This window comes from Nymphaea colorata, chromosome 14, assembly GCF_008831285.2.
Source record: "Nymphaea colorata isolate Beijing-Zhang1983 chromosome 14, ASM883128v2, whole genome shotgun sequence".
Lineage (NCBI taxonomy): Eukaryota > Viridiplantae > Streptophyta > Magnoliopsida > Nymphaeales > Nymphaeaceae > Nymphaea > Nymphaea colorata.
This window is the reverse complement of record NC_045151.1, coordinates 7176716-7237663: the sequence shown is the minus strand read 5'-3', so window position 1 is coordinate 7237663 and position 60948 is coordinate 7176716. Positions and strand designations below refer to the sequence as shown.

At 37.8% G+C, this 60948-nt stretch overlaps 2 protein-coding genes and 1 long non-coding RNA gene across 9 annotated transcripts; 1 reads left to right on the top strand and 2 right to left on the bottom strand.

The window, feature by feature from the left end:
- Positions 1-3508: 3508 nt before the first annotated feature.
- On the bottom strand, positions 3509-27117 carry LOC116267779 (reticulon-like protein B8). 7 transcript variants are annotated; one of them, XM_050075282.1, is made up of 6 exons: positions 19322-19503; positions 17235-17484; positions 16963-17143; positions 16696-16837; positions 16047-16116; positions 4008-5565 (listed from the first exon to the last, which is right to left on the bottom strand). In XM_050075282.1, exons 2-6 carry the CDS (start codon positions 17452-17454, stop codon positions 5531-5533), a joined length of 648 nt encoding a protein of 215 aa, XP_049931239.1. In that variant the 5' UTR covers positions 17455-17484; positions 19322-19503; the 3' UTR covers positions 4008-5530. The 7 variants fall into 7 exon arrangements, with proteins under 7 accessions (XP_031505533.1, XP_049931239.1, XP_049931236.1 ...); XM_050075279.1 differs by lacking the exons at positions 4008-5565; positions 19322-19503 and adding exons at positions 7291-8451; positions 26936-27117 and having other exon boundaries at positions 17235-17437; XM_050075277.1 differs by lacking the exon at positions 4008-5565 and adding an exon at positions 7291-8451 and having other exon boundaries at positions 19322-19521.
- Positions 23190-29741, top strand: LOC116267781 (uncharacterized). Its single transcript, XR_007572104.1, has 2 exons — positions 23190-26509; positions 29272-29741. It is a non-coding gene; the product is annotated as an uncharacterized LOC116267781 (long non-coding RNA).
- Positions 29742-50736: 20995 nt separating this feature from the next.
- Positions 50737-53916, bottom strand: LOC116267665 (oxygen-evolving enhancer protein 2, chloroplastic-like). Its single transcript, XM_031649531.2, is given in 5 exon segments — positions 50737-51100; positions 51367-51417; positions 52712-52734; positions 52737-52943; positions 53577-53916. Coding segments are annotated over 5 exon segments (774 nt in total). The 5' UTR covers positions 53809-53916; the 3' UTR covers positions 50737-50839.
- Between the last annotated feature and the right edge of the window lie 7032 nt (positions 53917-60948).

The following is a 60948-nucleotide window of genomic DNA, read 5'->3' as shown; positions in this document are numbered from 1 at the left end:
AGTCAACATTTAGCACAAGTGGACTTATTCTTGATTTATATAGAATTAGATTATGTACAAAGACCATGGAGGCTTTGATTTGTGCACAAGATTGGTTGTGAGATCAAGCTGAAGGTAATTTACTTATTATTAATGATTTTAAATATATTTTTGTATTGATTATTTTTTTTTTTGTTAGATGATTCTGATTTGTCTACACCTTTACCTATGAAACTGAATCACATATTAGAGGTATATATTCTTTTGTACTTATCTATTTTCTCTACATCAATTAGAACCTACAGTTATTTGTGTCTAAAATGTTTATTTAATTAAAATTTTTATTTACATAATGCAGGTTAATTCGATAGCATTACCCTCAGGACCTTAATATAATGTCAACATGGTTGAAGTATATATTCAAATAGAAAGATCATATATATTGTGACAAATGAAAGCATTGAAAAAAAAATTTTGCAAGTTTGTACTATATGATTTTTTTTTATTGAAGTTGTTAAGGATGACTCCTCTAATCTCTTGTTGCATCAACAAACAACAACCAGTATATATATATATGCACACCCTTGCTCTCTCTTTCTCTCTTAATAAGCTTGACAATTATCACTAGTCAAGTTTGAGCTAGTGTGATGTTAAGATTGAGTTTCATAGTTCATTTGGTGTTTACTATATATTTTTCGTACATAAATTGGATTTGGATCAGATTTACTTGTGACTTAAAAGTCATAAATCAGATTCGAATGGATTGAGATATAACTTAAAAGTCAGATTCAGATGTAACTTAAAAGTTGGATTCAGATCGGATTCATATATATATATATATATATATATATATATATATATATATATATATATATATATATATATATATATATATATATATATATATATATATATATATATATATATATATATATATATATATATATATATATATATATATGCATATGCACACCCTTGCTTTCTCTTTCTCCCTTAACAAGCTTGACAATTATCACTAGTCAAGTTTGAGCGATGTTAAGTCATAGTTCATTTGGTGTTTACTATATATTTTTCGTACATAAATTGGATTTGAATCAGATTTACTTGTGACTTAAAAGTCATAAATCAGATTCAGATGGATTGAGATATAACTTAAAAGTCAGATTCGGATGTAACTTAAAAGTTGGATTCAGATCGGATTCAAATATAACTTAAAAATCGGATTCAGATTTTATTCAGATGTAGATTTTAAAGTCGGATTTGGATATGGTATAAATTTTTTCATCTGAATTTGAATCCAAGTCCAAATCCGAATATATGAATATCTGATCCGTTGACATCCCTACTCCCCGGTGCCAGGCTTGGAGAAGCGTCGTTGGCACCATGGAGGGAGGTGACAGCTGCCTTCACATTGCAATGTACAATGAACCTAAAATGATCAGATGCATTCTGTGAAGCCTTAAACGTATGCCAATTCTCTCTCCCTCTCTCTCTCTCTCTCGCGCGCGCGTTCTATATATATATATATATATCTTTCCACGTTGTAATAGGCCGCTCACTTCTGTGTCTTTCTCTCCCCATCAATTTTTTTCTCATGCAGCTGTCTCTCATCCCTTCTCCCTAGTTCACTCTTTGGCTCCATGCTCTGAAGTCTGTTTCCTTTTTTCAGTCTCCAGCTCCCATGCTTCAACGCATCTCTAACATCACACTCCTGGCGAGCATCTCTCAGCTTAGGCGATCTTTGACATATTCAGCTCAGGTGAACTCCCTCCTTCCCTCTCTCTCTCTCTCGATTGCTGGCTTCTTAATAAGCTTTTGGCATACTAGTGTTCGTCTGATTTGGCGTTTTTATGCACATTGCACGTTTTTTTCCTCTGTTTCCCTACTTTTCTGCACATTACTGCAGAAATTCCTTCAAATTGCAGGGTGATCATGGATTATGGTTTTCGGTGTTCGTTTCTTTTTTCCCCAATAGCAGAATACATTCAGGCTCCTACTATATAGTATGTGTTCAGGAAATTTTTGTATTTCTATTCTGTTTTGCTCAAATTCTTTCTTGCAGAAGCTTGTAACTTTCTTTTTTCACTTTTCAACTGTTTTTTGTCTAATTCAAGCAACTAGATGTAAAATCTTCAAACATATGACACTCAGCCGTTTTGCAGGAGCTTTTTCCTTTGTGTTCCTAATTTGATTCACAGCAGCTAGTTTACCTTTTCATTCTTGATCTTTAGCTATGTTTGCCAACAAGTTATGACTCCATTTTATTGCATTTTTCTTAAAGCAAATGACGGATAGAACAGTCATCTTCTCTAGGATACGGTTCACACCACAGGCCACTGAGATAGGACAATAGTATGTAGAACAGGATGTCTTGTTCCTTCTGTCCTTGGAACAGGCAATCAAATGAGCTCTTAAGACTCTGTGCAAGAGTCGTTTAATTTAAGTGGCCTGACGTCAAGTATGGATTTCAAATCTACAAATAAAGGTAGAGAGGAGAGGCGAGAGAGAAGGCTGAGGGAGGGAATCTAACATATGGACTTTTAAAACCTCAGGTCTCACATCCAAAAGGCTACCCTACTTCTAAGATCCATAGTTATCAAACACAACCTAGTTGGGTAAAACAGATGCTAAAGATATAAGGTTTTACTTTACGAACGAATTAAGGATTAATCACTTGTACGTTTGACACATAAACCGTGAACTATTGTCTGCACTCAACTTCGGCTGACACCCTGTTGTGATTTATTTTTCATGTTACCAGTGATCGATGGTGGAACTAGCAGCTATTGGGAAATCTTGCTAACCAAGGGGGACGAATCCATCTAGTGGACGTGGACCTGACTTCCTAACTTTTTGGATTCAAGTCTATTTCTACACTCGCAAGCAAGGCTTTGCCATCAAAATGGCAGCTAACATAAATATTATTATTTACAGAACTTGTCCCACTTATTTTCTTATTTATGTAATTATGTTGTCTGTTAAGCTTGCTCCCCCCCCCCCCCCCCCCCCCACAACTGTGAAACAAAAACGAGGCTTAAATTAAACACTTCAAAATCTCCGTTGCGGCAGAAAAGGGCAAGAAATTTAGAAAGATTACTTGGTATCAGCTGGGAATTGAGGCTGGCAAGGAAACGAAAGCGGGAGTGAAGGCCGTAATCCATGCCATTGATTTTTCACATCCTTAAAAAAACTGCGTAGACTCTACTCAACAATAAACACATCAAATGGTTTACATCCAAAAAAAAAAAAAATCCAGACTTATTGTTTCCTGCTGGGTCCGAACGCGAGCCCTAACAAGCGTCTTTCAAATTAACACATTTGTCATAAAAAAAAAAATTATATCCGTTAGAACTTTTTCTTAATGACGAGATGACCACTTAGCTCTAAAAGGGTAACAACATATAAAAGCTCGGGCAACAAAATGAAACAGTTAAAACTTGATGCAGGATCGGACTGATACATGCTATCGGTTTAGTAGTTACCAACTTATATGAGTCAAACCAGGTCCAACGGATTTACTGGATCTGAATAAGCACTCTAAAAACTTGTGCACAACCCAAGCCACAACAGGCGTATCTTGTTTCCCAGATATCATTCAAAACTAGGATGATACATAAATTGATGCTCTATTTAGAGAATCTAGATTGCACCAAATTTTAATAGGTCCAGCCCTGACACATGGGCAGCAGGACAGGACAGGTAGTTGATTTGTGTGCAAGTTAAGATTTCTATCAGATACAAGATCTTCATTCCTGTTCAAGACAATGCATTTTTGACTAAGCATCCTCGCCGCCAGAAAGCATCAGGGCTCCTCCAGAGCAAGAACCAAGTATACCGGTAATCATGATCTTCAGTCAAATTTCTTTGGCTTAAGGTTTCCCTTGGGGATTTTACTGAGGAGACCCGAGTCCAACTTTTTGTAATGGCCCTGAAGCTTACCTAAGACACTGTAAGCAAATCCATCTACTTGATCCTCATATCTTTCATAGAGCACGGGCAATGTGTGGGCAGCAACAAACCCTGCTCAATTCAAGGTGAGAACTACAGTAGAGAGCAGAACTACCATAAATGGGCTGAGATTCATGATGCTTTAATAAGCTTTAATGTACTTTCAGATGAATGAAAATCATAGTTACCAAAAAATGCATAGGTAGGGAAACAGGCTTGTCAGGAAAACATGTTCCAGAAGCACAAAAGACAATGCTTTGAAGCATGGCAGGTAGGTGCTTAGTTCTTTCCTTTCCCCCATAATAGAAACTTATTTGTAGCTAGAAATCTGTTTTGGGTGGGAGTGGGGAAAGAAGGTAGGTGCTTAGTTCTTTCCTTTCCCCATAATAAAAACTTGTAGCTAGAAATCTGTTTTGGGTGGGAGGGGGGAAAGAAGCTAGGACGCCAGGTCTAGGTGGGTTCCTGTTACGTGGACCCAGCCCTTCAATGTATTTTCCAGTGGATCAGGGGGGTTTGGGCACGTCACCTGGCAATGTGGCTATGCCACTGGGTTCCATCCTCACTTCCCCCCATGCTTTCTGGTGGAGAGGAAGCTTACTTTTCTTGCTTTTATTGTTTTTTCCTTTTCTAATTTCATTTTCCACTCGTTTTATAGATTTCTTCCTGTTCAATTCTTGACTTGTTTTTTACTCCTAGTTGATTTCTGGTTTTCCCTCCGCACCACTTCCATTTCCCAATATCACAACTTTGGTGAAAACCAAAAAGGACTAGAAAAAAGCTGTCACATGGACACGGCAAAATGGGCCGCGTACCAGTGTCGACACTCCGACACCTGGATACCGACACTTGGACACAGCAAGATACGTTTTGGATCGGGTCTGGGTCAGACCCGATCCAAACCACTTTACTAACCTGACATTCTTTGTTTGAGACTTTCTTTCTTATGACTTATGAGATTGGTGATGAACAATGTTTTGTTTGAGAGTCTGAGACTTAATTTAATGTTTTTTTTATTTTATTATCCTTTTTAATTTTTTAGAATATAAAATTCATCATGTCTGCGTATCCTAAAATTTTGAGAATTGCCGTGTCCGCGTACCCGTACCCATACCCTTATCGTACCCGTGTGACATAGGAAAAAAGAAAAAGAAGTGAATCATCATGAAGTAAAAAAAAAAGTAATCTTAATCTTCACTGTAGCACTCTCAGGTTAGTATGAAAAAAAATGTAATTGACTCCATAACAATCGACAAATCCGTAATATTTACAGTACCCATTACCACAATTAAGGGCAGTAATAATAAGCACAAAGGAACTTTCAGAAAAAACACCTACCGTTTGTCAACAACCAATAAACATTCAAATTGTTGGAGAAAGTCATTCTCTACTACTTCCTTTAGAGTCTAAGTAGTCAAAATGAAAGTCATTGCTTAGTTAACCTGGCTCAAAATCCTAGTCAGCACTCAAAAGGAGCTTCAAAAATAAAAATTGAAAAGGAACTAGAAAAAGATAACATGAACAAAGAAAATCCTACTTATTGTGCACCTGTTAAAAAAGGAGCCTCCACACTTTGCATTTATGCAGCTACCATGAAACTTAAGCACTAGACTTGTCCTAAGTGCAGCTTTGATGTTTTCACTACATATAATTGTGGTTAATGATACATATAAGAATTTGCGCCAGGAAACTTTAAATTGATATTTTTAGGAAGAATATAACACATAAATTTTCCAACTTCTTAGACGATATCAAGTGCTTAATTTATTAACTAACAGGAGATAAAACGTCAATTGACTTTCTTTTAAAACATTTTGTGTATGTTTTAGTTACTTCCTATGTTACATGGACACTTCAAAAAATATGAAGTATCAGTGTCCGACCAGTTCTGTAACACGGGTACTTCTCCTTTGGTACTCCACCAAAGAAGGAGTACCCGACTGGTACCGGTACGAGTACGGCACCCGGTACGCCAATTAAAAGCGTTGACCGTACCGGGTACGGTCAACGCATTGGAGGCCATATGCGTCCATTTTTGGACACGATCAAAGTTGACCGAATCCAAATATGTCCGTTTTTTTATTTTAACGATTATTTGATTTTATCTTTTAAAACTATTTTAACGTTAAAAAACCTTAAGTTCGAAACCCTTTTTCGTTTTAAGTTTTAAGGTTTTCTCCTCTCCTCTCCGGCAACGGCAGCAGCAGCGAAGGCAGGGGCGCGGCGAACGCAGGGTCCTCTCCGGCAACGACAACAGCGAAACAAAGGCGACAGCAGCGGCAGACCGGCAGTGGCAACTGTGAGGGTATTTTTCTTTTTTTTTTCATTTTCCACCCCTGCCTTCGCCGCCAGCGACGACCGGCAACGACAGTCGTCGATCTTGAGATGACAGTCGAGTTATTGCCGGCAGCGGACCATACCGGCGACGACAGTTGTCGATCTTGATTCTTGAGACTGTTTTTTGTGTTTTGTTTGCGTCTGTTTTTTGTGTTCTATTTTCCAACTGTTTGTGTTTGTGTTTGCATATCTGTTTGTGTTTCTGTTCCCTTTATTTGACCTCTTAATCAGAAAACGACCAGCAATAACTCGACGGTCACTCAAACATGATCTTGAGCCGGCAACGGCAGGTTCTGAGATATATCGTTTCGTGATCATCTCTGCGTCTTCCCTAGTCATTGCTGTGATATATCGTTTCGTGAGAGGATTCGTCTATTTGGAATGATCCTCGTTTCTATTGATTTTGTGTTGCAACTCTTTTGCTAGGTGCTTTCAAACATAAGTTGTAATGGTTGTTGACAAAGGAAAAGAAATGATGCCTACAGGAAGCGGAAATGTAGAAAGCAGTAGTGGTAGTGTTAATACCACTACAGTAGAGAAGGATAATCCATCTCAGCCTCTTTGGCGCTATGTGAAGAAACTATCAAAAGGACCAGGTGGTGGTGGGAATGTAATGTTTTCTTGCAAATTTTGTGATATGATGTTCACGGGCTCTTATACACGTTGCAAGGCACATTTGTTGCATATTTCTGGCGTTGGAATTAGACCATGCCCAAAAGTTACCAATGAGGAGATTAAGATATTCAAAAAAGAACAAGATGCAGCTGAGACGAAGAAATCTTCATCCAAGTCAAGTGTGTCTGTTCCTCTTTATGCTACTGAAGGAGGTGAAGATCCTTCAAAGAAAAGAAAAACATTAGCACAAGCATTCAATGATGAATTTAAGAGAGCTAAACTTTGATTAACCTCGAAAGAATCCCTAACTCCTCTTTATATAGACTAGAGGAGAGGGATAAGTTACAAGAAAGTCATTAAAAAGAGACATTATTACACAAGTGCCCTCTCAAGCCTAATACTGAGTATAAACACGTCTTAACACTCCCCCTCAAGTTGGAGCGTATATGTCAAACAAGCTCAACTTGGAACAACAACTTTGGAATGGTCCTCTTGCAAGAGCTTTAGTAAAAATATCAGCAGTTTGCCCTGTAGTTGAAATATGGGAGGTACTTACAAACCCCGTTTGAATCATGTCTCTGGTATAGTGACAATCTACTTCAACATGCTTGGTTCTCTCATGGAAAGCAGGATTATTAGCAATAAACAGAGCAGCTTTATTATCACCTAACAATTGCATAGGAAGAGGCACTTCCACAGTAAGATCCAACATCAGAGATCTAACCCACATAACTTCAGCAGTAGCCTGAGCCATAGCTCTATACTCAGATTCTGCACTTGATGTGGCAACCACTGTCTGCTTCTTACTCTTCCATGTGACCAAGTTGGATCCAATAAACACACAAAACCCAGTAGTGGATTTTCTGTCAAGGTGACATCCCGCATAATCAGCATCAACATACACAGATATAGTGAGAGATGTACCATTTTGAAAGAAGAGTCCCATTCCTGGTGAATTTTTTAGATACCTGAGAATCATCATAGCAGCATCCCAATGGACTTTCTTGGGCTTATCCATAAATTGACTCACTCTGCTGACAGCATAGGCAATATCAGGTCGAGTAACAGTGATATATAGGAGCTTCCCAACAATCCCTCTATATTGTCTAGCATCAACATCTTCAGTATCATCATCATACAAGCGAGTATTGATGTCCATGGGTGTAGAGGCAGGTCGACATCCTAGCATACCTGTCTCTTGCAAAACATCAGTAACGTATTTCCTTTGGCACATGATAAGACCCTTCTGATTTCTGGCAAACTCAATACCTAGGAAATAGCGTAGCTCACCAAGATCCTTGGTGACAAAGTGTCGTCCAAGGACGCCCTTGATGTTGGAAATCCCCTGAATATCATCCCCTGTAACAATGATATCATCAACATAGATAAGAACTATCACTGTACCTATAGAAGTTTTCTTGACAAAAAGGGAATGATCAGCCGAAGAACGTCTGAAGCCCTCATTCTCAATATTCTCTGATAATTTTTGGAACCAAGCTCGAGGACTTTGTTTCAGACCATAAATTGCCTTTCTCAATCTGCACACTTTCTGACACTCCCTCTCAGCAACAAACCCTGGTGGTTGCTGCATATACACTTCTTCATGGAGGTCACCATACAGAAATGCATTTTTGACATCAAGCTGTGATAGAGACCAATTCTTGCTGACGGCAACAGCGAGAAGAACCCGTAAAGAAGCATGTCGTGCCACAGGAGAGAAGGTATCATAATAATCAACCCCATAAGTCTGAGTATAGCCTTTAGCAACCAGGCGAGCCTTATATCTCTCAATGCTGCCATCTGCTCTGTATTTAACAGTAAATACCCATCGACAACCAACAATAGCTGCATCAAATGAAGGAGTAACTAGTGTCCAGGTGCCTCTAGACTGAAGGGCATCCATCTCTTCTTGCATAGCTGCGGCCCATTTGGGATCAGAAAGAGCGTCCATGGGAGTCTGTGGAAGAGCTACAGCCGACAGTCCCTTGACAAACTGTCGGTAAGTAGGAGTGAGTCTAGCCATGGATAAATGACCAGAGAGAGGATGCAAAGTGCAACTGCGTTTGCCTTTCCTTTGAGCAATGGGCATATCAAGTTCATTAATATGAGGACCAGGAGCATGCTCTGGAGAGTCCCCTGTGTCATCATCACATAAAGAATTGTCAGCAGGATTTGTGTGTTCAGGAAGTACCTTGGGCATGCTGGGTGAAGGCACAGGAGCACAGGGGGCAGGTTGAACAGGTTTAGTGCGACGTTGGTAGATAGCCCCAAAACGCAAAGCAACGGGTTGTGGATAACTCATGAGAGGTAAAGGAAGGTGGACTTCATCACTAAATTCAGGCACCCTTAATTGAGTTCCATTTGGAGAGAAATAAGAGGTTGACTCAAAAAATGTAACATCAGCACTCACATAATATCGACGAGTAGAAGGATCATAACAACGATATCCCTTTTGAGTGCGGGAATAACCAACAAAGATCGTTTTGATAGCCCGAGGGGATAACTTATCTCTCCTAGGACCAAGCAACTGAACAAAGGCAACACATCCAAAAATACGAGGTGCAACAGAAAACAATTCTCTGTCAGGAAAAAGAACAGAGAAAGGAATAAGATCTCCCAACACAGATGACGGCATGCGATTAATAAGATAGCATGCTGTAAGAACAGCATCTCCCCAATAAGAATGGGGAACATGGCTGTGTATGATAATGGTTCTGGCGACATCAAGAATATGGCGGTGTTTTCTTTCAGCAACCCCGTTTTGTTGAGAGGTATAGGCACAAGAAGTTTGGTGAATGATACCCTTATTCCTGAAAAATTGTTCTAAAGAGGAAGCACAGAACTCAAGAGCATTGTCAGAGCGCACAATCTTGACACAAGTATCAAACTGAGTCAGAATTTCATTGATAAAATTTTTGATTACATGACCCGCTTCAGATTTGTGTTTCATAAGAAAAACCCAACTAACACGACTGTAATCATCAACAGCAACAAGATAATACCGATGACCCTGAAGGTCAGAAGTACGACTCGGGCCCCAAACATCAAAATGAAGTAACTCAAACACAGAGTGGCTACTTCTACTGGACCGCGGAGGAAAGGATGACCGATGGTGTTAGACTAACTGACAAGACTCACATTGAAAAGACGACTTATGAGACAGCTGAGGGAGAACATGCAGCAGTTTCTGAAACGGGAGATGTCCAAAACGTAAATGCCAAGTATAAGCCGAGGATGAGGACGACCCCGACGAGGTAGATCCAGCAAAGGGAAAGGAATGCACTAGCCTGTAGAGACCTCCCTGTTCACGGCCACTGCCAATCACCCTGCCCGTCAGTATATCCTGAAACTCAAGAGAGGAAGAGTCAAATATAGCACGACAATTTAATTCTCTGGTAATCTGACTGATAGAAAGTAGGCTATGGGGGAATTCTGGTGCATGAAGAACGTGCTGCAGCGGCAATGATGAAGTAAGTTGGACCTCTCCATGTCCAACAACTGGTGAATATTTTCCATCTGCTAGAATAACCGAACGACCCGGTGGAGTAGGGACGTAAGAGGTGAATTGCGTCTTATCCCCACAGAGATGTGTCGATGCACCAGAATCAATAAGCCAATCTGTAGTGTCAGGAGCAGAGCAGACTGTACAGGCAGAATACATACCAGATGAAGAAGCACTCGCAGCGGTAGGAACAGTAGAAGTGGTCGGACTAGGGGCTTGATGGGCGCTGTCGCCAATCAAGTGCCTCAACTGAGAGAGAATGTCATCTACATGCAGCTCACTGGAGGAGGCAGTGTGCTGAGGCTTAGGCTGCTCAGGAGAATCAGTAGATACAATCTGATTTGCAAAAGCTGGACGGCCATGTTTCTGCCAACACTTATCCACAGTATGACCAATGCGGTGACAAAACTGACATACAGGGCGCGAAGGGGTATTGCCACGGCCACGGCCCCCTCGTCCTCTGGCAAAAAAGGGTCCACCTCTGCCACGAGTAGCAAGCATAGCAGAAGTGGTATCAGGAACAGTCGATGCAGAGTTCGGAATTCTGCTGAGCCTACTGTAAGCCTCATCAATAGGAGGAATCGAGGGACTAGTAAGCATTTGGTTCTTTGCGGATTCATAAACAGAGTCTAAACCAGAAAGAAAGACCCCTACCATAAGCATATCTCTGTATGCCTTTTGTTGTTCACACTTGCATGCGGGAAAGTAGCTATTCAGTCTCTCAAACATGGATTTGAGACTAGAATAATAAGTGTGAAGAGGTCGGCCATCTTGTCGCATCTGATGAATATCATGATGAAGCTGCATAATGCGCGTTTCATTTCTCGCCTGTGAATACGTGGCAGCAAGGGAATCCCACATATCCTTTGCACTGTCCTTGTGCAAGACTTCATTTGCAATTTCTTGAGAGAGAGTACCAACAATCCATACCATAACCATCGAATTATCTTTAAACCAAGTAGTATATTTTCCTACCTTCTGTACGGGCTCGGGCTCCAATATGAGATGTTCCTTCTCATGAGCGATCAAGGTTCTTTTTACTTGCATGGCCCACATCTCGTAATTACCCCCATCCATTTTGGTGATAATGCTGGAAAATGGGGAACTCTTCATCTCTCCCGACGATACAAAGGAAGAGGGATTAGCGCCACTGCTAATTTCAGACATCTTTCAACACAAAGGAGGAAACCGAGCCACGGAATAGGAAGTGCAGGCAAAAAGAATACAATCACATATCGAAAGACAACATGCTGATCATGAAGCAATATGCAGTTAACGCATGTAGCAATCCAGAAGTCTGATCGGCGGGAAGAGGCAACAGCAGAGCTGAACGAAGAGAGATACCAGAGACGGCGCTGAGAAGAAAATCAGCGTGCAGAACCGCGAGCAGAGCAGCGGCAGAACAGCGGCGGAGCAGCGTGCAGCGGAGGAGCAGCGTGCAGAGCAGCGGCGGAGCAGTAGCAGCGGAAAGACGCTGAGAGGAAAAACAGCGTTGAGGCGGCGGCGAAGATGACAGGCGGAGCAGCAACGGGCGCAGGCGTTCAGTCTGCTGGGCGGAGCAACGGCAGAGTGCACACGCGGCGGCGGCGCAGGCGGACGGGCGCAGGCGGCGCAGGGCGACGAGAGGCAGCAGGGCTGGGTCGGGCGGCAATGGACAGGGCGGGGTCGGGCGGCAATGGACAGGGCTGGGTCGGGCGGCGGCAGCTGACGCCGATCAGGCGGCGGCCGGCGTCGCTCAGTCGGCGACAACTCGCTGAGGAGGAGACGGCTGGTGCTCTGATACCATGATGAATTTAAGAGAGCTAAACTTTGATTAACCTCGAAAGAATCCCTAACTCCTCTTTATATAGACTAGAGGAGAGGGATAAGTTACAAGAAAGTCATTAAAAAGAGACATTATTACACAAGTGCCCTCTCAAGCCTAATACTGAGTATAAACACGTCTTAACATTCAATAATATGGGAAGGATGGATAGAAGGATCGGAAGGTTCTTTTTTGCAAGTTCACTTCCTTTTAATGTAGCCAGAAGTCCTTATTGGAAAGATGTTGTTACAGGTTTGGCTAATTGCAGTTGGAGTGGTTATGTACCCCCGAGTTCAGAGAAGTTAAGAACAGTAATTCTTACAGAAAAAAAGGCAAACATTGAAAAATTATTAGAGAAGAAGAAATTTTCGTGGATACAATATGGAGTATCCATTGTTTCTGACGGGTGGACTGATATACAAAGGCGGCCACTGATAAATTTTATTGCTTATTCGCTTCATGGACCAATCTTCTTGAAATGTGTTGATACATCTGGGGAGTATAAAGATGCTGAGTATTTAAAAGGGTTATTTATAAAAGTCATCAAAAAAGTGGGTGAAGATAATGTTGTGCAACTTATTATTGATAATGCTCCAGTTTGCCAACGAGCAGGAATGAATTTAGCAAGTGATCCCAAGTATAGTCACATATTCTGGACTCCTTGTGTGGCACACAGTATAAATCTAGCACTTAAAAGTATTTGCAACCCATCAAAAGATGATCCAAATGCCGGTTTCTTGTGTTCATGGATTGAGGAGCTTGAGCATGATGTCAGAAACATTAGAAATTTTGTTGTAAGCCACAACAATGCTTTTGCTATATTTAATAGGCATTCTGATTTGAAATTGTCGAAGGTAGCAAAGACTCGTTTTGCATCCATTATTGTAATGATAAAAAGAATAAAGCAGGTGAAACATGCATTAACACTTATGGTGACTGACAATGATTGAGAGTTTTATCGGAATGATGACATTGTGAAGGCTCCAGAAATTAAAAAATGCATTTTAGTTGATGAATGGTGGGATAAAGTTACATATTTTTTGCAGTTTACAAAGCCGATTTGGCAGATGCCGAGAGAAGTAGATAAAGAAGGGCCTGTGCTTCATAAACTTTATGATATGTGGGATAACATTATTGAAAAAATTCAAAACATCATTTTTAGACATGAGAAGAAGAATGTTGCACTTGATGATTCTGAGTTTTTCGATCATGTGCATAGAATTTTAGTAAGAAGATGAAACAAAAGCAATAACCCTTTCCAAATATTATGGACAAACATGGTTGGCAGGAGGTAGTGGTCGTGTTCCTCCTAATCGAGATCTAGAAATATCAAAAAATAGGGAGATATGTTTGGGAAGACTATATTTTGATTCTCATCGGTTGAAGATAATAAATGAGTTTGCGACCTTCTCTGGTGGAAGAAATTATTCAATACAAGCTGCAATGGCAAGAGATGAAGAAGATCCTGTTAATTGGTGGTTATGTTTTGGAGCATCGACACCAAATCTCCAACAACTTGCATTGAAGTTAATATCTCAACCTGCAACCTCTTCATGTTGTGAAAGAAATTGGAGCACTTATTCTCAAATTCACAACATCAAGAGAAATAAGCTAACTAGTAAGCGAGCAGAAGATTTAGTTTATGTCCACTCCAACCTACGCTTACTTTCACGTACTTCAAATGATTACAGGTATTTCTTTCTTTTTGTATCTTTGATATGTATACATATTACATATGTATATTATGTTGGTTGTTTAAAGTTAATATTAACTTAAATCATATTTTGATTTTGATGCAACTTGCAGTTCAAGATCATCCAAGTATTGGGATGTTAATCCAGAAGACATTTGACGTAGAACTTGAAGGAGAACATGATTTGCATGCTCTTAATATGGATCTTCCAGAACCTGTTGTTCTTTTTAATCTTGATGATGCAATTGAGGAGTGCGGAGAATGAAATCAACAAAGTTGATGTATTTTGAATGTTAATTATGAGACTGAGGAGAATGAGAATCAAGAATGATAAATTTTGGATTATGATTTATGAATATGTTATTTTGTTTGTAATTTTTGATATATATATGTGCAAATATGTTTTTTTTTTTAATTTTTTTGACATATATATGTATATGTGCATGTGTGTGTACGGCCGTACCCCCGTACCCAAGTTTTTTAAAAATGGTCTGTACCCGTACCAGCACCGGCACCCGTACCCGTACCTATGTGACATAGCCGGCCAGGTACCGCACCGACACTCATCGACACTTCCAAGACACTCCATTTTTTAACTATGATAGTTTTGAGCAGCTGTGTTGCTTATTTCTCTCTTCTTTTTTATCTTTCCCCCCTTCACTCACTTCCCCCTTTCTTTCTCATTTTCCCCCCTCTTTTGTTAAGCACACCCTTGTCTCTCTCTCCCTCTCTTTACGGCTCCGGTCCTTTTAAAAAAGTAAAACAGAAGGTCCGTTCTTTGTCTACACCCCTTGTTGTCATTTAAAGAGGATGACAAGGGTCTATGATCATGTTAAAAAAAGATGACCAGAAGTCATCTTTTAGAAACATTTTTTTTAAAAACTTTATTTTATTTAATTAAAATTCTCATTGGACAGAAGTAGCGTTAATACTTAATATAAATGTAAACAAATAAATCTATTAAACAGTTAACTAATTAATTATACAAAAGATTTTAAATCAGCATTGACATGTTTTACACTTCAAAATTTGTTTTATACATTTTATATATATATATATATATATATATATAGGTGTGTCCAAATGTCTAATCTTTTAAGGCATACCACGTCCAACACTCGTACCTGTCTTTGACATTGACACCCGCATCCGTGTCCATGCAACGTAGGTTACTACATTAGTCTTTTTTCGCACTCCTTCCCCCACATTCAATTTTTACCCAACCCATCTCTTCCTCTCCTCATCATCACCACTCCAGTCAATAGTCATGAATTATTTTACAATATCATGATATAAATGTGGACAAGGAAGAAAGGATAGAGGAAAAAGAGGGAAGCAATAAATAAGCATCTTGGATTTATTCTTGGATCAATTCTACTCCATGCTACATTACATTTCTTTCTCGCTATTATGCATCAAACTTTTGTGGTCCTTATAGGAAACAAATCCTATCAAAACTCCCTCTTGCATTTTATGCAGAACAAGAGTTGCTAGACCAGCAACCAAAAACAGATTGCATGGAAATTGCAACAATAAGTAGCCATTCCAATTTGGATGATTGTATGTTGGATATGTAAAATGCTAGTGATGCCATATAAATAAGCAAATCCTTTGAAAATAAAAAATACTAAAAATCACATCCAAGGTTCGTTTAAATTATGATGACATGGACTCTTGCCTGAGACTCAGGATTCCATATAGATTCTCCTTCCTAATGTCTACTTAGTGTTTCTGGTTAGGGTAATGTAATTCAAATCCAGATTACAGAACCAGCACTGAAGATGATATTGGTTGTATCACTTGTACGTTAAGTGACAGACTTGAACATGACTTCAGTGCTTCTCAACCACTTTGCTTGAACACGGATAACCAATAGTTGTTACAGACTTATAACAACAGACTGATATTGGACAGAACTGAGATCCTTGAGTCACTTATAGCATCAAACCTAAGGCATAGGAACAGATGATAATTGTGGCTCTCTGAGGCCATTGTTAGAAACTATAATTTAAGAGAAAAGGTGGAGAAACATAACTTGACAAGCCAATGTGTCAGTACATGAAAGTAGTACTGAAGACAACTTACTCAAAATTGCATGGATATGAAAATAGGTTTATGAAAACCAATTAAATAAAATCTAACAATTTTTTATCAAGGAAAAAGGGTCATACCTAAGTATATTACAGTAAGAAAATTGCACCAGCTACCAATAATAGCAGCAGCCCATAAGCCTGCAGCAACCTAAAACAGAAGGTTAGCAATTTCAGATTGGCAAATAAGAGGTAGTGCATTCATGCTGAAGCTAAAAATATGTTAGCATAACCATCCAGAAATTATAAGAATGCAGACAAATATGTGAAGCAGTTAACAACTTTAAGCTACATCCACCAACAAACTTCTCTACAGTTCAGCAGAAGCAACTCATACCAAAAGGTGGTTGCAGCACTGAAGAAAGCATTGAGGACATTATATAAATGAAGCTTATTGATACACAGAGCCATAAAAGGAAATATTGCTCAAAGTTAAACACTAATAAAAAAGGAAATTAAGGAAAACAAGCAGAATAAGTCAAACGGATGAGAAAGGAAAAGAAATTTGAGCATATCCATTTAGATGTGAATTAAGGATCACATCTGCACAAGTTGGCCCTATCAATATACAGTTTGAAGTTTGAACTCAAAAAGGAAAGCCAACTTGACTCGTCCCTTACTTAGATGGCAGCAATAGAGTAACTGAAGAAAGGGCAAGCATATCCAAGATGCTACATATGCACATATCTGTTTGCCTAAAAGAGTATCTCCATAGAGAGCAAGTACATACTAAAAGAAATTGCTTCAAGTTTCTTCCAGATGCAACATCTTGAAGAAACCCCAGGAACAGGTTGAGTTGAGCTCCAAAAGAAATAGCTATGTTAACAAACAGCTCCTCAGGACAAACAACACGAGGGACTTGAGCTTGAGACCTGTGAAGTTGGAAAAGAGAAAATCTATTTTAAGATTATGGGTATACTGAGAGGAAAAATGCTCAAATAATGACAATCGCATTGATCCTGATAGCATTAGTACAAGAACACAAAATGTCAATTACCTGTTAACTAGCGCAGAAGCGTTGGACCACAGAAACACAATGCACATACCAATGAACAGTGCAAAGCAAATGAGAGATAACAAGTGATAGTTAAGCCATTCAAATAGGACCCAAATAGCTGTAGCACTAGCCAGAACTCCACCAGAGATTTTCTTGTTCCTCCACAGTAATACATCCGCAGCTATCCATTTAATAATAATAAAAAAAAGAACAATAAGAAAAACATTGGCAGGCTCTCTAGGATAAACAATCAAAATAAAGTAGCAACTTACACTTCCCACCGCCCAAGAGATGATGGATTGGCTTCTCACGTCCAAAGAGCCTATTAAACTGAGATTTTATAGAAGTATCTTCCTCAAAAAACCTTACAGATTTTTGCTTAGGAATATTCTCAGCAATAGTTTCTACCAAGCTATTCAAAATGTTCTCAGCAGCGGTGCTCGAGAGTTCTGGCATCTTTCTATCGTCAAATACACTGGGATAAATATCCATTTAAATGTCACATTTAAATAAACAGAGTTCCTAGTAAAAGAAAAATGTTTTAGACATGTTCTACTGAACTTATTAAGAGGAAGAATGCAATGAGAGAAAAATACAACAGCATACAAGGATAAGGCATAAATATTGCACATTTTCAATCTGCAATACAAACTGGACAGACACATGAACATGTGTAAAGATAGTTTCAAATGTTTCCTTTTTTCAGTTCCTTGAACAGACAGAGTGGGCGTGTGTCAGCACTTTCTAAGAAGAAAAGAAAGACAATGGGACCTGTAAGACCACGTTGGGAGGGGGGGTCGCTGGGGGTTGGTGGATGGGGACACTTGCTAGTTGCAAGGCACATGGAATGGTTTCCTCTTGCATTCTGTGTGATTCAACTAACTCCAAATCCAACATAATCGTTATTACATTTTGTATTTCCAACCCAAAGAAGAAGATATCAATAAACAAATGAAGCAAAACTCCACAAGATCAAATGGTGTTCCAATCTACACTTTTCATCTTCATATTTTCTACCCATAAGATCCACATGTAATCAAAACAATTTGCAAAATTTACCTAAGTCCTTTTTTTTTTCTTTTTTCCTCTTGCATTCTGTGTGATTCAACTAACTCCAAATCCAACATAATCGTTATTACATTTTGTATTTCCAACCCAAAGAAGAAGATATCAATAAACAAATGAAGCAAAACTCCACAAGATCAAATGGTGTTCCAATCTACACTTTTCATCTTCATATTTTCTACCCATAAGATCCACATGTAATCAAAACAATGGAGGTTACTCTTGACAAATTAGCTCAACCTCCTGACGTCATCCTCCATCTTTCCGTATGAACCAGAAGGCGAACACTTAAAAGGAACCATATTGTTTATAACATTTTCTAAGATTTAGCCCAAATTCTTTTCTGCGATCGTAGGAAACCTCATTATAGGTTCCAACCTCAAGAAAAAAAAAGTTCAAGAGCATAAAGTTTCTGGATGGGGAGAATCTGCTCCCCAACCTTTCTATTAGTTTCGTACGTTCACTCTTGAGATCAGAAATAAGATCTAAACGAAAATACAGGAGAAAATATCTATTAAGGATTATCGAGTATAAATTATGATATCCAGTTGGGAAAGCGAACAGCAAAACCAAAAGCAGGCAAGTTTTTCAAGTGTAAAGGTCACAAGACACGCTGATTTCTCTAGAGCGTCTTTCCCTTTTGTCCTAAAACCGCAAGTAAGAAGTTGACCGCCCCTTTAATCCTTAGTTGAACTTTATAGGAAGTAAAAGAAGTGGGCACAGTGAGAACAAAGAAAAAGGGGTAATGCATGTGACTTTTCATGAGTGCCGGGACATGACTACTTCATATAATAAGATTCTTCGGCTTTGAAAATTTAAACTGCAGCAGGAAAACATACTCTACCGCAACGAACGGCAGATGTCCATCGTGCGTCCGGACAAAATTCCACTTGACCATTCATCCTCGGATATTCCATCAAACAAGAACATATAAAAAAAACCCAAAGAAAAAGAGAAATCAACATGTCTCCTGAAGGTTTACAGATCAAAATGTTGATCTCTTGGCGGAGTAACTCATACTCACACCGTTCCACAAAAACGAAGCTGCAGAAGAAGAAGACGCTCCAAACTAACCCGATTAAGTTCTCAAAGTTCACTTCACCTCACAGGTTTCAGCTCCAATGCAGAAGATAGAAAATGGGACGAAGAAATGAATGGAAATCATGCGGTCACTGTAGAATTCAAACCCTAGCATTCTTTCCGCCCGAGGAAGAAAAGGACGAACAGAAAGAAGTATAATACGAAGAAAAAAGCAGAAAATGTCTGTAAGAGAGAGAGAGAGAGAGAGAAGCACCGTAACCAGCGACGTGAGAGAGAACGAAGTCACCGTGAACAGCGACGACGTCGTCGGACGGGAGTGGTGCGCGACTGAGGGAGGGAAAAGGGGGAGGGAGGAGCGTGGGGGGTTAGGAGTAGGACTGCAGTAGGAGCAACGGGAAGAGAGAGGCGCCATCGACTGTTCATCGCGTGAGGATAGATCATAGATGTGACCCAATCAGAATCAATCGGCCTGTCAATCAGACTGTGAGGATAAAACCGGAGCACTTTATGAGGACAGAACGGTAAAAGTGTCAGAAGAACTTTTCCAAATGACAAGTCTACCCTTAAATATGATCATAAATGACGAAAAGTAAGAAGGAACTGCCGGTAATCAAATATAACTAACTTGAGCTGATTCGAACTCGCTTGTGACTCGATCTATACCTGTTTAATAAATAAACTGAATTCAGGTTTTCGCTAAGGAATGAATTCGTACAGACAAACGGGCAAAGCAGGCTTGGCTCGGTTAAGCCCAAAAAAGATCGACAAAGAACATATTAACAGATATTTTCTTTTATTATCATGAAAACAAAGTTGCTTCAATAAGCCTTCTTCAAGCTAGCATGAGTTGGGTTTAAGGGCGTGTTTCTGCTTAAGAAAAAGTATTATATTTTAATAAATGACTCGTTTAGGTTCAAACCAAGCTGAGACAAGCATCTTTGCTTCACCTTAATCGGGCCAGTCATGCCTTGGTATGCTCGAGCTGAGCCAAGCTTTAAGTGGCCAACTCAAGTTCCACTCGAACGAGCCAAGAGTTCCACTCGAACTCGGCTAGGCTCGTGAACACCCTTAGGTGTGCTGTGTGAAGGGCTTGGGGTTTGATATAATATACTTTTACCGGCATGCGCTTCTCTCTCGTGATTTCACTTTTCAAAAGCTTGCGTGGTATACTTGCATGGTCTTTTTTTCACCGGATGAAGTGGCGTTGTCGATATCAATCCTCGTTGACTTCATTTGCTCAATAAAAAAAAAAAAAGATGTGATCAGCAACAAGAAATTCCTAGAAAATCAATGAACCCTGGATTCTTTCAAACTTCCACGTCCACATTGGTATTACATGATCTCAACCACAAACTTTTGTCACAACTTGGATCTACAAAGGTCCAGAAACAATCTGAACATGACTTGCAGAAAAGAAACATGTGTTAAGGCAATAAATAGTTTTCTCCGTAGTAGATAGTTCACATATGAAGCCACTAAATTAAATAGAAAGATTGGGAGATGAAAAGATAAAGTTCGAAAAAAAGAACTATATAAATAAGACACATCTCACAAACATGGAGTAATTAAGGGATCAGAATATCTATTAAGATGAGAATGCTGAAATTAAGGGATCGATTGGAGTAATCGTGTCTATGTAACGAAGCTCGTTCACGGTTGTTAGTTAAGGCAGCTATAAATATATAAGATCTATTAATGAAGGTAGCCTTCCATAAATAACTGATTACCACTGTCCAATTCACTATTTTTTCTTGATAAATCTTATCTTGGGCACCAATCTTAGGTCATTATTTTCAGACATACAGATTTTAGGTTTCTCACATGGTAACAGGATTTCCGGATAAATGCCATATAAGATCTAGTTTTACTATTATAGATAGACACAGTTTCAAATCATATATAGTTAAATAAAGCTAGATGCCAACGAGGCTTTTTATTCAGCTTAGTTAAATTACATGTTGGCCGACTCAATGCTTCATTAAGTTAGGTTTTCGGCCGGCTTGAAGTCCTTGCCAGGAGACCAGACCTGAATGGCTTAGTTTTCAGACCAAGCCCGACTTCCAATTTAATGTCTCTTGACCCGATACCCATTCTCGAAAGCACTTACTTTTATAAAAAAAGAAAAAAAAGGAAAAAAAAAAAAGATGGTAGGTTGAACCCTCGTAGGGAGGAGGAAGCATGTGGCAGGCCAATGGTGGTCCAATGTGGAAAATTTGACAAAGATTCAAATTCCAAATGGACACATATATTTCAAAATTAGTTAATTAATAAAATTAGATTTTGGGTCGGTCAGATTTGAATCGGATTTGCATATGGCTAAAAGTCATATTGCAATTGAATTCAGATATAACTTAAAAGTTGGATTCAGATCAAATTAAGATATGACTTAAAAGTCGGATTTATATAGGATATATAAATAACTTAAGGGTTGGTGGAACTTTAGGTTCCGCCTAGGATCTCCAACCAAGTTTGGCCTGCAACTCTGCGAGCAAGAGAGGAAGAAAGAAAGAAAACTAGAGAGAGAGAGATTTTTGGGGTTTACTTCCAAGGGTCCTCTCACAGGTTGATGTGTTAGAGAGAGATTCATCAAACTCTGGATATGCTAGGAATATATAGTCCAGCCCCTTAGGTTTTCCCCAACCCTAGCAGCAGTTAAGTGAGTGAGAGATTTTAGGTGAGCATTAAAGCTCGTAACTGCAAGTGGGCCCCCCTTGCAAGTACGATATGAATGGGTAGGGCTCATGGCCACTACCACTACCCAACATCTCCCACTTGGCCATGAGACCGCCAGTTTGCTTCCACTCTATGTAGGTTTTCTTTATTCAATTTGTTACATAGTTTTCCATAATTGGCTTTTCCAACGCAACCTAACCTTTTTCAAGGTTTACAGCGAGGTTTTTCATTCAATGGTTTTTCCTTCGCAACCTTTCAAATATTCAATATATATCACATTATAACATATTAAAACTTAATCTCATGTAGACTACAAGTTTTACATAAAACATTAAGAATTGTCTTGATTATAATACTAACAATCATATAAGCATTTGGAACGTGCATGCATATTCTCTTCTTATTCAACAAAGAGGCAAACCAGGAATTTCTTAGCCTCATACGGGCTACATGCTTGACAAATCATTTAGAATTCCTTTTGTTAAAAAATGTTAACAATCACTTGAATATATCATTTGTTTCATTCATGTATCTCAAACATTTAACTGTCATAAAACAAGGGTCAGCCTGGACTTTCCTAATGTATACTTACAAGTCAAATTAGAAGCTTATACCAAGTCCAGCACACAAGCTAATATGCATTAAAACACATGGAATATTTTCCTTTACTGTATTCCATAATTACTTAACTCCTTTAACAACAGGAGTTCCATAGCATTCATGCAATGCATTATATCATATGGCAAAGCAATATTAGCTTTTCAACTTAGTAAATGGCATATTCAAGTGTGCTCCCACTTATCAAATATTTACATAGTCATCAACTTGATTAGCGACACCTAATCTTTATTATGACTATTTAAGGGAATGAGCAATCAACCCATAGTCTATCATACAAGCACTTTTCATCTTGTATAATTTTCATCAATGTACTCTCTCATACAATGAGTTTCATTTAACTCATTAAGGTCAATACATAATTTTGACAACCCATGCATGCAATATACAATTCACATATCTCTACATATGTATACCACAAGATGATCAATAAGATCACTAATAAGCTTCAGTTGGACGTTTAATACCAAACTGATCTTAGTCGGTTCCTTACCTGACCGCTTATTAGCATATTCAATCAATCAAACTTGATCACCAAATAAATAGTCAGTTTTTGTACATGCAACAATTATTCACATATAATCATGAAGCTCATTACCCAGTCGGTTCATTACCAGACTAAACATCATAAGAATCGTGCACAGTTGATTCATTATTAAATTGTTTCCCAGTCGGTTCATTGTCAAACTGTTATTCAGTTGGTTCATTGCCAAACTGTTCCTCAGTCGGTTCATTTACAGACTGATTATCTGAATAAATCAGATCCTCCAGTAGATCATTATGATCTCCCACTGGATTATTGTATTCGGTATTCTTATTCGAACACTTAAAACTCATGCATAAAAAGAAAATGTCATATACCCTATTTTCATTTGGGTATCCAATACATATGTATTTGCAAACACATCGTTTCATTTTTAGATATGCATTTAACATGCACTATAGATCTCCAAGGATCTCAATATGGATCTAATTAGTGTGGATCTCATTATTTTCATGAGTATTATTTTATATCTCATGAAAAATTTAAAATCAAATTCATCCTCAAACAGAAACTTGCTTAATAGCAAACTAGCTTTGTTTGATCCTCAAATGAACAAATAACATAATATGCTTGGATCTAATATAAATAAGATATGAATGTTTAACCATATATCCAAATATATATTCAAATCCGAATCAATGATGTATATAAGGTGGATCTCAAACAATGAATAGATCCAATTCCAAAAGCCACATGAATATAAAGATTCAGATTATATTAGTATAGATCCAAACCAGAAACATCCACAATACAATTAATATGAGTTTAAAACACATGATCCTCATTGAAATATTATACAATATGATTCAACAACCATATTTGGATCATTGCTAACCCATCTCTCTTTTGAGAAAAACAAGTTATAATGTATTAGCACTTTGTGCTACAAAGCTTCAAACAAATGCATTTTTGCCAATATTAATTTTGGTCCAAGAGTATTATATTACATCTCTTGAGTATGCATTAAAACAAATTCATTTTCCTAAGAAAGAAAGGCAAATGAAGCTTTATTCAATGATTTTTAAGAATAACCTTTGGATCTAGAATGACAACACGTATTGCATTGCAGTATGATCATATCCAAAGGCAACCATGATAACATATATTGGAACTAAAACAACAGGATATGAATTATTCTCACATATCCAAACAAGTCAGTTTAGATCTGAAGCTAAACTTTACGTAATGGGGATTTCATTAGTTCAAATATGGAAATTTAGATCCAACCAGCAATATCCACAATACAATAATCTGAATTTAAAAAACACAAATGATCCATATGAAGTATTGTGCACTATGATTTCAATAACCATGCTTGGATCTAAACAATAGTCCAACTTTTGAACAAGGTGAAACAAGAAAAATTTCTCTACCTTGAGATGATGCATGTTTGTACCCAAACTAATCCATCACCCTTAAGAGTAAATAAAGCAAGTCTTTAAATCAAGACATTCAAATTTATACGGGTTTCAGTCCAAGAGTGTTACATTACACCTCTTGAATATATATTTTTAAACAAGTTCACCTCATTAATGGAATAAATAAAGCATTGTTCAATAGCACTCTAGAATGATTTGAATCTAAAAGGACAACAAATATCACAATATCATTGGATCCAAAAAGCAAACATGATATATTGTGTTTAGTAACAGTACGAGAATTTGGATCCAATGATTCAACCAAGTTAATTTGGATCTTAATGTATCACGACCCAACATAATGTTATAAGGATCTCACCATGTCTAAGAGTGTTGATTTACACCTCTTAGCATATCAACATGCGATAACATAATCATTCCTTCTAACTGGAATTCATCTTTAGCACTCTAGTGTTACACATTGCAAAAGTACAACTTGTAAAACCATTAGATCTAAAAATCAAAGCTCATAATATGTTTAGATCTAATATAGATCTTGAACAAGTCAAATCAGATCATGCTCCAAAAGAGTGCAACGTTTAGTGTGAGATCCAAATTCAACAACTGAATATGGATTTTGAAAACAAAAGTTTTGGTCATATCTAATATTTGCATAGACCCAAAATTAAGATGAATATTCATAAATCAAGTATAATAACATATACTTGAACCAACATAAACATGATATGGGTTTTTAACCAATATCCAAACAAATTTAGATCTGAATATCTCATGATTCAAACTGAATACAAATATGGATCTTAGGCAACAATCAGATCCAAAGCAAAAATCCAAATAATTATTTAAATTCAGATCTTACTCATGTGGATCCACATACAATAATATCAACACTATAATTGATATGTATTTAAACAAATAAAGAGGATCCAAATTTAAATTTAATATGAATGTTTTTCAACATAATATCCATATCCAAATACGACACAAGGTTTATAACGTCATTGGGTCATGCACACACAAAATACCAAAATTGCATAATCATACATACCTGTTGCTAACTATTTTTCAGTTTTTACCTTAACTCCCACTCTTGAAGACATTACTAAATTAATTTCATAACAAGTATAAAACAATAACAAGGAGAATAATATATCAAGGATTTCCAAAGCCTTTCTAAGATATCACTTAAAACAAGGAAAACCCATATTAATTTTTTTTTTTTTCGTGAGTTTCCCTTCTTATTTCCAAACTGTCTTGGGAACCCTTTTCTATAATATTAATAAGCTTGAGTGGTACTTGTATGCAATTTTACAAAACAGCTCGGTCTTCTACCGAAATTATAAAACAATTTTCTGGAACCCTCTTTCAGAAATTTATAATAAGTTTGAGGGTATTACCATGCAATTTCATTTAAAATCACGGTCTTCTGCTGAAATTGCAAAATAATTTATCGAAACCCTCTTTTAGATAATTATAATAAGTCAGAGGGTACCATTGCGCAATTTCGTATAAATTTCTAGGTTTTCACCGAAATTAACTTTCGCAAACCTCTTTTTGAAAACGTTTTTCGCAAAAACGTTGCGGCATTAATTTATCAAAATTGTAACAGTGTTTTTGCAAATTATGCAAAACTGGTGGCCTGTTGTAATTTTCACACTTTTGGTATAAATACCCCTCCGAACCGTTTTTTCACTCATTTTTCGCTCGATCTTCTCTCTCCTCGAGCGAGAGCTGCCTCCTCTTCCTCTCATCTCGTCCGGCGGTGGAGCTCCCATCGCCGCCACCGCCTTCTCCCTCTTCGTCCTCGCGCCTCACCCGACGGTGCTGCTTCCACCGGCGCGACCTCCCTCCTCTCGCTCGTCCGGCGAAGGCTTCTTCCTCAACTCTCCATCCCCAAAATCAGAGAGGAGAAGCTCCCCGGCTCACGCGAGAGTTCCCTCCTCGCCTGATTCGCCCGACGGTGGAGCTTCCGTCGTCCTCCACCATTCCTTCAGCCACCCAAAGCCAGCCCGAGCGGGAGAGGAAGCTCCGATAGTGGGTTTCCACACCACCGCCTCCTCTGCTCACGGTTTCCAGCATCGTCAACAGGGGGAATCCGGCAGGAGAAAGGGATGACAGGAGGAGTTCTGCTCGACGGGCGTTCCTTATTTTCCCCAAATCATCTCTGCCACTCGTATGAGGCAAAAGACTAGTTTCCAGTCGGGTGGACGATTCCCTCCACTTGTTGGTAACCCTAATTTGTTTCTTTGCTTTCCTCGTTTTTGTGTGTTTGTTTTACCCTTGCTGGATGTCGAGCAGAGCAGGCCTTGTCCTCTGTCGGCTTCGTTCAAAGCCGTTTTCTTTTTCAGACATGCGTGCTCTGCCCTTGGGATTGAATGTAGTTTGGTTTCTCAAGGATGAACACACATAACATAATACAGGAAACCGAGGGTTTCAAAGTTCAATCGATACCAATATGCCTCACTCCTAGCATGCTTTGTTTTCTTGAAAATCATAAGAAAGTAGAACCTAGAGCATTATATTTCCATTCCAGCATATAACCTTTCACGCAGGGATTCAGATTTAGGTGTGCACACACATAGATCCATCATTATATCATGCAACATATATATATCTCTATATCACAGGCACTGCTACGGTCGAGTTCACTTACTTGGAATTCGACAAAAAATGGCTCTGATACCACTGTTGGAACTTTAGGTTCCGCCCAGGATCTCCAACCAAGTTTGGCCTGCAACTCTGCGAGCAAGAGAGGAAGAAAGAAAGAAAAGTAGAGAGAGAGATTTTTGGGGTTTACTTCCAAGGGGCCTCTCACAGGTTGATGTGTTAGAGAGAGATTCATCAAACTCTGGATATGCTAGGAATATATAGTCCAGCCCCTTAGGTTTTCCCCAACCCTAGCAGCGGTTAAGTGAGTGAGAGATTTTAGGTGAGCATTAAAGCTCGTAACTGCAAGTGGGCCCCCCTTGCAGTTACGATATGAATGGGTAGGGCTCATGGCCACTACCACTACCCAACAAGGGTCATATTCAATACAGATTTGAATGTAACCTAAAAGTTTGATTAAAATACAATTTGGATGTAGATTTAAAACTCGGATTCAAATATAGTACAACCTTTTTTCATCCGTGTTTGAATCCAAGTCTGAATATGAATATATAAATATTTGAAAAAATGAATATAGTAAAAGGTATATCCAACTCAAATTCGATCTATTGACATCCCACCTGGCCTGACCCGACTAATTTTTTAACCTGGCAAGTCCACAGGTCAATTAGCCAATTCAGGCTTGGTCCACCATGGGCGTGGTATGCGGATCACGAAATCTTGGTGATCTTCTCTATCTAATGAATGGAAGAGACTTCTCTGTCTAATGAATGGAAGAGATCGTTTTGAAATAGTCCACAATGAAAAGAGCAATCACTCATTCTTCAAACCACCACTTTTGGTTTTGACAAGAGATGTTACCAAAACAAGGAAAAAACATTAACCTTTCCTTCTCTATCGTTAGCGAACCTGTACGTGCCGTGTAAGAAACTAAGGAACCATATAAGTACTTGACAGCTTGCTATTGGCGATAATATATGACATGCATTTCCGTTTTGCTGCTTCCTATATAGTTGTAGCCGCCCATCTTGACAGTTCACGAAATTGACCCTAAGTTCGTCTCGAACAGTGTTCTGCTGCATAATAAACGATGTCATAAAGTTTTTGCTCTAATTACCTTATTTATCAATTTAAAAACTTCGGAAAGGAAAAATGAAATAAAGTTTAGTCATAAGTAGAGCATGAACCTCCTAAAATGCACGCTACAAGTGTGGCAATGCTAAGCTGCAAACTTTCTCTCTCTCTCTCTCTCTCATGCCCATCAATCTCTCAACAAACTAACAAAATTTTCTTTGTGGTCTGGACTAATTCCCTTCTTCCCCTACAATTCCAACCACCCACCTCCTCCCTATAAAGTTCATAAAGGCCCCTCACCATAATCTTAGGAGAACTCATTAGCAATCGATCATCTCAATCTCTGAAACCGGTGAAGTCGTGAGCAAAAATGGCTCACAAACTCTGCCTGGTCATGCTAACCCTTCTCCTCCTCTGCCATTATTCCAGAGCTGCCCGAACCCTTGCAGAGTCACCGGCGCCCCAGCCCAGCGCGGCCGCATCCGCCAACTCCACGGACCTCACCACCGTGCCCGCAGACAGCTCCGCCACCGCCACCGATCCTGGCATCCCTGACATCTCCGCCATTCCTGATTTGAATATCGATATACCTGACATAAATTTGCCCACCGTTGCCTCCACTCAGCTGCTTCCTTCCCTCCCTCGCATCCCTTTTGTCACCTATATACCGGACATGAAATTCCCTACTATCCCTTTCTTCCGGTCTCCCTAGTTTTAAGGGTTCCGTTCCTGCTTCTGTTGGCGCCTAATGTCAAAGTAATTGATCAGTAGTTTGATTTTCAGTGTTCTGTCTCTATATTTTTCTCTTATATAATACCTTGTATATACTGAACTCTCAATATATATATATATATATATAGAGGGAGAGAGAGAGAATGAAAGATGTTCTATTTCTAACCAATGTCGAAAAGATTGAGAAAGTCAATCATTCACAACAAGGATTCTTCTAAAAGTTAAGGATTAGTAATTCTTTTTAGAAATCGAATGGATTATGTCTTATACATATGCAAGGAAGGTAACCAAAAAAGAAAGAAAATGAATTCTTTCTTTTATCACTTACCAGTCATGCGAGATGAAAGTCTCATGCAAGGTTTTGAATGAAAGAAAGAAGTGATGAATCCTCTTTTTGACTTTGGGTCTTCCACTCTAGTGGTTGTTTTTCTTTTTGTTACTTCCAAAGTAGTTGTTTCAGGTTCAACCACTCAAATTTTTGATTTATATTTCTCATCGAAAAATGACATCTTCTAAGTGATTGATGATGACTCTGCTATCACTCACCTATTTAACAATGTCATTTGTCTAAAACAGATGGATGCAATGACAGAGCCAAAAATTTGATGCTGAGGGGCCCCGATCAGCTGGGGCGGAGCAAGGATTTTGTTTCGGGGCAGGCCAAATTGTTCAACCTCGGATCTGGGTACAGAACCCAAATAAAAAAAATACATTGCACAACTAACAATTTTTTATTTTTCAAATGTATTTTTTTTTAAGTTAGTTAGGGTGGGGCCATGGCCTAAGCAGGCCCCCACCTCCCTCTGCCCCTGTCGATCAATCTCATTGGTTAAATGGGTTAGGCACTAACCCAGGCCTCGTGTGGACATTGCATTTGCTGAACTTGGGTCCAACTCCATTGTATTAGAAGTTTTAAAGGACTGGTGTAGGCAGTGGCCCACACCAGTCTATATATAGTAGCTCCACTAATGGATGAATAGATGGTAGAAAGAAAAACAAGAAGAAAAATGTATAAATTACTATTAAATGATGGAAAATATCTATCACATTTTTCTTGTTTGTTTTCCTAATCATCCATCACGTTATATTAGACAACTCTGGTTAGATGATTGGATGACTTTGAAAAGTTAAAAACCACCGGCTACCTCTATGATGAGATGATTATTTTTTATTTTATTTTATATCGCTAAAAACTGTTGCAAAAAATGCATTTTTGATAGCTTTCCTTAGCCACGCTTTAAGCGATGTGATACAACCTTTTGGGATGGTCTTCAGTGACACAAAATGAAAAAAAAAAAAAAATCATCCAACAAGGTTGATTTCAATCTCTCTCTCATATATATATATATATATATATCGTGCACAATATTTTGCTGCAAAACCATCTAGTGACCATCAAATGGTTACACTTAATGTTGCCGATTTGACATTCTCAACTGTATTTTTCATTTAGACCTGCGCGTCGGGCCGCCGGCCCGATAATTTTTAAATAATAATTTTTATTATTAGTAATATATGTTTTATTGTTAAAAATTATTTTATATTAAAAAAATTGTTTTCCATTTTATTATAACCTGGCTGGGCTCAAGTTTCGGACATCGAGCTGGCCAGGACCCAATTCTTACCGGACTGGCTCGATGCCCAAATCTATTTTCATTTGAAAGGTAACTATTCTGTCTAGAGCTGCCCGGCTACAAGAAGCCACTCTTTGATTCTCAGGAATAGAGCTGTAAAAGCGAATATTGAAAATTCCCATTGCACCTGCCGGGTGAGAATGCATGGACTAGCTATCATCGCAGCCAAGGAGAATCAGAAGCAAATTGATTTAGTTTTTTGTTGAGGGGGGATGGGTCTAATGGCCTTGTGTTAGAAATGCAGAAGCAGCAGTGATTCACATTTGTATATTGCTAGAACTCAGTATGGAATGATTTTGGCGTTAAATATATGTTCTTTTTCTTTCTTAATAAAAACACAGAGTGAAGATCATGAGGATATATAGCCGAGTCAGTTCTGGCATTAACTAGTTAGTATGCGGTTCAATGGTTTGAATAATATCTCCGTAATGAGCCCGCTCAAAACTAATTCGAACATTTAGTACAAGAGACTTTTGAGCCTGTCGCTAACTTCAATTCACGATAGCTCATACTATGGAACAAATACATATATAAATCCCTCAAAAAAATTTTAAATCATTAATATAATTTCTCCCACACAACGCATTACGATTGGCTAACCATAACGATCACTGGTACCAACTATAAAATTTCAGTTCACAACTAACATGGACACCTCATATGATGGATCCTCAAGCAGCATAGAAGGGCCCTTCACTACAATAACATCCCTTTATTGGCTACGGTTGCTACTTGGGCAGAAGCTGTCATAGATTGATAAGTTCGCACGCTATTGGGGCGAGTGGGAGGTTATCCCACTACTCAAATGAGAGCCGAGGCTCCATCCTTTCCCGTATCTCTAAGGTTGAGAGTAGTGCCAGTACTAGCAATGGACAGCATGCCTCACCTTGCGTGTAGAAGCCACCTTTTTTTTTTACATAGAAACATAATTCCCCATAAGTCAGAACGGGGAATGCACCCCATAACTAGTCCAACTCACATGTTTGAGTTATGCTCCTTGAAGCAGTTCCCACACCATTTAAGAGTCAACTATCTTCAAGGACGTGTTTGTTGAGCAAGGAATCTACTGTGGAAGAAGGTTCCTGGTCCTTATTTTAAAAAATTTTGATGCTCCGCACAAACATGAGATCAAAATCTTGGATTTTTTTTGAAAATCCGAGATTTTGATATAAATCCTCGTTGCTGTCATTCTCATAATTCTAATGTCAGTCCTGCTAAATGCTTCTCTAGTGGTGCTCTCGTGGGTAGCGCAACCGGTTTGGTTGGTCAAGTCCCCAGTTTAAATCTTAAAGGGTGATATCTTGATAGTATTGATAAATGTTAAGTTTGAGATTAGAGATGCCATTATGGAGGCCAAGTGGACCCGTTCTTTCTCTCTCATTGTCTACAATAAAAAGGAACAAATAAGCAAAGAAAGAAGAGAAAAAAAAAGTTAAAGAGTTGGGAAAAAATGCACGCCGTTTTCCTTCCCTTATGTGAATAGGTTATGCACAATCAGACTTCTCACCTTTGGTTTCACCCATCAGCTTTATCGATTTTTGGAGGGTCGTGATGTTACCAAATCCTCTGGGAGATGGAAAATTTGAAAGGCAATTTTTGTGGCATCATCCGTGTCATCGGTGAAGGTGGATGAATGGCTCAGCAAGTTGTAGACAAGAAGAAGCCATCCATTCTCACCTCCAACCTTTACCTTTCATAGAGGGATAGATGAGCCAGCTAGGGTTCTCACAAATGAAGGACGACAAGGCCATTTGGCTCATACAGAAGGAAGTGGCATGCACAGGTGTTTGCATCCGCAAAATTTTATTTTGGATTTTGGAATGCTCTAAAAAAATGATGTTTTATTTTGAAATGAGAAAGAAAGTGACTCGTCCGATAGTACAAGGATTGACCATTCCCGATATCTTTATCGGGGGTAACCAACCCAAGGACTATGCCTATTTTTGATATAATTTTCACTTAAACATCTTTTATATTCTACATGTGGTGCAGTGTTTGAGAAAATGTTGAAGATTTAGTGTGAGTGTAAAACATTTTGATTTGAGAAATTTTGGATTGAGAAATCTTTACAAATATCATTTGAAAAATTTTGGAGATCACTTTTTGAAGTCACTCTAGTGTTCTTGTAAGACTTTAAGTAGGTTTGAGATTTTGCTCTAAGTTGGTTACTACTTAATTAGAGCTCCATCTCATCTTGCTTAAATTCTTTTAGAGATGTGCTTGTGATCATTCGTCATGTTAAATGAAAGTGAATGTATCAATGCATTGACCCCACATGATTAGAAGGAAATTACTCATTCCTACCATGACATTCATCTAAAAACATTCATACCACTACATACATCTAAGTTTTTCATTTTTATTTATAAGGTTGACATAAATATTGTTACGAAAAAAGAAAAATTTTTGAAAATGGAATAGGGTTGTAGACCATCAAACACGATTCTAATATTGGGTAATTACTTGATTTTTGGTGTTGGTAAAGTCGACCAATGAAAAGGTCTTGGGAGAAAAATATTCAAAAGAATGAAAAAGAGGAAAGACTTGAATATAAGAGGAATATGGAGAAAGAGTGAGAAAAGGAGATTTTAAAAATCACAAAACAAAGGATTTAAAAGAGAAATATATATATATATATATATATATATATATATATACGTATGAATATGTATATGAAACTTGTGAAAAATGAGGTTTAAATCAAATAGGGAGAAAGAAGAAGATTTTAAAAAGACAAAGAGATTTTATATATTCATATATACATATACGAGAGTTTGTAAAATAATATGTTAAATCATAAAGAGAGAAAGATAAAGAGAAATAATCATGTGCAAATATACGTATATAGCATGTATATACGTATATGTCTTCACGAGAATTGAAATCAAGAAATAACTTAAAATATCCGACTTTGATTTTTATGTAGGCCGGAGAGGAACTTGAACTCATGCAAGAGCCTAGGATAAGTCTCCAAGGTCTCATTAAAGGGAGTTCTTGCTTTCGAAAATCTTTTAGAAAATATGATTATAAATATTTTTGTATGTGAACATAAAAACCACAATTATTATATAAAAATCGATTTCTTCCACCATTTATTATGAAAGAAATTCAAACATACATGGAATAGAGAGCAATGTGATAAAACACTCATTGGAGTTCCTAATCAAGTGATTAAGAAAGAATGCACTTTAACATGTATAAATTCGTGAAAGGGTTTCCTGGATTGGATAAGTCCCAACCTCAAACATCAACACAAGAATGAAGCAATATCCCGACCCAAACATTCATTCTCACCTTGTATTTGCTCATTAATAAAGAAAATTAGTATATCACACATAGACATCATCTCAAGCATATAACAAGCATATTTTTGGAAATAAATGAAGAAATGAAATGTATTTTGCCTTGCTCATACTCTTGATGCACTCAAGAGTAGCTCTTGACTCCGGAGAGGAAATCTTTAGAGATTTCTTGCACGGCCATGAGGAGGTGGCAAGAGAAAATAAAAATAAAATAGACGACGACATACCTCGAATATAGATGATATTAGAAATGAGCCTCATTCTTTGAATGATCCAAGGATCGCCTCAGATGAAACTCTAAAATGAATAAAATATCCCTCCAAGAGGTCTCATCATGCTCTCTTGAAGAGTTTGAACTTGGAGAAGCTTGCTTCTATGAAGAGAGAAGAGAGAAATGGAGAGAACAAACTAAGAAAAAACTCTAAAACTTCAAGTGAGAAAACACTAAAAATTTTCCAAGGATTAGCTCATGCCCAGGGGAGAAGATTGTGTGGATATTTATAGAGAGTTTTGGAGTCAAAACTAAAAATTTGATTTTTTTTTTAATTTAACAAGATTTTCATGCTAATTTTGAATATTTTTAAACAATTTTAATTTTTTTAAAAATAGGTTTTGACTAAGTGAGATTGGCCATTAGCCCTGCAAATACTTCTTTAGGGTGTTGGCAGGGCTAATGCCTACCCAACAGAGCTAAAACTACCCCAAGGGGAGGTTTGACAAGACAATGGTGCATGTGCAGCGCAAAGGCTCTGGCTCAGGCACTGTCACACTCCAGGCACAACACGTGCAGGTGATCGTGCACGCGATCGCATTATGCGATCGGGCGCGACTATGTGTCACATGTGAACGATTATTTTTTTTAAAATAAAATAAAATAAATAAATAAATAGATAAAAAGGTTGTTCATATAAAACGTATAAACTTTTTTTATTTAAGATGTGTAAAAAAATACTTCTTTTACAAATGGGTGACAGACTTTGTTTTGAGTGACTCTGAGCTCGTTTTAAATCTGGATTGGGTTCAATTGGTCGCCGACGCGTTCTAGTGAGTGATTGGCTCAAAACACATCTTGGAGCAAGAATGAAACATAAATCAAAGGGAAGGTTCGCTGCATGCGCGCAGTGCTCATAGCATCAAATTTTGTCGTTTGGGATAGATTTCAATTTGAATTTTGCGTTCGAATTTGAATCCTGCGTTTGGACTCAGACATGGGTCTGGAAATTCATTTTGGATCGAATAGTCATGAATTAGACTTAGGTAAGGATATAAAAGTTTGTTTTGGGTTTAGGTCGGGCTTAAGGCCAAAGAATTGAATCCAGATGAAATAATTGAGATTTGAATGAAAATGAAATACACCCCTTTTCGGAAAAATTTGGGGTGATAACAATAGCACTCGATGTCCTCGACCTCTGCATTATGTTAGAGTCATGTTATTTCTTTGTTAAAAATGTTTGATTGCTTTTTTTTTTGTATTTCAACATTAGTCAAGATTTTCTGAGAATTGTCCGGTGATTAATTCAGATATCTTGAAATTCTAGAAGTGCGTCAAGAGGCCTCACATGAATTGTGGACCTGGGAGAGGCTCAGTTTTGAAAATGGGTTCAGACATAGGCCAGGCAGGGTTTTTTGGGCTGAGTATGAGTGCTGTTTTGGAAACCCAATTTAGTTGAAATTTGAAATTGGCTTAGCCTAGGCTCGAGCCTACTGGGCTCATACGAACTTAGATGAAATGCTAACTTAGGTTCATGTGGCTCTTAACTTAGGTTTTATAAAAAACATGCACACAATGACAAATGACCAAAATCCCCATGACATGGACATCAGATCCAGTTGTTCATGTGGGCAAGTTGACCATTGAAAAGCGCGCAAGGTAAAAATAAGGAATCCTATGAAATTTGGTAGAAACATGACCCCTTTTGCCATTCAAAAACTCAAAAATTCAATTTTTATGTGTATCAAAACCACTCTTTTCTGAAGGCTGGGCAAAGGAAAAATGATAAAAATTTCAATCTGAGCCATGTCCATCTGATCTAGAGCAAGAAATACCGGAAACCACTCATGTAGAAACCATAGGCAGCCCTCTATAATGTCAGAGTTCTTCATGACAAGTCGTAGTCCTTTTATAGGAAAGCAAGACCGTCCATTGCAAGTGAAAGACATCGAGTCTTGATGTTGCCCCACATCCTAAAAAGCTAATGAACTTGCATCTCCATGGTACTTTATTTATTGGAGAAAATAATGAGTCATGTTACCTTGGGCGATCTAGCCCTCATCTCATCTACATAGCCTTTAAAATGTGCATGAAAGTCCAGCAATCGGATGTCCTTCTTCAGGTCCCAGCTTCTCATGCTTGTGAGTCTAAATAGTAAATCATTTGTAGTTGCAAGTCTTGAAGTTGGTCACAAACTGATCATTAGTACGATCTATGGGACGTCCTACTGCCTTTGGCAAACCCAATATGTACGTAAACTCGTTCATGAGAAGCACCATTTCTCCAAAGGAGAACCAAAAAGTAGATGTGAATGAGGTTGATGTTGATCTATCTTGTATTCTAACAATGCCATTGTCTATAGGCCATAGCTATCCAAATGATGGAGGAAGACATTGGGAACTCATTGAACCACTGAAGGTACTAGCTTGGCATGAGTCAATATGCAGGAATTCTATGTCATCTCTAAGGATATAATGGACAACATCATGGCCTCGGGAAAACATCTTGATCATGGTGATTGACAAAATGACATGATGGGGCTTGGACAGACATGAACAATATAAAATAGTGGATGTCCACACTAGGTGAAGAGACTTTGTCTGTCAAGGTTGACCCATTAGGAGGTTCTGACTTTACAAATGACAAGTTTGATTTTGATAGGCTGAGGAAAACCTAAGGGATGAGACAAAGATTGAAAATCTTGGGTGGTTTTTGATAGAGAAAATGAAAGTTCCTTTTGAAATCCCCACTCATTTATGATAAAGACATTGTTAAGGAAATGCGATTCATGTAGAATAAATAGCATGCAATCAGCCAAGACACACATAAAAAGCTCACACAACACCCCATAATGACATGACTCTATAATGCAATTATTGGAAAACAGCTTGGTTACCTAAACTGGATATTCGAGGTCTGAAATTTTCAATAGTTCTATATACCAAATATGCCTATATACCTAGACAAGACTCCTCCAAATGGGTTTCTAGATCTTTACCTTCTTGATCACTCACTAATATACCGGTCTACTGTCTCAGCATGAGTGAGGGGAGGGCCAATACCCATCTCGAGCATGTCGGTATAACCATTGACCACTTCGAGCTATTGCATGTATGATGTATTTCACAACATGATGACCAAACATATAGGTAGGAGTTTGAAATATGCAGAAACATTTAAAATTAGTTGGCTCTAATGTCATGTGGCTTAAGATGCATGTTAAAATAGACAGAGGCAAACATTGTATCAAAAAACTCCTAAATTGAGAGAGGTAGTATGTGAACATGGATGAATCCTCTCACTTCTAGGTTCTAATGCACATCAGAAATATACATACATTGAATTATGAGGTCACAAGGTGGTTCTAAGGGTAGGATGACATTTAAAACTTAGAAAACTGAAACATTTTGTCTAATCAGAGAGTGACATATCCCATCATGACCATCACTTTTGTTTACATGCAAAATTTGCATCTTACATGTAGACCATATAATTGGAATATCATTTACCTATACTCATCTATGTTTTTCATGTAGGAATCCGAGAGACAGGACCCAACCTTCGGTAAGAGGTTTGACCATTCATAGCACCTTTACCACGGGTACTAAGACCAATGACTAGACTAAATGCTCTAATTTGTAAGCCTAAATATTGTCTAAAACATAAGAAAAACAAACATGTTCAGATTTTGAAATCATATAGGTTTTAATATCTAAGTATATCTCAATGAGAACTTAAGAACCTAGTGAGAATCAACTTGATATTCATGTTTGGATCATATAGACACATGCAAATCAATATACTAAATCTAAATCATGCATGCAAAACTGGATCATGTGGACTTGAAATTTAGTCATTACTGGGACTCAGGTAGGGACGAGAAAATTGGTCCAAATCCAAAAATTGGTAATCACGGTTAGAAGGATTCTAATAAGGATTCTAATTTCGTCCTTCATATTTTCATGAGATTCGTGTTCTAAGTTTGAGATGGAAGCTATCACAAGATCCAAAATATTCAAAGTCCAATCCAAACTTCAAGATCTGAAATCCAATAAATTTTTATCTTCTATCTATAGTTTGATCTTTTAAAATACAAATAGGTTAGATTCAAATTTGATAATCAATAAGATTTAAAATCCAATTCTTTGGGATTCAGCCTAGGGTTTATGATCCAATGTTCAATGTTCAAGACTCAAAATTCGAGACCTAAGATCCAAAATATGAGGTTTGGTATCTCAAGAATTACATTTCTTGAGATCCAAATCCAACTATGCTAGACTTGGGGTTTAGTACCTTGATTTAGATCAATATGGGGTTTTTAATTGAGACCCAATGCCTTAGAAACAAGATCCAAGATCTGAATAGACTAAGGTTAGGTCGCCCAAGAGGACTAGGCTTAGGGGTTCAAACCTAGCTAAACTAGGTTTAATTTCGGGACGAGCCTGACTTGAAATTGACAAATCATGTTGTTTATAATATGGACCTCATGTTGAATAGGAATGGGTCGTGTAGAGGTTGGATAGGTTCTATCTCTAGGGTTTGGATTCTGAGTAGTGGCTCGAAGACCGCTCTAGGTTAGCTCTTAGAGCACAAGACTAGGGAGTCAACATCTACATGATCTAGGGTTTTTAAAATCCTTTTCAAAAGTGTGATTTTGAAATCATTTCAAGAAAAAATATGTTGTGGAAAGTGGTCATTTAAGAAGACTAAATTGAGTGTAGTTGTTCACATGCTAGGGCTACTATCTCAAGGCATGATACTGGCCCAGCCCAATCTAATTTCAAACAGGGTTGCACATGGGTAAGAGGTGACTAAGGTGTGTGTTGAGATAATTATGAAATGCATGAAAAATAAAATAATGAAAGCATAAGCTATATGCATGATCTACGAGAATGAACTAAATAAAAGAATTGAAAAGAGATAGGGACAAAAGGGGCATACTTAACCCTTGTGTCTAGCCTAATGACATTAATTTAAATCCTATCCTAAGAAGGCAAATAATATAAACTACTGCATGACTAAAGCAAATAAAGAGGAGCTAATGAAGAAATAAGCTAAACTAAATATGCTAAAAACATGATACTAAGAAAGAAAAGAAAGAAAACACTAAATTGCAAATAAGAAAAGAAAGAAGAGAGAAAAGAAATTACTTGAAACTGGAGACCTGACTAAACCCATTCCCACAACTTTTGCAGAGAGCTTGGTTGGGTCTTGGTTGAGTACTACTGCAGCTTAAACTCAAGACTTAAACGAAAATTCTATAAAAAAAATTTAATTTCAAGTGAGCCAAGTGTTTTAAACACCTATTTGGATTCTCCAAATTTTATGGGCTTTTATCAGCTCAAATTTTTGTGGAGAGAGAAGGGGGTGAGCATCCTCTTTTATAGACGGAGATGGGGGTCAATCCTCCCAAGGAGGATCGATCTAGGACTAAAATTTTTTAGTCTTCCTCCTCAAAGGCACAATACTTAGGTTAAAATGGCATTTTCAAACAAAAATTTGTTTCACTATGATATCAAATTTAATCCGAATTTGATTCCACCAAAAGTGATTCGTATATGGAGAAGTGTAGATTGATTCATAATAAAAGATTTGGATTGACATTAAGTGTAGAGAACGAATGATGCTTGAATGCAGAGTCGACAAAACACACATTAAAAACATATATTAAAACCGATGTTACATAGAAAAATGTTCATTTTGACCATGTACAGGAGGTACCAGTCAGATTCTTTTTGAGCCAGTTTTCTCCGCAAAGAATTTCACATGATTCATGTCCTTTCGTACACATTGACGTTAAGCACAAAGTGAGAAGTTTATGATGCAAGATATGAATATAATGCTCATTAAGCTCATATGTGAATCTTGGAGCTAGACTTGATACTAATCTCAAGATTGAGGTCCAAAAATCTGCAGAAGATTCTAGAAAATGGATCTTGATATGATACAAAAATATGGATCATGATCTGATACTGAGACTTGCAATTTGAGATAATGAATGTGAATCTATAAAGACAAATTTCAGATCTGAAATTTGGATATGAGATCCACATACATTAATTGGACATTAGATTTGGATATGAAACCTGGAGATCTGGAATTAGCAAGAACTTGGACCTGGCTCGATCCAAGTTAGGTGGGTTTCGGTTTGTTTACTTGTACTGGACCTGGACCTGGGTTAGGTTCAGTTTTGAAAAGGGGCTTATGCCTAGGTTGGGCGTGGGTTTACTGGGCTCAGTACAGGTGTTATTTCTGGAAACATGGTTCAGTTGAAATTTGAAGTGGGCTCAACTAGGCTCAAGCCTACTGGGCTCAAATGAACTTGTATGAAATGCTAACATAGGTTCATGTTGCTCTTAAGTTAGGTTTTATGCGAAACATGTGTATAATATAAAAAGATCAAAATTCCTCTACCATGGAAATCAAAATAGATGGGTCGTTTGGGTAAGGTACCACACTAAAAGTGCGCAGGATAAAAATAAGACATCTTGTGGAATTTGGTTGAACAATGACCTGTTCCCCTTGCCAAACCTAAAAATTCAATTTTCACAAGTATCAAAGCAACCCTTTCTAAAAATTATGCAAGGGCAAAATGAGAACTTTCAATTTGAGCCATGTCCGTCATATCCAAAGCTGGAAACACTTTGTTGAAGAGTTGTTGACCGCAACCATGTGAAGAAATCCATAAATTAATTCTCGGATTTCAGCTCAAAAGTTTGAGCTGCACTAAAAGTGGATGTGCAAAACAAGAGAAACCTTAGTAAATCAGTAGAATGAAAAATGAGCTCAAAGTTGGATGACTGAACCGAATAAAATCCAAAAATACTTAGATTGGACACTAAAGAATATGATCGTCGCTCGGTGCAAGCTGACATGTTTTGGATTGTGAGAATTTTAGCTCAGACTTGCCAAAACTGGTGAGAGAGTGTCACTGTAATTTTAGGACAATGCTCTATAACTCAAACATGGATTCCAAAACTAAAAGTAATTAAGGAAATATTCTATGAGAAGTAAGGAGAGAATATGTTTAGCTCAGTTCACCTTGACATGGTCTTGGTGCTCTAGAATTGGCAGGTGCATGGTCTCAATGTGTTGATCAGGTTAGAACCCTTTTAGTGAGCTAACTCTAACAACTACTGAGGTCTTGTAAAGGTGAGAAATAGCCTAATTGCTCAAATGTTAGACAATTCTAAGAATTTTGGGAAAATCCTAGTTTTCAAATCAGGTGACAAGATGTAGGGGCAAAATGAACATTTTATAGTAGTGGTGATCTAGGTGATCATGGTCTAGGTGTTCAATGTTGATGTAAAATGCGTTTATTTGGCTCAATAATGACATTTGTTCTTGAAATTTGTTTTCTAAAAATTGATTTGCAAACCTCATAGTAAACGCTAAAATGGTCATTTGGCTTGTGCAAATATTGAATGTTCATAGAAGTGTAGTGGCATGGGTGCCTTAGCATCGAGAACTGGTCAAAAACCACTCAATGCAAATGAACAGATGGCGGGAGGAAGGCTTAGAGCCAAACAAGCATAAGGGATCGACCCATTGCAAACAATTTTATCGCCATTATTGAGAACAGTTTTTGACCTCAAAATGAGATGAATAATTTGATGATTATTTATTCTTACTCCTCAATTGTGAGTGTCATACATGTGTGATCTATTATTGTCATGCAGGTGATCAATGAGTATATGAAAATGTTGAAGCCATTTTGATGGAACCATACTAGGATAACCTTGACCTCATGTTTCAAGATAGATTTTCTCCAACACTTATTTTTTGTTAGTCTTTGTTTGTTATGAAAGTTTGTTGGTCATCTTCGGATTTAGCATATGGCTAAGGAGACACATGATAACTCGACATTTGCTACACTAGTCGATATATTGAAGGAGGAAAACTCTAGTTGGAATAACAGTATGTGAATGGCCTATCCAGTTTTGCCCTCACAATACAATTTGATTTAAGGATCATGATAAGTTTGTAATTGTATGTTCAATTTTAGCTCATTATTCCTTATTTGTCGGTCAACCCAAAAACATTAGATGCTATACATTGTCAACAATGGGAAGAAATGTCTGTAGATGTACAATTCCTTGACCTTTTCTTGAAACTTGAGCAATAGGCATGTCACACAACAGTATTTGTACACATGTTAAGAACTATATGGTTTAGTAGAAGAGATTTCATGTGGATGACCTCGACTTTATTTGTTTCTTCTATAGTATAATACCTTTTATAAGAGCATTCCATTGTAAGCTAGACAACTACAAGATATTTCCCATGAAATTGTCCCTAGCAACATAACAACTATCATTGTAGTGTGTTCATGATGAGTTTTATGGAGGACCTCTGTTGTGGATGGAAGCCGAGATTTACATAGGAAGATGTTACAAACCATCTCTGGAGGTAGTATCACCCTGTTCTAATTCATTGATGACTAAAGACGCAATAGGGATAGCAATTCACAAACTTTCAACCAATGGCTGAGATGCAAGATGTCATCGAGTGACACTACATAGCTAATAGATATTTTATGGTATATTTTATACAAACAGTTCTAAATAAAAATTATCGTCTTTGTTATATTGCAAGTATTATTGCATTCCCTATTGCTCTCTTTATCACACTTACTAGACTGTAGATAACTCTTATGTAAAACTTTTCTAGAACCATGCAACGAACTCCCTATTGCATTATCACGTGCAGTGTATGCCTCACCTGAACCTCTTGATCGTCATGCTTCTTAACCAATTGCATGATTTTACCTTCACCATGCCTTCCTTCTTTGTCGTCAATCTTGTGATTGAAAAAACAAAAAATAACAAAGGCACAAATTATTTACGTGGTTCAGCTAAACTCAGCCTACATCCAAGACAAGGAGAAAACTCACTCTCTCTCAATGCTTTTGAGAGAGTTCTTTATTGATATATATAGTTGGAGTGACAACAGAGATCCAATAGTCATGGATCTTGATTTGGATAAACAAGGTAACTCTTGAATTTTAAATTCTTTCTCTTTATGCTTAGCCAGTTGCTTGGTTTTAGGAATTGATCCTCCATCTTGATCTTCAGCCTACTGCTTTATTTTAGGAAGTGATCTTCCATCTTGATCTTCAACCAGTTGTTTGATTTTAGGAGGAAATCTTCCATCGTGATCTTCAGCCATCTTTATTTTATCATGCCCCTTCAAACCAACACTTGGGTCAATAAGATTGAGTTTGTCTTTGAGAAAATGAAACCTCAGCCTTGGTAACAGTTTAGTTAAAATATCTATTATCTGATATTCAAATTTGACAAATTCAACTTGAATTTCTCTTTTAGTGACTTTCTCTCTAACAAAGTGAAAATCTATTTTGATATGCTTTCTCAGATAATGAAAGATAGGATTGGCTGCAAGATAGGTGGCTCCTAGATGATCACACTTTAATATATGAACTTCATGCAGACCTGTAAGTCATTGAGAACGTGCCTTATCCATGTAAGTTCTGCAGTACCTCTAGCCATGGCTTTATATTCTGCCTCTATACTCGAATGAGCTACAATATGTTGTTTGTTTGATCCCCAAGAGATTATGTTTCCTCCCAACATAGTGACTAAACCATTTGTGGACCTTCTGTCATCAGGGCAACCGGCCCAATCAACATCTGAATATGCTTCAAGTTTCCAATGTGGAGATGCTTTTATATGTTGACCATAAGCTCAAGTTTCTTGAAGATAGCGAAGAATCCCTTTTACATGAGTCTAGTGGAGATCTGTGGGTTCATGAAGAAACTGACATGCCTTCATAATTGCAAATGCAATGTCTGGACGTGTGAGTCACATATTGAAGTGCACCCACAATGCTTCTATATAGAGTTTCATCCTTGAGTTTTTCTCCTTCAAATTTTGAAAGAGATATGTTAGGGGCAGCTGGTGTGACGACGACTTTGGTTAAACCCATTTGAGCTCTAACAAGGATGTCGCTTATGTATTTTTTTTTGTGAAAGATAAACTTCAAACCCATTATATTCAACTTGTATTCCAAGGAAGTAATGGATCTTTCCCAAATCCTTGATGGAGAATTTGTTACTCATCTCATGAATGATGTTTCGTATCTCAAGTGGAGAGTTTCATATCAAAATAATATCATCAACATATATGAGAATATACACAATGCATGACAGCGAAGTACGTACAAACAGAGACAGATCAGATTTGGATCCTGTAAATTCTTTAGATATGAGATACGTGCTCAAACTTTCAAACCATGCTCGAGGGGCTTGCTTAAGTCTATATAAAGACTTCTTCAATTTGCACACATAATCTGGATGATCATTGTCTTCTACTCGTAGCGGTTGACTCATATATACTTCTTCCTTTAGTATGCCATGTAAAAATGCATTGTTAACATTCAATTGGTAAATAATTTATCTCTGATTGGTAGCAATAGATAAAACCAATCGAATAGTAGTGGGTTTAATGACTGGACTGAAAGTTTCTGAATAATCAATTCCTTTGTCTTGGTTTCACTAAGGTAAGAGAAAAATTTGGGTCTACTTGTCCCATCTTTAGGTCTAGTGATCATAGGGTGACTCTTGATATGTTGGCATGGGACGATGGTGGTTGAAGTTCAGGTTGATGAAGAGATTCAGTGTGTTCAATATTGGTTCCAATACTAGTAGGAGTAGGCTCGGTATCTTCATTGCTAGGACTTTGGTTGCATGGTTCAATAATTTTGGAACAAGAGTTTGGCAAAGAAATTAGAGACTTTACTATTGGTGGATCAGTTTTGCTAAACGCAAGCCATTGAACAATTTCATTAGCTGTGGTTGGTAGTGAAATGCCTGAGTAAAGAAAGGTACTTTCATCAAATAAGACATGTCTAGATATGATGACACGTTTGTCTAATGGATTATAGCAAATGTAACCTTTATGACATTAGCATAGCCAAGAAAAATGCAAGTATAAGATTTTGGCACAAGTTTTGATTTGCGTTGAGGCCCAACAAGAGGGTATACAGTATGTCCAAAGACCTTTAGATGCTCTAGTTGAGGTTTTTCACCAAGTAACTTTTCATATGGTGTCACCTTTTGCAGGTCAATTATAGGTAAGCAATTGATAATGTAAACTGCCATTTTGAAAGCATCAATCCAAAAACATATGGGCATACTTGCCTGAATGAGCATACTCAATCCCATTTCCATAATATGTCGATGCTTTCGCTCTGCAATACCATTTTGTTGTGGTGTGTGCGGACATGAAAGCCATCGTCGAATGCCTTGAGCATTAAGATAATGAGAAATAGCGTGACTCAAGAATTCTCCACCATAATCATTCTAAAAGATTTTTACTTTGTGTTCAAGTTGCCGCTCAACAATCTTGTGAAAATTATGAAAACAAGCAAAGACTTTTAATTTTTTGACTAAAGAGAAAATCCATGTAAAATGTGAGTAATAATCTACTATCACCAAATAATAGTTGTAGCCTTCCCTAGATGTACAAGGAGCAGGTCCCCATAGATATGCTGGAGCTTTTTTAAAGGAGAGGATGCCTTGAAATCTGCTATAGGTAAAGGTAATTGATGCATCTTGGCTAAGGCACAAAGAGAACACACTTTATATTTATGCATAGAATCAACAAAAATTAATCTTGATGCAATCATCTTATTCATTAAATGAACATTTGCATGTCCCAAGCATGTATGCCATAAATCAAATAACTTATTAGAGTCCCCTACAAAATGTCTAGAACCATCAACAACTCCCTTTGAAACAGAAAGATAGCTTTTACAACCTTCATGTTGCACTTTATTCTTTACCCCAGTAGCTGCAATGTCTCTAAGAACACTTGACCACGAGTATAGTCCTTCTTTAAGAAGTCCTCTGTGTATTATCTCCCCTGTCTGCATATTCTTAATAGTCAAATCATAAGGTGTGAATTCCATTTTGCAAGAGTTGTCTTTTGTAAATTTTGCCACAAAAAGTAAGTTCTTTTGTAATGTTGGCACATGCAAAACATTCTTTAAGGTAAGGGAAGTATTTTTAGATGGCAACGATACATTACCAATACTTTTAATAGCAAGTCTTTCTCCACTTCCTACAACAAAAGAATCAGATCGAAAGTAAGAAATAGTACCTTGCATAGATTGATTTGTGCTGGTCATGTGGTGGGTGGATCTTGTATATCAGGGTACCACTCTTGACTATCATTAGTTGTATTAGAAGGAGATGCATCAGTATTGGCTTGACTTGTGTTTGATCCAACATCAATTGCCATGGCCATAAACACCTTTGGTATATCATAACAATGGTGAACATATGATTTTTGCGACCACAATATTGACATATGATTCCTTGAGCAGACTTGAAGTTGGTGTTGGGATTATTGTTTCGCCCACTACTGCTGTAGTTTTTATTGTTACAGTTGTGACCACTGTTTCGACCACTACCTCTTCCTCTTGCATAGTTGAAGTTACCTCAGCCTTGCCCACATTGGGTTACAAAGGTGACAACGGAGGAGTCGCTGTTATGGTATGATGGTGGTGTAAGAATGCGAAGACGATTTTCTTGAGTGACCAACATATAAAAATTTTTAGAAAAACTTGGTAATTGCTTGAAGGTGATAATAGTGGTGATAAACACTTCATGTTCACTAGATAATCCATTAAGAGTATAAAGAACGAGATCTGAATCAGAAACCACATGATTGACAACAACTAAAGAATCGTGCAGAAACTTAACGTGATTCAAGTAATCAGCCATGAGCATGTCACAATTTTTCACATTTTGCAATTCACGTTTCAGTTGAATGATCCTTAAGTTAGATTGTGAGGCATATTGTTGTTCAAGAGTACACCAAGCTTGAAAGGCCGAGGTATAGGAAATTAGTTGAGGTAACATAGGTTCAGACAGAGTTGCCATAATCCAACTCAAGTCTAACTGGTCTGCACGTTCCCATGTATCATATTCTGGATTCAGCTTAGTTTGATGTATGATACTGGATTCAGCTTAGTTTGATGTATGATACTGGATTCGGCTTAGTTTGATTAGCATCAAGATATTTTGGTGGCGCATCAAGAGAACCATTAACGTACCTCAATAAGCCTTGACTTTTCATCACACTGGTAATTTGTGAGCGGCATAGCAAATAATTGTTTTTGTCTAATTTGACAGAGACTAGGCTGAAAAATGCATTCCATTGAGTTCTTGGATTAGGGGCAGGAGCTACCGTTGAGCTAGACACGGTTGAATTTACAACAGCCATGACTCCTGCAACTTGCTCCTTCACTGTTCGTAGGTTTTTACGCAATGATTCGCCTCATTGATAACATAATAGATCACAATTTCAACCAAGGAGTGACAGAAATTGACTAAAGTTAGGATGCATCACCGGATTTCTCAAGAAAGAAACAATGTTTGGCATAATTAGAGAAGCAAAAGAGAAACCGGTTGCTGGCTGTTGCAGAGCAGCTTTTTGAAGAAGGTGGAGCTTCAAAAATTGAATGCTCCTCATCGGCAGCTCCAAAAAATTCGAGATTGCACAGAGGTGTTTTGTAGACACCTAGACGTCCAAGAATCTACTGCTCGACAGCTAGAATCACTGGAGAAATCAGCACCGGTGGATGAGATTGTCATGATCAGGCGAAGACTCCTCTGTTCTTCAATTTACAGTTGCACCTACAGCAGATTCTAGGCATTCATTACACCACCAACAGAACCAATTAATTTGCTCAGGAAGGATCCTCTGATCAAGGTGATGCTATTGGAATGAATACAGGCTGAAGCAGGGGATGCAACAGCAGCCGATAAATGCTTCTCGCCCAAAACAGGGGACTGCAACACAGGGATAGGCGACCAAAAAACCTGCAATTCCGGCCGGCACTGGTGTCGGATCCGGTCAAGCACCAGACCTTTGGAAGTGCAACTTCTGGACGATGGTTCCTGTTCAGTCTCACAGCGAGAGATGGTAAATAGAAACAATGCCAAATTTTTGAAGTTGGGAGGCAGGCCTGTCTCTTTCGCTGAAGAAGAAAACACCATAGGGATGGGCCAGAAATCTAGAGATTCCGACCGGCTCAGGCGTCGGTCCCAATCTGGCTTGGGCTCGTTGGAAACAAAATGAATAGAGGGTGCTGCCTGATCACTATGGAGGTCAACGGTGGCTGACGCCAATGGTGGTGAACAGAGGAACAAAGAGACGGGATGGTGATGAACAGAGGAATAGAGAAACCAGATGTAACAAAAGACAACAAGACTTCTATCAGAATCCTAGTGCTACGGAAAATCAGAATGGAGCAGATGCTGCCCGTGCTCACGCTGATCAACTTCGACCAGGCTCTGATACCATGAAAAAGTAAAAATTAACAAAGACACAAAATGTTAACGTGGTTCGGCTAAACTTAGCCTACATCCACGACAAGGAGAAAACTCACTCTCTCTCAATGCTTTTGAGAGAGTTCTTTATTGATATATATAGTTGGAGTTATAGCAGATCCAATAATCATAGATCTTGATTTGGAAAAACAAGGTAACTCTTGAATTTTAAATTCTTTCTCTTTATGCTTAGCTGGTTGCTTGATTTTAGGAATTGATCCTCCATCATGATCTTCAGCCCACTGCTTGATTTTAGGAAGTGATCTTCCATCTTGATCTTCAGCCGATTGCTTGATTTTAGGAGGAAATCTTCCATCGTGATCTTCAGCCATCTTTATTTTATCAGTGATCACTCGTTTATATGTGTGTGTCAATGCGTACATGTGTGTGCACGCTTCTTATCTACATATCTACACATATACATGCACCATGTATTTCTGTGATGGTGAAGGAGAAACCTTGGTTTTATGCATGCAGTATATTATATATATATATATATATATATATATATATATATATATATATATATATAATGATTTAAAGATACTCATCTCGATTTTAAAAAAATAATAATGAGTGGCTATTAAGTTGCAAATGTAAAAGTTAAGTTATAACCCTAATAAGAGACAAGAAGTAACGTTTCGATGTTAGTACCAATGCCAGTTCCTCGGTACGTGGCTCATGAACACATAAGGCTTGGTGTAAATTGATGGAAACTTTATTGTATGTGGGCGCAAAATTACCGTAATGTATATGTTCCCATATTATTAGTTGATGAACATTAAACCTTTGAATTAAAATGAGAATAGACTAATTAGATCCGTTAAACTAATGGTGGATTAATTTGGATCTGGTACATCGAAATGGGTAAGTCCTAAAATCCTCATGGCTCGATACTTGCCTTCATTATAAAGTCACCTGGAAAGTTTTCTCATGTCGATACTCTAAAAATACGGTGTCTTTCTATACTTCTAATTTTGAAAGTCCTCTAGGAAATGGCTTATTCATTAGAAACTTAATTTAGATAACATAAGCAAGTTAAGCACGCAAAAGCTCTGAAGTCCCATACATATGTTGTCTTACCCAATATACATCTGACTAGTCATAATTAGCTTATTAAAAATTTTGAGACCTTTATAAACATAAATTTCACTTGGTTGCCATGCAATATCAGGGTATCAGACTTAACTAATCTCGCCTTATTGACCACCGCCATTACTTTTTCATTGACAGATCGTGCTCTCGAACTTTGGTTTGATCATCCATCATATAATTCAAACTAGGTTCCTTAACACCAGCAATTGATGCACCTCAGCCATAATTAAACTGATATTTCTGATTCGTCTATTGAGGTTGCATAACAAGATTTGCGATGGAATTATTCACTTGACTAATATCAATCTCGGCTTCTTGGATCTGAGCCTCATGAACCAGGAGCATAGGAAGGAGATCCTCAAGAACGATCAGATCAACACGAGTGTCCAACACAGTCCAAAAAGATCCATATTTGGCACATGGTAAACTGGCAAGTATAAAGGAGATCAAATCATTTTTATCCACATGCTTTGCCACCAAGGCTACTCAGTGTGCAATATTTTTTGCCTCAATTACATGTATGGTTTTGGATCCCTTATGGAGATTCTAAAGTTGTCCCTTCATCTTTCAAATTCTTGCCCTGGATCTGGTTAGGTATATCTTCTTTACTGAAGACCATACTACATAAGAGAAGAGATGTTGAATCCCACCACCAGACAATGCATACTGTCGGTAAGGATGAAATGGTCCAACTCAACAAGAGTTGAGCCATAAACTGTCATTCGTCATACACCAAATTCTTAATCATTGTATTATTACTGATTGTGATAGATTCCCTCAGACATCGTTCCCATTCATCAATATAAGCCATAAGATTGTAACTTTTCGACAGAAGCATAAATTGAAATTCCTACAAAAGAAAATTGTCTACCTCTAGCTTAACAGCAAGAAAGTACTGAAGATTTGCGGGTGCCGGCAAAACAAGAAAAGCTTGACCTGTAGACGTGTTGTGATTGCTGCTGCTTCCATGACTTCGCGTGTTTTCAGATTCACTACTTCTGCTGTTGTTGATCTCTTTGTCTGCCATGTATTGAGAGCCATCAGAAGAACGTGGCCTGGTTGCTCTGATACCATAAAAAAAAAAGAGACGAAGAAGACTGCACCAAATTTATGTGATTAGATTTGATCCTTGCCCCATGCCTGTTATTAGCCTTATTTATCTTCAGCGGGTTCATTAAAGGTAGATATCTGGATTGCATTCCAGATCTAGACGCCGTTATAATACACCAACACTACAAGTACTTCGTAGGAGGTTGTTCTTATTCCAGACAATCACAACATTGACCAGAGTAGAGTACCCAAGTTTTAAATGAATCATCAATTACCAGCCTCAGAATCCAAGCAACCATTAAACCATTAGGGATCTCCTAATCTCAGATTTTTGCCATCTGATCCTTAACAACAAAACTTGAAGGCTTCGGAAGATCAGAAAAGAAACCCACTATCTATGTCCAATCCATGTTTACTTGGCATCTCATAAGAGATCATAAAAGAGAAATCTGTTGATAAGCATCACATATACAAACACAGGTAACAACTTGTTGGATCCTCAAGCAAGGCTGAAGGAGGAAGCCGTGCTCTCAACGAACCTCCTAGCACCCTTGAACCACCTCTTATCACCGGCTTGGGCCTTGCATATGTAGAGCTTACCATCAGAAACAACAGCATTGATGAGTTGGTGCTTGCCGCCTTCATCACCATCTGCTGTTCGCGTCAACACAGACAGAGAGTAATACTGCTTCCCGCCAACAACTGGAGTCGCTGACTCTAAGATATTTGCAGTTGCAACCGCATCCTTATCAAATCCACCCTGCAATTTAAATTGCCAACACCATTACTATGTGTTGAAGTGCCCAAATAAGAGCAAACTGTAAAATGTTAAGCACCAATACGCATTCATGACAAGTAGATTTCTTTAAAAATTACTTTCCAAGCCTCACAAGAAAAATGAACAGCTGTGCCAACTGAAAGGGGCTAGTGCAACAAATAGGCATGGATGAAAAATTTCAAATTAGACGATATAAACTCATGCATTTGATAAAACAAGAATTCACTTTCTCGATTGATTTCATTTACCTCAGAAGCAGTCTTCCCGGAGTAGGCCTGTCTCCCAAGAAGATAGTCAACCTGCATAGGACAAGTTAAATTTTGTTACCTGTCAATTGAGCAATTTTAAGACGCTTCTTTCATTTTCTGCAAAACTGCCTTTAGAACCACCGGAGCAGTCAGAATTTTTCCAAAGTAAGAAAATGTCAACAGGCAGTACTACCATATGCCTGCATTTTAGAGGGCACTATGTATGTGCCTTCAAATTATTAAATGGGGAAGCAACACCATGATCGAGAGCCTCAGTCACTGGACCAAGGTCACAAAAGCCTGTGGCTGATCCCCTGGCCCAGGGCCTAGACAATTTTCAACTCATACAGAGAGCTGACACCCCTAAACACAACTATCCAATTACCAAGGCCTGACTCCATTATGCCTAACATTGGGGATATCCAGTCAGCCAATATTTGCCATGCTCTCTTTTAGCCTGATATCCGATAGCAGTCAATCGTCGCTTTGTCGCCCATTTGCAGCATTTTCTATTGAATTTGCTTTATTCATGCTTGGGATTGGTTTCTTCAGAATTAGTATATTAGGCCCTTCACATATGCATATGCTAAGAATTGGTTCGTCCAAGTTTTTATTTTCAATCCATTTGAATGCAGATTATATCAAGTCATATCTTCTGAAAACCATTCCTATGTCGTGTTCAATCCCGACCGTTCATCTCCATTGACATATTATATGGGCTCCAAACTCGTCGATCCCAAGTGAAATCGCTGGTGGCTACTACTATATGAAAGATAGTGGACAAAATTGCAGGAAACGTTTCACCAGACATACAGATTTCTTTTCTCTGCCAGGATGATTAGTTGTCTACCTTATGCTATAAGTTGGTTCCACACAATAGACCTGATCCAATCAGTTTCAAACATAAGAATGTGGTTGGAAAACATAACTTCCTTTTGACTATCCCTAAACCCATTTGGAGAACTAGAGATCAGATCATCCACTGAGGGAGTCGCCCAACAGTTCCAGCCATTCACTTGGTTGTCAATGTACTGAGTGTGGTATAACGGCAGCCAAATGAATGGTTGCGATGCCTGGGCGACCTCTTAAGGTTCCAGAGAATGAACTATTGTATATTTCTTTTGGAGTATGTATTGTAAAAAGTAGCTCATAATGGACTAAAAGAATGTTCTACAAAACATTAATCTAGTAAAATTAGGCAGCAAGCCTATTCTGATATGCTTTACTATTGCTTCAAATGTTAGTTAGGCATGTCTTTTGTAAAATAATGTTCCAATAAAAAGCCAAGCGTGAAACTTTAGGGGATCATGTTTCAACAGAACATATAAGTTTGCTGCTTGTTTACCTTCGAAAGAAACTCCTCGGGGAACCATAATCGGCTATGCTCTTCTTGTCTGTGGGGGTGACCATCACTGTGACATTGCTGTTGGAGTCAAAGTTGTCTTCAAATCTAAGGACCTGTCCAGGGTACTCCACCTCTCTGCTGGGGTTCCACTTTGAGGGGATAAGAAGCTTGAACCCATCCCCATTGTATGGCAAGAAGTCCGTGTTTGCTTTTGGTTTCCCGAAGACGTTAGCTGCATTTCGCGAGCAAACCACAGAGGATCAGCACGATGGTCATTGTGAAGCAGAAAGTGGTAGCAATACTGCAGGCGTAAAACAACTGCGTACAAATGTATATGCATAAAAACATGCATTCTGGAATGTGGAACAGGCATTATTTGAAATTTTTTAAATCAACCCAACAAAAGATTTCAATATTGCAATAAATAACTAAGCTGATACTTGATTACAGTAGCTTATATGTTGCTTCTAAGAACTAATCCTCAAATTCCCGTAGCCAACATTGGGACACCCAACACATGGGAAGCACCCCATTGACTTTAATATCGACTTGGAATTGCTAATGCGTGATATCACATGCTATAACTGCAACAAGTCAAAGATCAAGTGCGATCCTTTCGTCTTTCTACGATTGACACTGTTTAAAAAAATATCTCACAAGCCACTCTTCCAGAGAAGGAAAAGACAACAAGAATTGAATGAATTCCAATTTGTCATGGTACACCAACCTACAGATGCTTGCTGTCAGTGCAGCCAGCAAGAATCTGAAAGAAAGTGCCACCAAACGATCGCCTCAAACAGAAAAGGAACGGTGGTCATCCTTGTTGTGCCCAAACAACTTGCTAGCTCTAAGGGAAAAACATTACCAGCTTCTCCATACGCAGCATCAGCAGGGGAGACCTTGGTACCAACAGCAGCAGCACCAACGAGCAAAGTGAGTGCCAGCCGGCGAGAAAGGCCAGAATTCTGCTCCTCCTCCGCCGAGCTCTTCTCTGCCCTGCAGATCACCAAAGCCGGCTTGGTTGGTGCCCTAGAGGACTGGACCCTGCCTCTGGCAGAGGGTGCAATATGGTGAAGGAAGCAAGCAGTTGAGGCCATTTCTCACAACACACTTTCCTTCTTGTCCCGCTTCTCGCTCTCGTGGTCGCTGCTTTAACCCTTTGTTGCCGACGAAACAGCATAAAAGAGGAGCTGGAAGCAAATAATAATAAGGGCCTATGAGGATATTAGATTTTGGGTGTGGAGCCGTGGAGGGGATGAGGTTGGATAAGAGGCAAGCTCTCATTGGTCCACGTTGATTCCATTGTTCAGATGTGTATTATAAGTTTGCACCACTTGTTGCGTTCTCCAACAATTATCCGCATTCCACTCTCGTCAACAGATCGAATTTGCGCGGCCCGAATCAGATCTTCATTAATCCATTCAGCTTGGCCAAACATCTGGGACCTGTACTCATAACTGAACCAGATCCCGTAGCTTAGCTTTGCATCCGAATTCAAATTTTAATACAGAGCAAAATCAATAATTGTGTGAAAGCCTATGTCATGAAGCGTAGAAGTATCCAATTTAAGCTGGATTTTTATAAAATCACATCTGATGCAGTTAAATTGGTTTTGATAAAACTTAGGTCTGGTCCAGTTAAATTAGTTTGGTAAAGCTTAGATCAGACCCCTTTTTCAGGTGAGAGAGAGGGAACCCGCCACATGAGTAATAGGCTGAAAGCGCCTCCTCCCCACTAACACCCTCCCCCGGACCTAGGCAGTTATATAGTATACCCTTCAATTTCAGTATTGCATATGCCACTATTTGTGGCAGTTTAGAAGAGTAACAACCACAAGAATTGAACTAAGAATATTTGCATCCAACCCTTTTTACTTTCCTGTATTGTAAGTAGGGAAGCAAACTCAGCTGGGTTTAGGCATTAGTGGGATTAAATCGAAGGGATACTAACTTAATCATGTTGGGACTGAGACAACATTATCTGACTATTTGAAAAGTCTAAGAAAATGCTTCGGATCTTAGATCCGAGGCTGCATAAAAAGTTGTGTTAAACCCATGGGAGATCCTAGAATCTAGGATCCGCTGTAAAACAAGCACAATCTAAAAAAAAAAAGTTCTATAAAAAGTTTTTGTATTTTGGATAATAAAACCAAAACACATCATTTTGTGAATAACCGGTGGGATGCAAGGTTATTCACTCCTTTTTGAAAAAGTGGCTTTCACCGAATGAGTTTTGGCAAAAGCTCAACTTTGCTGTCATTAAAATGCTCATAAAGTGGTGTTTTTGAAACAAAATCATGTCACATTCAAAAATAAATTTTAGGGTGTCATCCAAAATAAGCTGTGGGAATTTGAGTTTGCATTCAATCGCAAATCCTATTCCATGTGTGCTTTGGATCCAAAAGTCGCCGCCAATCCCATTGCATAGATTTTGATTAAGCTGATATCTAGTGCAATTAAAAGCATCCCACTACGGAATGAGCCCCATCCATGATGGCTGGTTGCTGGTTCGAATGATATAGGCGTCAACCTCTTGCTCACGCTGACGCAGTCCTAAATCCAGAGAGCAAGGGAAAAGGAAGGAGCCTTGGCTCCTTCATGTCAACCTTCCTTAGAAGATTACAATGTACCAAGGCTGAAGAGACCGGTTTTAACCAGATATTTGGTCAAAATTATACTTATTTATGCATTTAAATGATCTATAAATCCAATTAAACTTGAATGGATTAGTATTTGATGAATGAAATAAAATTATGTTTCAGAATGAGTGTGGAATTGGATTCGATCCATGGATAGATAACTACCCAATCTAATAAAATTTTACGTTGAACAACTTCCTTTCTAGATGTGAGTTGGCCATAATCGAATTGGATATAGCTACTGCTTGTATTTGGACATTGCTTAGTCTCACTATAAGAAAAAAATACATTCATTGACGCAAGCAATGCATTAGTAAAAGTCTCTCCTAACAGACAAATGTGTTACAAAGTCTATTACTGTAGGCCTCATTACAAAACGTTTTTCTTATAAAAGTGTAGTGTGTAATTGCATTAATAAGATGTCAAATGACACTTCACTAATGCAGGCTTGACTTGCATTAGAGACGGTGCATTATTAAGCACAAGTATCTGTGTCTTAGAGACTGGGGCATAGATAGGTGGGGACTCTAAGGGTGTATGCCCCATAAAGCCCATTCTTGAAAGCTTAAATTAATGGTTGAACTTGGTTAGATTTGGATCCACTTTAATAGGACAGCTCTGTGAGACCCGGGTCACTGCCTCATGGCCAATTAAAAATTTGTTAACTATACTGTTAGTGCTCCATGAAAAAAAAAAAATCTGGTTCTACCCCTGCTTATTGAAACCCCCAAGTAATTGAAACACATGCTTTTTTTGTGTGTTACTGTAGGCTATAATTTTTGTAGTCTATATTCATATAATCAGATTTATACGTTGGTGAAAATTAGACAACTATCGAATTCAGTTTTTAAAAAAGGAAATTTAGTACTTTTTTACAATATTCAATTACTTGAATTGAAAATCAAAATTTATCTTAATGGATGGTATACCTAGTATTTGTTTTCACTATCTATTGGATATCAGGTCAAATTTATTACTTGGTATGAAAAATAAATCGTACCAAACATGTGTTTGCGTACAACCCTTTACTCAAACATGAGTATGGAACCAGATGTGCAGGTATCATATATTTTGGATTAGACTCTGATATACTTGGATCCAATCTTAATCTGATTCATTTCCGCATATACCTGCACCCCACATGTGTGTAGGACTCATGCAACACATTTGACTTACAAATTAAGTTGCAACTAAAAAAATCTTTGTTTTTAACATCTAATATATCATAGAGGAAAAGATTCAGATCTCCATTTGTTACATATTAGACAAGGAATTACTCAGCGTGTGGATTACTCAGTCATGTTCGATCTCCAACTCATTTACAGTCATAGACATGACAAAATGGAATATAGTTAGCAGGGATTTATAGTTCAAAAAGACAATTCCGTGTGCAAGTCTAATCATAAGGTATTTATGGCGCACTAGAAATGATAGGAAGCATGCATCCGATGAAAGGAGACAAGGATGCATTCATGGACTAAGGCAGGTTTGCAAGGAGCAATATCAAAAAACTGAACTCAACCAGAATTCCAAAAAGCAGGTATTCTGCTTGGCTCCATCTCGGGTTCTTCCCAGCTGATTGGCATTTTACAGGTGTAGCTTATAATGTGCATGTTGTTTCCTGGGCTAATAATAGGAGGAGGAGTTTTGCGGGATTGGTTAAGGATCAACAGGCGAGTTTACCTATGGCCTCTACTGTTGGGCAAGAGATAGCTCCTTATTTTCTGATAGCTGGGTACTAAATATGTGCATGAGAAAAATTCCGGAAGGTCAGGGTCGGATTGTGGTTTAGGTGAACAATAGACACTGGAAAAGCTGGATGACCAGAGTGGTGGGGCAGGAAGTTCCCGCGACGGATTGGTTTTTACACTTAAAAATGAAATTTGATTATAAATATCCATAGGCTGTCACATGAGTTTGAGCTTATTAACACCCCAAATTTTTCCACATCAGAATTGAAGCGATATCAAAATTTTACAAAAGAAACTGTGAAAAATTGCAATTTCAAAGCCCATTTAGAATCTAAAGAACAATTTATATTGAAATCATGAATTTAACCAGTGACACAAATTCCAATGCAGGATTACGAGTCCAAACTATGTCCAAATGTCATTTGACATCCAAATTCAATTGCAAATGTCATTTGAAATCCATATCCAATTGAAAATTTTAAATTTTGATTCAAATCCAAGAATTTGATCTAATTCGGTCTAGAATGTTATGTGGAACCCCCGTGTGGGGCCCACCCAGTCTGTGTGGTCAAGAGCCACCCTAGAGATCTTTCACCCCCTTTATATATATATATATATATATATATATATATATATATATATATATATATATATATATATATATATATATATATATATATATTCTTCTCTCCATTAAATGAAAAAAATCATTTTTAAGAGATAATGAATAAGGGTTCATAGGAAAAGAACGACATTAATCTCGCTCTCCCCTTAGTTAAAGAAAAATCAAATTCCAAAGAAACAATAAGTGCTAGAATTAAACTCACCTAAACTACTTAATCTAAGTAGGTTTGACCCGGGTGCACCCAAATGTGGTGTCAATTTCAGCTAAGTTCGGTCAATATGGGCTCCGCTTAGTAAAAAAAGGTAGGTCTGTCCTGCGACCCAATCAGTGGATGAAAATAGACTTTCACCGAGTCGAACCCACTTTGACTTTGGTCAATTGGTCGAAATTGACCAATCTGGATAATTTTGCCCTTCTATGATCAAATTGAAATTACAGAGCCTAAATTGGTTTATGAAAGACAAATATACATTTGGATTTGTCAAATATATAAATCAAATATCAAATTAAAATTCAATATTTGAAACCAAAGTTTGATTCAGTTGAAATCCATCTTTAATCTAGTTATGGACAAAAATACCCTTTTCAAACCAAATTTGATAGAATTTTCAAATTTTAATTGAATTGTCATAATTCAATAACATTTAAAGCTTAACAACTAGGTTTTAACCTAACAAGCTCAATTTCAAACCAAGAAAAAAATAAATAGAGTAAAATATAGCAAAATCCAGTGCAAGGGCATTTTTATCCAAAATTTTGGTCAAAGTTGGTCAACTAGATCTGAACCAAGGTGGACCACACCTAACCCAGCCCACCTAGCTTGTGTAAATGGGCTAAACCCTATTTGACTTATTTTACAAGTCCCCAAGGTCTTAAGTGAGTTCCCAATGTGAGTTAAAAAGGTGGTTAAACCCACCTCCTCCTCTATATAGACCTCCCATTGGCTACAGGGGAGGGGGGGGGGGGGGGGGGGACAAAATTTTTGAGTATTTCACCAAGTTGCTGCAGTCAACGAGCTAGGAGGGAGAAACCAAAGAGGAGAAAGAAGATTCGTCCAAGCCTTCTTCCCCCCTCTCCCTCATATACACGTGCAATCTCTTATTAAAAATCATTTTCCTCTTTTAAAATCAGGCTGGAATACGTTTCCAAACTGGTTTTTAAGAAGGGTGACCATTTTGTTGATTTTCATAGTGCAAGGCTATGAAATCATTTTCATTTTATTTTAAAATTTACTTAATTTCAGCAATCCATACGTAAAATGTATGCAAGTTGCTGAAATTAGACCATGCTTTATAGGATCTCTCTAAATGTTCTAGCCCTACCTAATCGGCTCTCTCTAAAACACTTTTAGAAATTTTTAATTTCATTCACAAATTTTCAGACTTACATTTGATTGATTGAGTCTCAAGAACGCTTCAAAAATTTTAATCTTTGTATCCCGTAAAGAACAAGATCAAAAGTGTTTTAATAGTCCAAGAAATGAATGGATGTTCTAGGACAAGAATATGAAATTTTGTTTGATTTTGGAGAGAAAGAAATGTTCTTAGAACTCCATGACATGAATGAGAACATGTGGCACATGATTTTGGCCAATAACATCACATGCACATTCTCAAAAAATTAAGTGATTCAAATTTGAGTTGCAAAAAGTGACCAAGTCATATTGCAACAAGAATTTGTAAACTTCACTTAACTTCAAAAGAAAACACAAGCAATGCATTCAAAATCTTGGCCAAAATGTGTTTAGAAAACATTACGTTTTCTAACAATTTGGAATCTATGTTTCATCATCACAAGTTTCTAAATATCTTAGTCCCAATCACATGATTTGGCCAAAAAAAAAAAATCAAAAAAATTTTTGATCATAAGATGGTCACAATTTCAACTCATGAATCATCTTGAGTTTACAACAAAGAACTCAAATTTAATCTTCAAAATCTCCAAGAATTATGGATCTCAAATCAAATAGCACCAAAACAAAGGTTTTTAAATCAACTTGAAAACCCTCTAATCTTCAAATTCATTTTCAAAACAAGTTCAAATCACATATTCAAAATGAATTTTGGTTCTTCAATCCAAAACTTCAATGCATAAGCATATAGGATTTGCATCAATAACTCGTACATGATCCAAGTGATCCCTAGTCCTTGGTCCAATTACCCATGTTAAAGGCAGCAGGAACGGTTGGACCTCGTACCGACGGGTGGATCCCTTTCTCTTAATTTTTTTTCCAAAATCCTCAATTTTAAAAGAATTTTGCTGATTCGCAAATCGACCCCTTTTGAGAAAGGTAGGGTGCGAACAAAGCTGCACCAATGAATCTAGGTTCAAAGAAGGAGGGTTAGGGAATGATGACTAGGACCCACGTCGTTTTGTGTTCTGGTCATGATGCTATCCTATGAGGTTCTGAAATATTTTGTTGTAATTAGCTATTTTCTTTGCAATAAAGATTGAAGGCCTATCCCTCCACAGGTTTTAACCACTGTACAAGTCTAAAAGGAATGTCGTTCGCCACATAAATTTCTAATATTTCACCTGTAGAGCCAGCAATAGCAATGTTGTATCAATGCAGCTGCCCAATCATGTGAACTATTATTTTTTCTTAATGATCATGATCGGGCCCATACTTACGATATCCCACCATTAAATTTAGTTTGTAGTACAGATCAACACGAGCATTTTAAAATGTTACAGTGTACGAAGTTGCAAAGTAAACTTAATCATAAGCTAAACTAGTTTGTTGAAATTGAGTTTCTTAATAACATTTAGTTTGTTGTACATTATATCATTGTGAACCTGCTATTCACTCGGTAGCTGACCTACATCTGTTGAAAAGCACTCCTATCCTTACTCAAGGAAAGAGAGAGATTCGTTTATTGAAATGAAAGACTGTTCTATATTGAAACATTGCTTCGACACTTTTTGCTACCCGTCAATCGCAATAAGTCTATTTTCAAGGGAAGTAGCAAAAAAGAAAAACTCTTATTTATATGCAGAAGCCAGAGAGGGCTCCCTCAAAGTCAAAGAGTATGCTTTTGGACGACAAAAAGAAAGAATTAAAGTCGAAAATAGCCTATTGGGGGATTTCATCACTGGAGACCTTACATGCGCTATAAAATTAGTACTATTTATGTTCATATAATGCTAAATTGAGTGTTGGGCTTTAATTTTTAGGTTCTATTGTATGATGACATTATTGGTAAAAGCAACCTAGAAAACAACTGTCCAGGGTCTATTTGGTCCTAGCTTACCATGCAACTATAACTAGATGTGATGTTATGAG

Excerpts from the sequence above, each read along its gene's own strand:
- LOC116267779 (XM_050075277.1), bottom strand. The coding sequence starts at position 17,454 with ATGGATATTTATCCCAGTGTATTTGACGATAGAAAGATGCCAGAACTC. Across the intron at positions 17,144-17,234 it reads TCTCTTGGGCGGTGGGAAGT|CTGCGGATGTATTACTGTGG; the intron begins GTAAGTTGCTAC and ends TTAAATGGATAG. Across the intron at positions 16,838-16,962 it reads GCTTCTGCGCTAGTTAACAG|GTCTCAAGCTCAAGTCCCTC; the intron begins GTAATTGACATT and ends CCAACTTCACAG.